Genomic DNA, 60,948 nt, shown 5'->3' with positions numbered 1-60,948 from the left:
CACACGCTTATAGAGTGCCTTATAAAAGTGTACCTGGTTTGTACAATAAACGGATCAGATCTTGAACTCCATGAGTATTTGAATCTGACTCCCGCTCGCCCAGAATGCCCGCAGCATCTGGTGACCCCGACGTGTGGATCGGTCGAAAAGTCAGGAGGATTCGTTAAGGATCGTGTTACAAGCTGCGGAGCCGGCAAGGATCCTGCTGCCAGCGGAGAGAGAGCTGGGCGCCCGAAGAAAGGCGGAACGTGCACGGCTGACCGGTGAGTCAGGAAATTTATGCAGGATGGGAATCACTGCATCAGTGGTGGAAAAAGCAATCGTAGACAGTTTGATGAAACTGGCAGAGAAAACTGAAACGCCAGTCTCACGGCAGGCAGTAATTGATCTGCTATGTTGGAGTCGCCGCCGTGGTTACCTTGCTTCTACGCAAGATGTATATAGTACTGAAACATGGAAGAAAGTGGGAGAGGACTTATGGGAATCTGTGCAAGTCGGGACTAAGGGGGTAAAGACTTTGGCTCGCACGTATCGGGCTGTACGGGGTATGGTCGCGCAGTTACACGGCGAGGCACAAGTCGCTGCAGCTGTTAAAGCTGCAGTGCGGTCTCCCGGCGATCCTACCGCTCAGCCGGAGGAAGAGCCAGAGGGGCAGCCTCCGTGCAAAACCCCCCCCGATCATACATCTAAAGCTTATCCAGTAATGACTACTGCTGAACGAATAGCGTGGGGATTAGATGATGAATTGCCACCCTGGTGTCCTGAAAAGGAACAAACGGCAAGCGGCAGACAGACATTAATACCGGCAGTTACGAGTACTGGATGTAAGACTGCTGGGATGGGAATAACACAGCCCACAGCTCCACCAGGGGAGGAAATGGAGACTGAGCCTGAACTGTTTGGCAATCTGCCTCCTTTACCTCCCGAAAGTGGCAGTCTTTGCAGTAGTGATGAAGAGGCAGCACCGACGCCTTATTCGGCACTACGGAGAGAGCTGCGACAGCAGGAAAAGAAGATGTCCAACCTACTACATCATATGGAGAGGCTCGACAAGGACTCTAAAAAGAAAGATGTTAAAAAGGCGTATAAAAGTGCCCATAAGGCTATAATTGAGGGGTTAGAGGCTCTGGGGGATAAAATTGAACAAGATGCGCGCGCGGTACCTATAGACCCTAATTTTGACCCTCGAAGGCGATACAGGGGCCTGGTAGAGAATTGTACCATAGAAGGGGATTTTTCGTTTACCCCATTAGCTGCTCCTGTAGTGTTGCGACAGGGTCAGCCGACATGGGAACCCCTGGATTGGAAATTGGTGCAGGGCATTCAAAAAGCCATAATGCAGTATGGCCATAATAATAAATTAGTGAGAAATCAAGTAACAGCCTTAATTAAGTATACTGAGTTGGTGCCGGCCGACCTAAGAGCAGTTATGGAGCTTATCCTGTCTCCAACAACATTCATGCTTTGGTTAGCAAAGTGGCAGGAGTATCTAGAGGTGAAACTTATAGAAAACATTCAATTGCCACAAGGAGATCCCTTACGAGTAGCGCCGTTAGATGCCTTAATGGGTACAGGTCCTTATCGTGATGGACCTGCACAAGCAGCGTTACATACCAGGGTGTTACAACAATCGAAACAAGCTGGGTTAGCAGCTTTCTTGGCGTTACCTCAATTGCATACACCAACCTTACCATATACCAAAATCTTGCAGAAACCTAATGAATCTTTTTTTAGTTTTGTTGACAGGTTAAGAGACGCCATTGATAATGCTCCTAATGTCACTCCAGATCTCAAGATTATGTTGACTAAAGAGATCGCTGTACAAAATGCAAATGTCCCTTGTAAGCAACTTATAGCATCCTTACCCCCTGGGGCATCCATCGCTCAAATGATAGAGGCATGCGCAAGGGCTCCTTTGGTTGAGGAAGAGGAAAAGGCAAAAATACATGCCAATGCTCTAGCAGTAGCTCTAAACAACAACAATGTACAAGGCCGAGGGGACCAGGGTCCTAAGCCAAAATGTTATCAATGTGGACAGGAAGGTCACTTTAAACGTGACTGCAAAAAGAATCTAGGAGGAAAGTCTCTGTTGAATGGAAATTGTTTGCGTTGTCAAAAATTTGGTCATAAAGCGGCCGATTGTCGCTCAAAATTTAGAAAAGATGGCACACCCCTCTTTGTTCCGGGAAACAGGGACAGCCGCGTTCTGAGGGACGCGGCCAAGAAATATCCCCAGAACCCAACAAAATTCATGGCTGCCTCGGCGAGCTGTATTCAGCCACCAGAGGAAGCGCAGGAGTCGATTTGGCCGTGGCAGAACCTGTAAATATCACTGATGAAAAGGTACATGTACTTCCTTCTACAGTTAGTGGTCCTTTGGGTTATGGTTTATCTGCACTCCTTATAGGACGCTCTTCTGCGTCAAAAAAGGGGATTTTTGTTCTTCCTGGTTGTATTGATGCCGATTATACCGGACCTATTGGAATTATGGTAAAAGTTTTTTCTCCACCTGTTCATATTCCAGCAGGAAGCACTATTGCACAGCTCATTCCATTCCAAGCTACTGTCCCTCAAAAAGGAGAAAAGGACAGGGGTCAAGGTGCATTTGGCTCAACGGGTATGCCTAACATTGCCTTTTGTCAACTTATTGGTGCCGAGCGGCCAAAATGTAATGTTAAGATATCTGGTCCACAAGGTCTAAATCTTCCTAATGTTTCAATGATGATTGATACTGGTGCTGATGTTACTGTTCTTCCTTTTTCAGTTTGGCCTACCATGTGGGAATTAGATAGTGCGGGTTCAACCATTTCAGGCATTGGGGGAAGTCGTCTGACACAGGTCAGTAAAAACTTCATTCTTTTCATGGATCAAGAAGGACATCAAGCATGGGTAAAACCTTATGTCCTACACACATCCTTGTCCTTGTTAGGTAGAGATGTACTTTCCCAATGGGGAATGAGAATCTCTACAGATTTTTGATTGGGGCCATTGATAGCAGCTCTCGCCCAACCTTAAAATTAAAATGGAAATCAGAAACTCCCGTATGGGTTGATCAATGGCCCTTACCTCAAGAGAAGCTGCAACACATTCAAGAATTAGTCCAAGAACAATTGGATTTAGGCCACATCAGACCTTCTGTTAGCCCATGGAATACACCCATTTTTACAATTCAAAAGAAATCAGGAAAATGGAGATTATTACATGATTTAAGAGCAATAAATGAAAAAATGGTTGACATGGGTGCCCTTCAGCCTGGACTGCCTTCTCCCACTATGTTACCACAAAATTGGGACCTATTAATTATTGATTTAAAAGATTGTTTTTTCACTATTCCTCTGCATGAGGATGATTGTGAAAAATTTGCATTTACAATACCAGCTATAAACCGTGCCGCTCCAGCAAAAAGGTATGAGTGGGTAGTACTACCTCAGGGTATGAAAAACTCCCCAACAATATGTCAGTGGTTTGTGGATTTAGCTCTACAATCTTGGAGAGAGAATAATCCTAACCTTATTACCTATCATTATATGGATGATCTCTTAATAGCCAGCCCTCACACACTAGCCCCTGAAAAAGAACAGGAACTTATACAGAGTCTGCAGACCTTTGGATTGGTTATAGCAAAAGAAAAGGTACAAAAACTAGCGCCCTGGAATTATCTTGGTCTGCGCATCTCAGAAACAAGAATCCAGCCACAAAAAATTATTAGTGTCCCAAATATAAAAAACGTCAACGATGTCCAGAAACTAGTCGGAGACATTCAATGGTTAAGAACTTTCTGTGGAATTACCAATATGGATTTGGCTCCTTTATTGGCATTATTGAAGGGTGGCTCGTCACCCGCTGATCCCAGATCTCTTTCACCTGAAGCTGAAAAAGCCCTAGAGAAAATTACACAGAAAATTCAAAATGTTGGAGTGGACAGGCGACTATTGAATTGTCCATTTACCCTACTCGTGTATAACCGAGACACAGAAATTGTGGCTATAATAGCACAATTGCCCGTTGATCGATCTATGATTCGGTTAGAATGGGTTTTCCACAGTAACACCTTAAAAGCCACAGTTACTACTAGAGTGGATGCAGTAGGACAGTTATTGCTGAAGGCACGAGAACGTTTGCGTACTCTCGCAGGCTGCGACCCTGAAAAAATTATTTTACCTGTGAAAAATTTGTCCTTGGCTGACTGGTGGATTCAGATTTCTGAGTGTTTTGCAGTGGCAACCCTAGGTATTCAATTAGATAATCATTATCCCAATCATCCCTTATTTAAAACTTCCTTAGTATTGGAGGAAAAATCTTTACAGCAACAAAATCCTATAAAAAATGCACTTACGGTTTTTACCGACGCTAGTAGCAAAACTCAAAAGTGTGGCTATGCCTATAGGGATGACAGGAACAATTGGATTTCTCATATAGAACAAATGGAAGGTTCAGTTCAAGTTTTGGAATTAAGAGCAGTGTTAATGGTGTTTCAGGAATTTCGCAATGTCCCTCTTAATGTTGTAAGTGATTCTAAATATGTTGTTGGAATAGTTTCGCGTCTTTCGCGTTCCCTTTTAGGGTCTTTTACGAATGACAGACTTATGGCCCTAGTTATTCAGATGTGGAATGAAATAAATTTTAGACAATTTCCTTGGTGGATCACGCATATCAGAAGTCATCTGGATTTACCTGGTGTCTTATCAGAAGGTAATGCTTATATAGACACTCAGGTGGCATCCCCGGTATTACAAAATTCTCCTCTAAAACAAGCAACAGAGTCACATGCCTTTTTTCACCAATCTGCCCGGTCTCTCCAAAAACAGTTTGGTCTGTGTCGTCAAGACGCTAGGACTGTCATAGCGGCCTGTCCTGATTGTGCCAGATTAACACCTCTTCAACAGGAAGGTACAAATCCTAGAGGGTTACAACCTCGACAAATCTGGCAAACTGATGTTACAGAATTCACCCCATTTGGAGTACTTAAATATGTCCATGTCACAATTGATACCTGCTCGAAAGCTATTTGGGCGACTGCTCATAAATCTACCAATGCTGTTGCCTGTATTCAGCATTGGATGTCAGCCATGGCTGTGCTGGGCCGCCCAGATATGGTAAAAACAGATAATGCCCCTGCATATCTTAGTGCCAGAATAAAGACCTTTTTGCTGCAATGGCAGGTGAAGCACGTTACCGGAATTCCGAATAATTCTGGTGGTCAGGCAATTATTGAACGTGCCCATCAATCATTGAAACATTACCTGTCTGTTTTTCGAAAAGAGGGGGAGAGGAGTCCTCATGTAATAGTGGCAAAAGCATGCTATGTACTGAACTGGTTGAATCCCAGAACGGAATGTACTGAACAGCCGATTTTCTATCACTTTTCTAACAATCCCAACGATTTTTCGAATCGTGACATAGCTGTCCAGGTATTTGACCCTGTCTCAAATTGTTGGTCAGGACCTCATAATTTATTAACGTGGGGTCGGGGTTATGCATGTATCTCCACAGGGGCAGTGACCAAGTGGATTCCGGCAAAATGGGTTCGCCCGTGGATTGAAAACCGACCCACTGAAAAGAAAAAGCAGGGTGACTACGACAGGATTGACTCCTAAATGAACAGGAGGGATCAGTGGGCTCAGTGGGCACAGCATCGAGAAAGGTTATTCCGACCGCCACGACCAAATGAAGAAAAGCGGCTTGTAGATAAGTTAACATACATTATTCTGCCCATCTTGCAGCAGTCACCTCGGGAGATACAATGTCAATTACCCTCCGGTGAATTGTCTTTGTTACACTGTGACCGTATCGTGCGTGCGTTGCAGGATCTTTTTGGGCAAGGACCGATAGAAACAGAAAATTCTTGTCCTATATGTGCTACTTCTTGTAATTCAACAGTTACTCTATATTGTGGATATTGTAAAAGGGTTGGAGCATATAGGCGGAAGGTTTTCCTACGTTTCAGTTCCGGCGGTTTTTCCCTTCTTACTGGGACACATGCCCCTACTTTTCAGGTATAAATGAGGCCTTACAATCTTATGAAGCCTTCGGACAGATATTTTTAGCAGAACATCGAAACGAACTCATCTTCTGGGTTCGCATTATCAGAAAAAGTTTTGAATCTCATATAATACAACATTATTGTAAATGTGAACGATGGCATTATTTTTAGGAATAGGCCTAATGAATATTGCTTTTGCTTCTGCTTTGCATAATATATTGTTGTTTGTTATTCTTTTGTTACTTTTAGTGCCTTGTCTTTTACAATGTTTCCAAAGCTGTATTAATGCTGTATTTAAAAAGAAAGGGGGAGGTGTTGGGGCTTTTGCTGTATTGAATGATTATACTGAACTTTGAAGCAAGTGGAAAAATACTGAAGAAATAAGACGAGGGCACAATCAGAACAGTGGAATGAAGAGGGAGGAACAAATTGCAGGTGCTTGCACAAAAACAGGGCCAGCAGGACGCGATAAGAGGAGCTGGGAAACAACAGAAAAGAGCCTACGTGCCTGAAAAAGTAGAAACAGAAATCTTGCCAATAAACAATTGTTAACCAATCATATTATTATACGCTTGTAAAATAGCCAATCATATTATCACACGCTTATAGAGTGCCTTATAAAAGTGTACCTGGTTTGTACAATAAACGGATCAGATCTTGAACTCCATGAGTATTTGAATCTGACTCCCGCTCGCCCAGAATGCCCGCAGCACCGGACACTATCGGAGCGCTACTCTGCTAGCAGTGGAGAGCCAGATGAAGATGCTTACGGTAAGTGGTTGTTGTGCCTTAAGTTGAATGGAAAGGTTCTTGTGTTGAGGGTTCCTGGGCCTGTACAAGTTCAGATAGTCGTTGATGAATGGGATTCTGTATTCTGCTTTAGATAGCTTTTCCTACTGAAGAGTACATCAGTTAGGAAACTTGATTGCAGGAAACGGAATGAAGCTGCGTCAGGGGAAGTTCAGGTTGGACATTAGGAAAATCTTATCCACTGAAAGGGCGTTCAGTCAGGGCACCAAACCTGTCAAGAGCTTAGGGAGCATCTGGATGATGTTTTTAGTCATATGGTTTAGTTTCAGGTAGTCCCGCAAGGAGCATGGAGTTGGACTTGATGAATCCTTATGGGTCACTTGCAACTCAAGATATTCTAGGAAATCTTCTTGAAAAATGATCTTAACGTAATAGAGAAGTCATTTAACGTGGCTTTGTGCAATGACTGTCTTTCATAATAGCATTATTTTCTTTTGCCATAGGTACGAGGAAAGCTCTTTGCAGAGTTACAGAGAAGAAATCAATTATACCTCTGCCTCATCCTGTGAGACCAGAAGACATTGAGTAACCGTAAACTGTGATTCTCAGACAACCTAGTAAGAGTGTCAGTTTCCTTCTCCCCAAAGCCCCCAAGAACTCTACAGATGAGAAATATTAGGCTCAATGTTTTTCCCTGTGAAATACCAAAAAGCAATATTGAGAAGCTTACCAACGCTGCTTCTGTCGGTATTGGCTGCATATTCGTGCTCTTACCCTATTGTTCTTCCTTTCGAACCGTGACACTTTGGAGACTATTAAAATGGAATTGCTTCCTGTATGGTGGTGTCATGGTTTTCCTTCTCGGCCACAAAACAGTCCCCTCACTTTGTCACTCCCACGGAGCCCTGCTCCGAAACCGAAAACGTCTGGCCGCTGCTCCTACACAGAAGGTGCCAGGAAGGAGTTCTGCTGCTGGCTCTCGCCTTCCCTTTGCAGCCATATAACTGCTGCGACAAAACCTGGGCTCTGTTCTTTCTGAGCCACAAAACCAGAAATTGGGTACATCAAAATATACTCTCCAGAACTCAGAGGTCTCTGTTTCTCTGTGCCTTTTACTTACCTCATTCCCTAATTTAATTCTTGGATCCATCTGTCCCTTCACAGTCTGTCTGGATGTCACAGCTGCTGTTACTTGGAGGCATTGACCAGGCACTTAGTTCCAACACAGGTTTCTGTCACTGTCTTTCCTGCAATTTCTTGGAGTGCAGAGGAGTGAAGGCAGAGGGTTGATGAGTATTGATAACATGCAGCTGTGACCTTGCCTCCAAGGCAGTGGGTTGAGGGACATGGATGATGAGCAGCTGTAGCTCGTTCCCGCTAAGTAGTTAAATAGCCCTGAGGAGTGTGGGAGAGGGGATCTGATCCCATCCCATCCCATCCCATCCCATCCCTGGAGGAAGGAGAAACAGCACAGACAGTAGAATCTGACTGATGGTAAAAGCCTTATTGCAGCCTGATAGCTTGCTTGTGCTGCAGCAGTGGGTGCCCTGTGTGAGGCTGCCTGAGTTGGGCTCCAGCTACAGCAACTGGTGCCCAACGTAGCTGAGACAAGCGGGAGAACCTGTGACCCATAACAGACACGGTGAGAGGCGAGCTGTTGCAACTAATCAATATGGGTGTGTTGTGATATTTGTTTTCTGTCTTAACTCAGATCGCAACTGAAGAGGATGTGTATTATTTGTGCTCATAACAATCTCCAGGCAGGGTTTTTTCTTTTATTACAGTCCTGGGCACGCAGGCTTTTGCTACTATTCTGGTTTTGCTGTTCTCCTTAAGTGCCCAGTGAGGTTTGCTCTAGTATCAGTCATGGCAGTTAATGTTCTCTCGTTCACCTGTTGTGTTTTTAGCACCAGCTTCTGTAGGCGCAAGGGGTCTATTTTAGATCTTTGAGTCACCGTGTCGTGCTGTTGTGGTTTTTCCATTGGCAAACTGCTGCTGTAATTCCCTAAGGGGCTTCCTAGGTCAGGAGGTAGCGGATGGGAGCAGGTTGCCACCCTGGGTCAGTGGTGAGTGCTGGCATGTATCATCTGACCTAGAGCTGATGTCTGTCACCGCTTTAGCTCTGGAATTACTCTGAGACCCAGGGAACTCTGGTTCCCTTAAGCTGCAACCTTGGAGCTTTTCCAAGCAGTGGATGAAATTCCTGTCACAAGCTCTAAGGCACCTTAAGGAGAAGGGGGCACAGTCTGAGTTTTCCGCCATGCAGGTGTCAGGGAGGTACAGTTCTGAGCTTAGTACTGGCCGCTACTGGGAGATGCTTTCAAGTGATCCGAGTGCAGCTCTGGCTACCCAAAGCTGGACAGGGGTGGCAAATGCTGATGTAGAGTTTTGGTGGTAAACTTGACCAGCCTGTCTTAACGAGCAGGCATGTTCTTTGTTTGCAAGCACCGTTTAGTCCTGCCTAGGCTTCCCGAAAGTTTGAAGGGCCGTGGTCACATCTTCCCTTGGTCACACACAATGAACGGTTGCCTGCGCAGAGTTGCTTTTTAAGGAGCATGCTGTGGTTATATTTGCTCTGTTTGGCTTTGCATTTGGGAAATAATGTAACAGTTACAGCTGAACTGAAGGAGCACGATACCTGACGTGGCAGAGGAGGAGGTGCGTTTTACTAATTTTTTGATGTGCACCAGTTTGACCGCAAAATGACATTGTGTCAAAGCTTGTGGCCAAGTTCCGCTGTAGATGTTGACTTGGGGTATGAATGGCTCCAGGTGTGCTTTAGGAGAGCTCTGTTGGTGTAGGTGTGCTGAGTAATTGCTCTGCTGTGTGTGCAGCTGTTCTGGTTTGGCTTCCAGGCGTGAGCATGCAAAAGAAAACTCGCCAGTGTGGTCAGCCTTGCTGTAAAATCAGAACGCTTTCTGCTGCTGCCTGGATATCCGAGAGCCTCCTGAACGTTTCAGGCAGGCAAGAGATGTGCTCCAGTACGTCTGAGAGTCCACAGCTCTGCAGTTCCCTAGAGGGGCACTCACTACAGGTAAGGCTGTAAGATCGCAGGGCTCTTTGCAAGTTACGCTGACGGAGTTTCTTTGGGTATATATTTGGATACATGTGCCAGCTGAAAAGGTATTGTTTGCTTTCCTGCTCAGTAAGCACAGGTCACTTGGGTGGTCATGGACACTTGTCATTTACTGAGGAAGTTTCCACTCGTTGGATGGAAAGGGAAACAGTTCAGAGGCACTGTTTAGGGTTTGGGGCTTTTTTGTTTGTTGTAACACCTGGAGTCTTGGCATTTTGTTCTGTGTTGTCTGTTAGAGAAAAAGTATTTTGAATTAGGAAATGTGAAGTGCTGAAGCAGCTAAGTGGCAGAACCACGCCTTGTCCCTAGTGTAGCCCTAATCCAAGGCTGGTTTAAAGCCCAGTCCAGTTAATCAGTGGGAGAGCAGAGAAACAACAGATGATCAAGTTGTGTACACAGGTGTTCTCAAATTCAGGTGTTTTTGGAAAAATTTGTCTACTGGAATAGTAATTGCTTGTTCAAAGACTTAAGTGTACTCGAAGGAGTGTGTGAGTTAAAGCAGGCAGAAAGAAGATCAAGATCTGAGGAGCAGCCTGGAACTGAGGAGATGAATCACCTGGGACAGTCAGGTGATGGATTTGCAGAACTGACAGGACCAAAGGAAACTCCTAAAAACTTCAGACGTTGACCAACGGTTTGAGAAGCATATCTAAGCCGTGCTGTATCCCAACGGTTTGAGAAGCATATCTAAGCCGTGCTGTATCCCAACGGTTTGAGAAGCATATCTAAGCCGTGCTGTATCCCAACGGTTTGAGAAGCATATCTAAGCCGTGCTGTATCCCAACGGTTTGAGAAGCATATCTAAGCCGTGCTGTATCCCAACGGTTTGAGAAGCATATCTAAGCCGTGCTGTATCCCAACGGTTTGAGAAGCATATCTAAGCCGTGCTGTATCCCAACGGTTTGAGAAGCATATCTAAGCCGTGCTGTATCCCAACGGTTTGAGAAGCATATCTAAGCCGTGCTGTATCCCAACGGTTTGAGAAGCATATCTAAGCCGTGCTGTATCCCAACGGTTTGAGAAGCATATCTAAGCCGTGCTGTATCCCAACGGTTTGAGAAGCATATCTAAGCCGTGCTGTATCCCAACGGTTTGAGAAGCATATCTAAGCCGTGCTGTATCCCAACGGTTTGAGAAGCATATCTAAGCCGTGCTGTATCCCTTTGCTCCTGCCACTCGCTGGGGTGGCAGCCCGGCTCTGAGTTGTGACTAAAGCAAGCCCAGTGGTACCCGCATCTGTTTAAATTTCTCCTGGAACAACAGCAATCGCCGGGGCTTATCCGTAGGACCCCACCATGCACCGCCCCCCCTGCACCTTGTGCCAGGGGTTCCCCATGCTGCTGCTGCTCCCTCCTGGTGGGCCGGGGGCACGGGCAGAAAGAGCCACCCAACTGTAAAGCTGTCAGATGCAAAGGATTTAGCCACTCGAACCACGCGGGTGCTTTTTAGTACGGAGGCAAGGGGTAATAGCGGCTGGGCTGCGAGTGGGCGAAGGGCAGAGCGCAGGGCACCCCGCAGCCGCAGCGGGCACTCCCGGGCTCCGGTGGCGTAAACTGGGCTGAGACCCCGCCCAGTGCTCGCGCGGCCCCTGCTCAGCACGGGGCTGGTGGGGCGCTGCTGCCACCTGGCGGCCACGAATTGGGTACTGCAGCCGCGCGCTTGGAGCGCTTGGTTAGGGTTAGGCGCCGGTTAGGGTTAGACGTCGGGGTCGGGTTTAGGGTCAGACGTTGGGCGTGGTCAGGGTTGGGGGTGGTCAATGGTGCTTTAAGGAACTCTCTCCTCATCAAACTATTTTCACAAAATGTCTTCTCCAAACCACCTTCCCTACAAGTGCCCTGTATAGCTCTGTGACCAGTCTCAGTAGATCAGTACTCTAACCCTAGAGGAATTAAATGTCGGGGAGAAGTGAAGGAAGTTTTATCTGGGAGACAAGGACTAACTCTAAACTAGCTGCTCCATTCTTCTAAATCATGAATAACTTCACATGCAGGGAACGCGTTTTCTGTTCTCTCTCTGACTTGGTATACTGGTTACACTGTAAACAGTCACCTGGCCCACAGCTCAGAGACCTTTGTACGCTGCTGCACATACTGCACAGCAAGAATCACCCTGCAACTGCCCTGGGAGGCTGGCTGTGCACCAAGTGACCATTTTGCTTTGTGATGTGCTGTCAAAGGACATGGCACTGGAAAACCTATGAGATGGTAGGAGGACTGATGCGCCGCTCTTCCTTACTGGTTGAAGTTCAGCTGTCTTGGGGTTATGTAGATCAGAATCAACCTTGAGATCTGTACAAGAAGTTTAAAGGGCACAATCCGATTTCTCTTAAAACCAACAGCAAGTTTTTACTGACGTGACACTCCAGTGTTCTAGTCCTCCACAACAGAGCAAGAGATTGCCCTTCTCTGCAAAGGTTTTGGGAAACAACAAGTTTAGCTACACTCAAGTGATGTCTCTATGATGTAAAAAACACATTTACAGAAATCACTAATGGAATAAGGCTTTAAGTATCAAAGCTGCTGTTATAGTAACTGTTCTCTCTGACCATTGTAAGGCAAGAGCTGCCACCTTTGGAGTCCCAGTTGCTGGACAGCTTCCCTGTACTTATTTACTATACTTCTTTGTGCATCCTGCAATTAAAAATGCATCCTTCTCTATTCCTCTGTCCTCAGAGGTTATTTATTGCTAATTCATAACTGTTGTGAAAGACTTGAGATACCAGAGATGTAATGCAGAAGAAAGCCTCCATCAGATTCTCTCTTTCCCTTAAAGCCTTTGTTTGTGCTACTCCACTCTGCACCACTGCTCAGAAAAACTCCGTGTATCAAAAGATGGTGAAACGACAGTCACGTATTAATCTAAAGCTTGGCTGTGTCCCAACACTTGTGTATATACTCTGTGCTACTCCACTTCCCTAACTTCCTGCCTGCCTTCCCTCCTACAATCACAGTAACAAAAAGATACACTGAAAAACTGGTTATCCAAGAATCTGGGTATGGTTGGAATCTGTTGCTGGGTTAAAACAATTAAAAAATTGTGACCGTTGGAAAGATGATAACATTAGGCATGCCATCCCAACATCAAACAGTGCCACAGACAAATAAGCCATGGGTCTCTCCCTTAATTCACATGCATATACAAATGTGGACAAACAGCACTTTTTTTAGGATAGGCAGGTGAACCTTGTTAGCTACTCCTTTGGAAGTAGTGTTTCAGAAGAGTCTAGTGCAATCAAGGTGTGACTGCTTTTAATACATGCTAGAAAGATCAAATTAAACACTAGGTGGAACATGCCTTGACCAATTTAGGGGGTGCTAAAGTACACACCACCTGAGCTGGCTTACAGCTGTCAAACACATTAATTAGAGCTGACACGTTCAAAAGTCTTTCAATCGTTCACTGGGCATCTCTGCAGACAGGTTTTGTATTGTTCTTATTCTCCTCTTCTAGAAACTGATGTAGTGTAGTCACTGCCCTACTAATGGTGGGATGAGCATGCATCACCTCTTCACTAGTAAAACTGCACCCCAGAAGAGAGCTGTGCAAATGCCGCTAGGAATGTTTCTGAACAATTACTGTTACAGCAATGTGAAACTGTGTACAGATAGGCCCTAGTCAGAGCTGTGTCTATACTGCAGTTTCAGATATGACTGCAAGTGCCCGTCTGCCATAGTTCAATGTTCCTAAATTAACACTGGTACTCTGAGAAGACATCACATAGGAGCTCCATCAACGCGGACCTACGTTTGTGTAGGGAATTCTCACTGAAGTTTGTGCTGCTGTGCTTTCTCTGTGATTGTTTCATGGACTACCTAGATCAACGCCGGTACAGGCAGGCAACTGTAACTTCAGCGTCACTGTGACCAGAACTCTTACATGGTCTCTTCTACCATGTACATCGTATTTGGACACAACATACTCAAAGGCATACCTACAAACAGTCACAGGCACAAGCAGAGCCTCCAGTGAACTCAAGGAGACAAATGCACATGAACAACTTTGCGCTCACTCCTCACTCACACCTCCTCCATGACTATGAATAAATGCTGGGTCAGGACCACATGAAGGCTTATCTTGTCTGAATTTGTTTTTCTTTTCTTTTAAATCTTACATTCCTAAAAAAGAGACTCAATGAAGTAAACTTGTTGCTGTGACTACACTGCAACAGAGTGCTTAAATCAAACAAAAACTTAGATGAGATTAAGAAAAGAATAACAAAAACTAAGTAAAGGGAATTTCAAAAAAAATATGTAAGCAGGCATTTACACGTTTGAATCTTCTCATGGGGATTTGAGTTCCTTGGAAGATGAGCAACTTTCCTGCTCCTTCCTTTGCATTGCTTCATAGCAAATGCAGCATGCTTGTGGACAAGAGAAGCTGCCTGCTGCAACTAGTTAGCACCAACTTTTATTTGTTTGTCAGACTTCCAAACCTGAACTTTTCTACATGTGGAGTCAGGCATTCCCATTTCTATTTCTGCCTATTTTGCATCACTGTGTGACGGCAGCAATTCACCTAGTGACTCCAAACTCAGGTTCTTCACTCATGAAACAGAGAGAAAACATCTCTGTAAAGCAGAGCGCGGAAGTACTGCTCTTCAGGTGCTCACACTCTTCATTCATCTCCATCTCATACTATAGATTTCTATAGCTCTGTTTCTCTCAAGTTCAATAGCTCAGTCACTGAGCAAAACCAAGTAATTATGAGCCACAATGCACCACAAGCAGCAAATGCAGAAATGTCAGAGCATGCAGTTTGCGCATAATTTTCATGCCTGATGCCTAAAATTGTTCATCTAAACTCTTTGGAAAATACTTAGAAATAACTATTTTGTTCACAGCAGGAGAAAAAGATTTTGTTTGTCATACATCTTCCTTTTCCTAGCCAAAACTAATCTGCATCCAGACATGGCACAAAGCATTTTCACTCACTCTTCACACTCAAAAGGCACACATGCAAATAAATACGTTGTCAGCACACACTTAGAAAACTACTCTGTACATAGTCAAAAACTTTAAAGTTTTGCACCAAAAGAAAAGGATAAAAAGGCATTTTGAACATTGTGCTGTTTGCAAAAACTATTCCTTTCGTCTGTTGTCTGTAGCACAGAGTTAGCCATAGCTGCGGATAAAATGAGGGGAACAGCTACAGTCCTGTAGCACTTGACACACGCAGTAGTAGTGACAGCCTGGCACCAAGGGCCATCCCGTGTTAGACACAGACACACAGAGATGCACGGGCATGTGCACTCAGACAATAGATTCTGGGTAAACAAGAAGGCTAATTTTTCTCTTTTTTTGTGCCCTGAAAAAGAGAGGAAGAGCTAAAATATCAAACCTGAGGTTCTGTGCATATCAATTGGTAAGAGACATGCTGCTGAAACATTAGTTTGGCTTTATGGAAGCAGTCATCAGAAATTCAGTCGCTAACATTTCAGCCATATGGTAACGTGCATCTCATCCTCAGCAGATGAACAGATGTGCCAACAGCTGAAGGGGCAAAAAGCTGGGTTCCAACACACATTTCATTTTTCACTACCTGGAAAAGACTTAGGAGGAAGTTGGGGCCAATTATGGAAAATGAGTAGGGCAGGAAAGAGATCTTCTTAAGTTCCTGTCTTCCCTTTTAAGTACATCAAGCATGCAGAAATTTCTCACACATGCTTTGCACCCAGAAGCAATGCTGGCATTAGCCATAAACCACTGCATATAGGTTAAGGCTGCACTGACCCTCAAATAAAAAAGCCTAATCCATTGTAAATATGCAGAAGACACTCAGTTCTGTTACCACCCACTGCTTGTTACTTTCATTCAGTTTTTAAGGAGTCTGCCTCTGAGGTATGGTCTCTAATTACAATTACAGCAAAACACTGATTAGGATGCACATGGCAACATCATAGGAAACAAATATAAAATTGTCTTGACAAAGTAACTGAATGCATTTATTGGGATGGTATTGCTTTTAAATAGCCTTAATTTCCAAAGAATTATTACTTGCTAAAAAAAAGAACATCTTTATGGATCTTTAAGTTTTTGAGTGCAAGATTCTCCCTCTCTCTCCTGCTAATACCTGAGAGAGTAGACCTAGCATAACTCATCAGGGAATTTGCTGTATTTGACTGCAGGAATGCTCATTGTTCCAATATATTTGGGGGTTTTGTTGTTTACTACAAAGATTGTATGGGTTCTCAGTGAATGAATATGGAAATCAAGTCCCAGTCTGGATTAACCTTCAGACTACCACAAATACATTGTGCTTCTTGGAAGTAATCTGTGTGTTTGTACACACGTGCACATAAACACACACACACACAGAGGCTATATACATCTGCAATTTTATACCTCATTCTGATCAGATTTGTAGTTTGCTTCATGAAATACAGTAATGCAAACCAGGCCACTCATTTCTCTCTGTAACATGAATGTGACCCTATTAGCGTCAACCTTGAGAAGTCCAGGACACAGTGCAAATCCAGGTAAATGGGCTTGGTTAGGGATGTTATATCCACTTTATTCTGGGCTGAGCCTCCATTCTTTCTCCTCCCTTCACTCCCTTAGTTTCCTGGTCCCCATGGCTAATGCTCATAGTCTGCATATGCCCCTACCGTTTGCTTCCATCCTCACAGAAGAAACACCCTGATGCCTGATGCCTAAAATTGTTCATCTAAACTCTTTGGAAAATACTTAGAAATAACTATTTTGTTCACAGCAGGAGAAAAAGAGAAAAACCCTATGCTGTTGCTGTCAGGATGTCTGGTGTGGTACACTAGGAGGAGGTTCTAGATACTAGAAGTCGTAAGGCCAACTCTGGGACAGCAACTCAGGAGTCCTTTCCAAAACGGCTGACATCTGCCCAGATCCTTAATTCTACTGAGAGAAAAAGGGGTTTAAACTAAATGAATCACCAAGGGGGTTTCTTTGGAGAAGTCTCATCAAGCACAGGCATAGGCCCCATCCTGCTTATTGTGGTGGCAGGAAAATAAGCAAGCAAGCACATCGTTCAAACTAAGATACAGTTTTGTGCATGCCCCACACCTTTTTGCACATTTTAGACCCGTTCAGCAGTGCAGTTTTATCTTCACTTTGAGCTGATGGCAGCCCCTGCTGCATGAAAGCCCCAAAATGGCTTCAGCAGCTGGAACACCTGTATCAAGACAAAGCAGGGAAAGAGATCTGCATGACCTACTAGAAACAGCTTGTGCTCCAGTGCCCAGACATGAAGATTCACATCATCTAAGAAAAAAAGATTCCCAAAAAAATGCATAAAACCAGCCCCAAATCTCAGCTGCAGGAGCAAGACAGCCTGCCCTTGATTATGGAGATCAGCACAGAAGTCTGTTTAACTTCCAGCCATCCATACTGAAAATTCCTCAGTATTTGCTTCCTGTCACATTCTTTGCAGAGCAGAGCTCGTATTCAAGAAGTCAAGGACTGTGGTACCCATAGTGCGTTCACAGACTCTGCAGTGTGAACCAGTTTTAGATTCCACCACTTGCCTCCTCAACTGTAACTCCAGAGTGGCTCAGGGCTGAGAGGTTCCCATCCCTGTTCCCTGGGTGTCTCAGCACCACCAGAGATGTTACCTTTGGTACCCCTTGCTGAGGATTCTTCTGTGCATTTTAACCTTTATCTCAGGAGGCAAACACAACATTTTACAGAGGACAGAGACACTCTCTCCCCTCTGTGCTCTTGTTCTGCCTCATGAGAACACAGGGATGATGGGTCCCAGTCTCCTGCTTATCAGCAGTCCTGGAAGTGGACACGGCTCCATGCAGTGCCTGTGGTCAACCGCCAAGTAAAACAGACAAGAATGGGCATGCCTGGGTGAATGCAGCTTTTTCTTCCATCTGGAGCTACAAGCCTTGACGATAAGTGTGTGACTGGGTGTTTTCATCCATAAAGAGATCTTCAAGACGTTGTTACAGGGAGTAGCTGACACATCCCATCTATCTATCTATCTATGTCACTATGGTATCTAGGCACTGTATAATTTCACATTATAGCTGATTATGGAAAACATTTCCCTAGAAGACTGTTGGCCCTTTAGTAACACTAATGCCCTCTTTTGTGACATGCCCCGGGACTGTTACAAGAGCGGGGCTTGTCTGCACTAAGAAATTTACCATTAAAATTATACAGCCATTTCATACTGCATAACTCCCACTCGGGATGCTTTTCCAAAAGAGGCACTTTTCTGATCTTATTTGTGTTACTCAACTGGGGAAAGGCATTATTCTTTGGAATAATAATAGAGATCATGCTGTTACACCTACAGTACTTTAACTACGCTGATAACTGTTGTAACTTTTTTTCAAGCCAACAGACCTTTCTCAGTCTCTGTCATTCTCCATTCATCCAGTACTGTGCCACAGGAGAAATTCTGGAAATCCAAAGAAACCTGCAATGACAGTCTGTAATCTGAGCTTCTGTGAGACCAGGCGTTTTGGGATTGGATTTGTCTCCTCCTGGAATAGACAGGAAAAATCTTCCCCAGCTGATTTCTGCTAAAACCTTGATCTGTGGCCCATCAATGAGCAACTTATTACAAAACCTACATCTTTGTATTTCAAGGTGTTTTGCTTTGGTTGGATGTACTGTTCATGAAAAGATCTAGGTGCCAGAATCAGGCTTTCAACATGCATATTTGCAATGACAAATTCAAAATTCCCTTTCCATTGATGTTCTTGGAGGCATCTTCAGACTTGCTGCTGCAGTCGCTACCACTAAATGCCACTAAATCAGTAAATCCATTTATTGAAATAGTCATACAGAGCTGCAGCAATGACACACAAACTCAATCCAATTCAAAGCTCTTCTAAGCAGAAGGAAATAAAGATTCAGCTCTGTTCTCTGTGAAACTTGAGTAAAAAAGGGTGGAAGCTTATGGATGTATATGGTAAAGAAAAGGCCATTCAGGGGACAATACAAATGAACCCTAGCAATAACTCAACAGGGACAAGAAGGTGAATGGTGTCCCACTCCTTTAGCAAAGCACTGAAAATACCTCTGGGATTGTCCAAGGCCCCTTGATTCAAGATATGTCTTTCCATCAGCTCTCTGAAATGCTCAGCAGTAACATCTGGAACCCCCATCCAATTATCAGCTGAAATGCAGGAGGATCAAAGAGAGAGTTTCCCAGCTCTCCTGAGAACAAGCTGGAGCGTGGGATAATCAGCAGCTTCTGACTGCTGCTAACCACCTCTCACTCATTAGCATTTTCCCCCGGCCTCCCCACCTGCATGTGCAGTCCCCTCTGCCTCCAGAGTACCAAGGGCCCCTCCATGCGTGTTTCTTTAAACCTGCCTGTAACAGTCGCTGCCCTGACACATCCTACAAGTTTATAGCGGTCTCTTTTCTCCTCTCGCCATTAACTGGAGGCAACGCCTTTTGAGACATACTTGCACTGCTTGGGAGTGGGGATGAGGGCAACAGATGGGAGGGTTGGGGGGGGTCAGGAGCTCCAGGGATCCTGGTGCATCTCCAGACGGGTGACACCAGGCGAAGAAGGTCCCCCGTGGAAAGTCAGCCAATTCACGACAATCACACCAATATGGCTACGTGCCGTGCTCACTTTATTAAACAAACAGGTCGTATTTATAACTTAAACCGGCCGTCCACCCGACTTTGCACACAGGTGATTGGATAAAAGACTCTGGCCATGCGGGCACCCGTGTCACATGCTGCAGGCACCTGATCAGAGTGTGCCAATGACTGTGTCGATTCTGCGGTTCCCAGGACTTGCTCTGCACCTGGCTTCTTGTTCGTGCATAGCTTGTTTTATTTCTCACACTGCTTGTTCCAAGGACAATTTAAAGTTGCTCTGCAGCTTCAACTAACAGGCCTTGGTTGTCCAACCTGGACAACGGTAACATATGTCCTCGGTCCTTTAAAAATCCCTCTACACCCCTCCAGCTTTCCTGTCAGTCCCTTCAGGTACTGGGAGCTGCTCTAAGGTCTCCCTGGAGCCATTTCTTCTCCAGGCTGAACAACCCCAACTCCCTCAGCCTGTCTGCACAGCAGAGGGGCTCCAGCCCTCTGAGCATCTCCACGGTCTCCTCTGGACTTGCTCCAACAGCTTCATGTCTTTCTTATGTTGAGGGCCTCAGAGAAGACACAGCACTGCACGGGGAGGGTCTCACGAGAGCAGAGCAGAGCAGAGCAGAGGGGGAGAATCCCCTCCCTCGCCCTGCTGGGGATGTAGCCCACGGCATGGTTGGCTTTCTGTGCTGCAAGCACACGTTGCTGGGCCAAGTTGAGCTTCTCATCCACCAACACCCCACAGTCCTTCTCCTCAGGGCTGCTCTCCATCCATTCTCTGCCCAGCCTGTGCCTGTGCTTGGTATTGCCCCAGCCCACACGCAGAACCTGGCACTTGGTGCCTCTTTCCTACTTTCCATTAGATCTAGAGATGTGGGTGACTTCCCTTCTACGGAACGTGCAGCAAGAGCACTATGTCAAATCAAGGTTCTCTCTCTTTGAGTTTCAAAATTTTTTCACAGATTGGTACTTGCATAACGGCTGCTTAGAAAAGAAATCTTTGCCCAGAGGAGCCTGCTGTGTGGCCCAGCTCCCAACGAGGTGTTCAGGCCTGGACATAACTTTTAATACCAAAGTGCAAACCACTTCTGTTTTGATGGAGTTCTGAGAGTTCCGACACCGTTTAGGTAACAGCATGAAATGTTGGCATGTGGCTGAACTCTGTTGATTCAATAGCTGGTAAATATTCCCTGGCCAGCCTTCCAAAAGTAATCTGCCCAGGGGGATGCAGGAGGCTTGGCAGCAAGTAAAGCAGGGCTCTGCAGGGTAGGGGGGTGGTTTCTCATTGAACGTGTCCTCAGGGAGACTGACATGTTTGAAGCAAATGGGAGGCTGGTGGAACAGGTGCACACAGCCAGTGTGCATGTTGTAAATAGATGTTATGATTGCTAGCCTTAGGCTCTGTGTTAGCAATTACTATATCCAAATATAAAAACATTGGAAAATATCAGAGCTGCACAACACAGGACAGCCCTGGGAAGCACAAAAGCCAGGAAACAAAACCAGTGCATTTACAGGTACCTTAACTCTGCATCTTCGTGTTACATGGTTTGCTGTTAGATGCTGGCAAAACAGAGTGTATTACCTCTGGAAGAACTAAATTCTGCAGCAGAGTAATAGTGAGTGCTGCTTATCGTATGGAGCCTTTCCCTCTTTGTAGACAAGTCAGCTAAGAAGTTAATTGTATTTGTGATTGTTTTGCTAAAAATGGTCTGGCGCTGGAGGCTGTCCCAGTGTGCCTCCCCAGCCGAGGGCAAAGAAGTGTCTTTTTGCTACTCTAACGTTGTTCCTTGATTGATAATACCGCTGTAATGGTACCCAGTCATTTACAAGCGGAGCTGCAACCCTTTGCAGCCTGGGGTCAGATGAGAAGATGCCGACAAGTGATGTTACAAGGTGGGACAAGTGCTTGCCCCTGTGTCTCTCTCACTTTCATGCACTCTTCAGCCTTTGCCCTCAACACTGAAGCCTTTTGGCCAGGAGGCTCCGTGAGGGCCATGGCTGCTTCTGGAGTGCCTTGTGCAGAATATGTAACAGATAATAAAAACGATTATTGGTAATGAATTATTTAAGATTTTGTTACTCCCCTGTTTTCCTTTTTCCCGACGCAAAGTTTCCCTTACTTTCTGCTATGAGGTCCCCCTTTTTTTAACTTATTACTGTGAGATTCTGCCTTATTCCGTCCTGACCCCCGCTTTCCATTGCGAGGCCTCCGGGCTTTTAATAGGATTTGGCAGTAACCTTGGTTTGCTCAATCTGCCCTCAAGATCACTAGCGACCACCCCTTGGTCAGCAAACCCCCTTCCCAAGGTACCTTTTCCTCCTGGGGACTACGCTGCTCACCTGACGTCTCCATGCATCTTACCAGCCTCGGTGGCCACAAGCCAGCGATGCGCCACTGCTCCAGCGGCGTGCTCAGAGGCTCTACCTGGGAGGTGTCCTTTAAACACCCCTAAAAAACCCAAATCCAGCCACACCCCGGTGACAACAACAAAGCCACAAGCTCTACCTCCTGCACCAAGGGCTTCAGAGTCGAGAGGGAGCACCCACGTCCTCGTGAGCACCCGCTGGCAGGGGCCACTGGGTTTCCTCTCTCACCTGAGGCTACCACCCAGCACGGTGCACCATCTAGGCTTCCCCCCCCACCCTCACAGCCGGCTGGGGAGCTTCACAGGTGAGCAAGAATGGCTCCCACCAGGGCAGCGTGCCCCCTGGGCTTTGCCGGGGATGTGCAATAGAGTTCATTGCATGTGACAAACTGACAGGGGGCAGGAGGCAATGAAGAGGTCCGCCAGGCAGCTCGCTATCCAAATGCGGACGCTCATCTCCCCCCGAGTTCTCCCCATGGCCAGCCCCACGGATCCCACACAATTCAGCCACCCGCCCCATCTCCCTGAGGGGAGCAGGTTTGCAGGCGCTTGCCTGACCTGCAGCTGCTCCATCTGCCTCTCCAAGGCTGCCACTTTCATCTTCCAGCTCTTCCTCAGCTGCTTCTCATGCTGCAGCACCTCTGACTTCTCAGAGAGCTCGTTCATCAGCTTGCCGCACCACTCCTGTAACCTGGCCACCTCAGCGTTTTGCCTGCACCAACAGAAGCAGCGTTATTGCAGCCCGCAGGCCAGTCAAGCATCCCTGGCGTTACCCAGGGGGAACACATCCTCCTGTGGGCCTGATAACAGGGCTTGAAACATCTCAACGGTTGTGTTGGCCTGCTTCTCGGACACGCCTGGTCCTTCAGGGATGGGGTGGAAGGAGCTGACACATCAATTTCAAAAGCTCCGTTTCCATCACAGGAGACATTCCTTTCTCATGAAATAGAAGACGCAAGGATCTGTGTTCCCAGACACAGGAGGAAGCACTCTAAGCAGCTGGAGTCTGCTCCGTAATTAATTGACCACTGTTAATCACCAGCCATTTCAGACTTTCTACAAAAACAGAGTGCCAAATTCTTCCCCCTAGCTCCTGGTTGCTCTGTATGCACCAGGCAGGTCTCGGTTCTCTGCAGCACCGCTCCCATCAAAGAGCCAGCGACATTTCTTCTGAAGTTGGTGAGCACAAGCTCTCCGAAGTGTGGAGAAATGCTGCAGCGCCTTCTGGTCCCCTCTGCCCCCTCCGCTAGCATCAGCACAGGTGACTCCAAAGCAGAGAGGGCTTCCCCTGCCCTTCCACTTGGGAAAAGCATCCTTGTTTCCCCTGCCAGGCCCACAAAAGCCATTTGGCAATCTCTTCCTCACTCCCTCCTCTACCTCCAGCTAGCTGGGGCGTCTGTAGAAGCACCCTCAAGAAAGGGGGTGGCCAATCATGATGGACAGCCACCCCCAGGGCTTGCCAGAGGGCGGCCCCAGGCTCAACCCCCACCCCCACCCCTAGTCTTACTTGCTCTCCATCTGACTTCTGATCTGGCAGAAGGCATCGCTCAGGATGGAGTTCTCCTGCTGCAGGCGAGCCAGCTGCGTGTTAGGGCCATTCTCCAGCTGCTCCTGCAGGGTGCGGATCTAGGGAGAGACCAACAGGGGTTAATGCCGCCGCTGCCAGCCCCTCAGCTCTCCCCTGAGGAGCCCACTCCATGGGCAAGAGGGACTGGCAAGGAAGCCACAGCGAGGTGTCTGCTGATGCTGACAGCCCCTGCGGCTGCTGCATCCCGTGAGGATGCTCCCACATCCCTCTTCTAGCGTGAGCACCACGGCTCAGGAGCACTGCGGGGCTCTCGCCCCTCCCCGAGGCTCTGGTCCCCTCGTCCACCTTGGTCTTCTCCAAAAGACCAGGCAGCTGCCACCGAGGGCCAGCCGGCAGCCAGCGGAGGAAGCTGCAGAGCACCGCGTGGGGCTCACCTTGCCCTGCAGCTGCTGCGTTTCGCTGACATGGTCCTGGTAGCTGGCCTGCATGCGTGCCTGCACCGCTGCCATCTCCTGCTCGCGGGCCAGCAGCTGCTCCTTCAGCTTGCCCTCCAGGGTTGTCGCCTTGGCCCGCTCGGCCGCCAGCTCCTTCGAGGAGAGAAGCCACCCGGTCAGTTTCAGCGTAGGAACTTCCCTGCTTTAAGGGGACTCGAACCAAGTGGCCTCCTAGCTCAGAAGACTTTAAGAAGTGTAACCCTTTCGGCGCTGCCCCCAGGCCCAGCTACACCGTCCGCACTTACATTTCCTCCTGCATTAAGCTTTGGGCTCAGTGGCCACTGGATGCCACTGTTGTTCCACATTGGGCCAGCTAAGAGACAGGAGTGAGGGCCTGGAATTTTATTCCCCTCCCCGGCCCCAGGATCAACATCATCACAACAAGTTTGCGGTAAAGCAGGAAACCTAAAAAAAGAAAACACCCCCACAAATGAAACACAGACTCCCCCTCCGCCCCCTGCCAAGGCAGGGGTGCTCTCTTGGCCGGCTGGGTGATGCCGTGCCGCTGCCCTGGGCTGCCTGCACAGGCCGGGGTTTAGCGCAGCACTCAGTGCACAGGGTGGCTTCGCCCTCTCCTCTCCTGCCTGCAGGCAGATGGACCTGCTGCAGCAGGGTCCTGGCGGCTGCGGGGCAGGAGGTGCTGAGCACGACGCGCCGGGGGTCCCTTCTAACTTCAACACCCAACGAGAGGTGGAGGCAAGGGGCTGAGTCAGGCAAGGGGGCTGTAAATAGGATCAGGCTCCTTAAAAAGCGACTGTTCAACACCTTCTCAGCTCAGGGGCTCTGGCAAGAGATGAGAAGGGCTTTACTGTCCTCCATAGAGCAGCAGAAAGCTGCAGTCTCTTACGGGCACGGCTTTAGCCCGCTCCTGCTGCGGCTGCCAACAGGGCACGTGCCTCCCCGGGCTGGATCAGGCCCAGGAGAGGAGCTCAGGTGGGCATCTCCTCCCCTTTTTGGGGAGAAAACAGCAAATGGATGAAGGGCCCAGAGAACCCCTGGGCTTCACCTCCAAGGGCGGGTAAGACGGTGGGAGAGGGAGGCACATGGCGAGCCGTGAGGCGCAGAGCCTGTGCCAGGGGTGCCGGGAGGGCTGCGCGGCACTTACCTGACTCAGCTCCTCCACCTTGTTTCTGGCAGCGGCTGCAGCCTCCTGCTTAGTGGCGAGCTGCTTCTCCTTCTCCTCCAGCTGGCGTTTCAGGACAGTGACAGGGTCACCCTTCTGCTTGGCCTGCCGGCACAGGGTGGCACATCAGCGGGGACCACCACCTTCGCATCCAACCCCTCCACCCCACACGCACAGGGTCCTGCCCTCTGCTCCAGGGGAAAATTCAGCTCCCGTCTCTAAGGCTGACCCTCGGGGGACAGCCTGCCCGAAAACGGGCTGCCTTCGCCCCTCCGCACCCCCGGAGGCTTGGCCCAGCCCTGGTGGACACGACGCTGCTGGCAGCCCTACCGCGTGCCAGGTGTCCTGGACGATGCCCGCTTTCTCCGTCAGGATCTCGATGAGCTGCTGGGCCTCCCCCTCACTGAACACCATGCTGCTGACTGTGGACACAAGCGTCTTGTAGGGCAGGTAGAGGGGCCCATCCGAGTCCGCAGGTGCTGGGGAGGAGAGAGGAGGGTTTGGGAGCGCTTGAGCCAACGGCAGGGCTGAGTAGCATCACCTCAGTTGACTTCAACCCCATAACTGTCATTTCACGCCAGCAACCGCCCAGATTTCCACAGCCAAGTTTGATACCTCTCTAACTGAAAGCAACGTGACGAGTGCTGGGGACGGCACCCACCACAGACAAGTGTTCCCTGAGCCAGCTGCCACCTCTGCCTGGCTCTGCTACTGCTCCTGCCGCCCTGCCACCACCCTCCATCACACTGAGCGATTCCAGACGGAGCTGGGCACGCTTTGCTAATGCCAGGGAGCAGAGACATGGTGGGCATCAGAAGCTGGACTCCATCGTGACACAGCCTCGCTGGGGGACTGTCGCTCCATGCAGCGGTGCCAGTGATGCAGAGCAGCAAGGTCATCTCCTGCCTTTCACCAGGTAGGTTCGTTCCAGCTCTTTGCTAAGGGAACGAGATGACTCCAGCCCTTCTCCGATCCCTCTGCCGGCTTACCCGACGGGGATATATGCAGAGGAACTTGGCCTTACCTGGCTCGCTCTTCTTCTTGGATGCAGCCACCTTCTTGACAGGTCCATTATGCTTCTGCTCCTCATGGGCTGGAAGAACATTGCTTTTCTTTATGGTGACAGAGCTGACCACTGGAGCACTTTGGTGCGCCTCTGGGACCTGTCCATTAGGTTTCTCTTGATTTTTCTTTCCTTTTCCTTTTTTCTCAACAGCTTCCTCTTTCTTCTTTTTCTCTTTTTCCTTCTGCTGAGTCTTCTTAAGCCCTTTGCCTTGCTTGGCCAAGGCTTCCTCAGAAGGACGGAGGACCTTCTCCACGAAGGTGAACACCAGGAAGATCCCAATGGCCGATACCAGCATCAAACCTCCAAAGAGCACAACCTTCAGCATCTGAGGGTCATAGACACCCATCCTGCCTTATTCTTCTGTGCCTGCAAGACACCAGAACAACAGTTGCAGGAGCGGTCTGCAAACTGGGACCATGCGCGGCAATCAGTTAGCTGAGGGGAATTTGCTCGAGCTTGTCTAGACAACAATTAACATGATGAGGCATGTTTGCAGAGCACAGGGGGGTGGGAGACGGATGGCGCCAAGGATGGCGCCAAGGAAAGGTAACACCTTGCTGTTGATTGCTGGTAGTTAACCACCAATCAGGGATTGCCTGGTATGCAGTGCTTAGCTTCAAGAACCAATTAGTTTGAAATGCGCAGCTTTTGAAAGTGTTTATAAACTCGTGTTTCTGTACAATAAACTGACATTTGCTTGCATCAAGCTGCGTCCCGTCTCTTCATTCGCCGCAAATTGGTGACCCCGACGTGATCCGTTTAAGGATCTATAGTGAAGGGCTCTCGAATCGCCTATCTGAGCGACATGCAGCGAATCCCACAGAACTTTGAATGATCTGCTGAAAGGAAGCAGGAGCCGGCCAGAAATCCCTCCGGAGTTGAGAGGTGAGCTGTGGGAAATCCGTAACGGGGAATCAGGCTTCGTCCCCAGAAGGAGACGTTTACGAGCTTATGAAAGGTCTTCTTAATAAACATAAGAAAAATATCTCTGGGCAAGACCTTAAAACAATGCTCAAGTGGGTGCAAGTAAATATGCCCGCAGTGACTGCATCTACAATTTTTACGCGGGAACTTTGGGACGACACAGGGGTGAAATTATGGGATTCTGCGACAAAAGGCAATATTGAGTCCCACCGTCTGCTTTCTTCATGGAGAGTTATTTTTGAGACTATGAAAGCAGAGGAAGGAGAGGAGGAGGAATCGCAAGCTCCTATAGCTCTTTCCTTATCAGCCTCTAAGTCACAGTGCTCTAGACCCCTGGGTGTCAATGCAGTGGGGTATCTGCCAGAAGAAGATCCTTTTGACGCAGGACCGATAGACTGTGAAAAAGAACCTGATTTATACCCTCCTGATCTACGTGATGTGTGGACAAAAATAAAGAAACAAGCCTTAAAGGAGGGGGATTTAGAAATGGCTAAAACTATAGTTGCTCTGGTCTTGTATTCTCAGGGTCGGGCAGGGGGAGCACGATGGGAGCCTCTTTCTTTTTCGGTTGTTAAAAAACTGCGCCGCACAGTCACAGAACATGGTATTTCTTCTCCCTATTTTATAAGTCTGTTATCTTCTGTGTTTGATACTTATATCATGACTCCTCATGATTTGAAATCTTAGCACGATTGCTATTAACCCCGACTCAGTATACGTTGTGGGAGTCGCATTGGAAAGGAGGATTGCAAGCACTCCTGCTCACGTATGTTAATCATAATGATCCTGTATTAGCTGCACTGACAATAGAACATCTTGCGGGCACCGGTGCACATGTTGATCCGGTAACATGGGCTCAACACTGCCCCCGTGCGACTCTCGAGGCAATTAGAGAAGAGGCGAAAAAGGCTTTTTTCCAGGTTCCTGACGTACAAAAGCCACAAAAAGCCTTTACTAACATCACTCAGGAGTCTCGAGAACCTTATATGCAGTTTATTGGTAGACTAAAACAGGCTTTGGAACGTCAAGTAGATAATGCGGAAGCTCGGGATATATTGCTAACAAAACTAGCTGTTGAAAATGCTAATGCTGATTGTAAAAGGCTACTGAAGTCTCTTCCCAACCCAAACCCCACTCTGGTGGAAATGGTGGAAGCATGTAACCGAATCGGTACGGTTGACCACAAGTTTGAAGCTATGGCTGCTGCTTTTGCAGCGATGTGTGGTGTGGGGAATTGCTATGGTTGTGGTAAGCCTGGTCATCTAAAGAGAAATTGTCTTGCTCGGGCTGCGGGGAATAAACAACAACCTCCTGGTCCTGGAGTTTGTCCGACATGTCAGAAAGGGCGTGATTATGCTAATCGATGTCGATCTAAGTATGATTTCCAGGGACAACCGATACAGGGAAACCGACCGCGGAGCGCGGGGCAGCGACGCGCGCAGACACAAGTGCCACAGCTGACATTTCAACAAGCTCGGAGAGAAGCACCGACACCTCAAGTCTCTGTCCAGCAACCTCAGGCAGCGCAGGATTGGACCTGGCAACCTCACACACAGTAACGTTGCTCGATTCCTCGGTTCATTTATTATCAACAAATGTCAAAGGATCATTACCCCCTGATACACAAGCTCTGTTAATTGGTAGATCTTCCACAACATTGTCTGGTCTATTTGTTTTACCAGGTGTTATTGACTCTGACAGTGTGGACGAAATCAAAATCATGGCATGGACTCCATTTCCACCCTGTACGATACCTCAAGGTAGTAGAATAGCGCAATTGATTCTGATCCCGGCAGGGGTAAGCTCTCTTACCACTGATCACCCTCTGCAGAGGAGAGGAGGTTTTGGTTCTACAGGGTTGCCTCACATTTTGTGGGTACAATCTATTTCTCCACAGCGACCTATGTATCAGTGTACCCTTATTTACAATGACCAACAAATAGCACTAAATGGGATCATTGACACTGGAGCTGATGTCACAGTAATTTCTCAAGCCAAATGGCCTCCGCAATGGCCACTGACTAATGTCTCTCAGACACTGGCTGGGATAGGGGGGACCGGTAACAGTCGTCAGAGTTTGGAACTAATTCGAATTCAAGGACCAGAGGGACATGTGGCTTCTGTTAAACCTTTTGTGCTACCTGTCCCTATGGTTTTGTGGGGACGTGATGTATTGTCACAATGGGGAATGTCCATCCGTACACATTTTTAGATGGGGCCATTGAAGTGTGCAACACCCTGAAAATAACCTGGAAAACTGATGTTCCTATTTGGGTGGATCAATGGCCCCTTCCTTTGGAAAAACTTCGCGCACTTCAAAACTTAGTCTCAGAACAACTGTCCAAAGGACATATTGTACCCTCTACCAGCCCATTGAATTCACCAGTTTTTGTTATTAAAAAACAAACTGGCAAGTGGCGCTTGCTCCATGATCTCAGAAAAATTAATGATGCTATGGAAGATATGGGAGCCCTCCAACCTGGTCTCCCGTCTCCAACTATGATCCCTCGAGATTGGCATCTAACTGTCATAGATCTTAAAGATTGTTTTTTCAGTATCCCATTGCATATAGATGATACCCCAAAATTTGCCTTTTCCATTCCAAGCATCAACATGCAAGCTCCATTGCAGAGATATCAGTGGGTTGGACTGCCACAAGGTATGAAAAATAGCCCTACAATGTGTCAATGGTACGTTGCAAAAATACTCCTGTCCGAAATGCTATGCCTACTGTGTTATTGTATCATTATATGGATGACCTTTTAGTGGCAGCACAACATCACGAAGTCATGGAGAAAGCTGTAGCCCTTGTCACAGATGCCGTGAATTCGGCAGGTCTCTGTATAGCACCAGAAAAGGTCCAGAAGTTTCCCCCTTGGAAATATCTGGGCTGGCGAATAAGAGCACACACTATTGTTCCTCAACCATTGCAGATCAATACCAATGTAAGAAACCTGCATGATGCACAGAAATTACTGGGAACAATAAATTGGGTTCGACCATTATTGGGAATTTCTAATACAGACTTGGGTCCTTTGTTTGACCTACTAAAAGGGGACACTAATCTTTGTTCTCCACGTAGTCTTAACTCTGAAGCAGATACATCTTTACAAAAGGTTGCCTCAGCTATCGCTTCTCGACAGGCCCACCGATGGGCTCCTGAACTACCTTTTTACTTGATTATTTTAAACCCTGCACGACAGCCTCATGCCCTGATATTTCAATGGGACCTTCAGAACTCAGACCCCCTGTTAATTATTGAATGGATCTTTTTACCTAACCAGTCTACAAAAACTATTTTGACACAACATGAAATGTTTGCCTCTCTGATTGTTAAAGCTAGATCACGCCTGTTAACCTTATCAGGGAAGGATTTTGTCTGTATTTGTCTACCAATAACAACAGTATACTTACAATGGCTTTATCAGCAATCAGACACCTTTGCTATGGCACTTGCTGACTATACAGGTCAAATAACTTCCCATCCACCTTCACACAAACTGTTTAACATTGACTTTCGTCTGATGTTAAAACCCAGAAGAAGCGAACAACCCTTACAGGCACTTACTGTCTTTACAGATGGATCAGGCAAATCACATAAATCTGTTCTTCTATGGTGGGATGATCAACGGAGACAATGGGATTCGGACATAGAGACAGTCTCCGGTTCACCTCAAATAGTAGAACTGAATGCAGTTGTTCGTGTTTTCCGAAAATGGAACGTACCACTCAATCTTGTTACTGATTCTGCTTATGTTGCAGGTATTGTTACACGAGCTGAAGCTTCTGTGCTGCTAAATGTTTCACATTCACAACTTTTTACCCTGTTACAGGAACTTATTTTCCTTTTGGACTCTCGATCTGCACCTTATTTTGTTATGCATATTAGGTCTCATACCTCACTACCTGGTTTTCTTGCAGAAGGTAACCGACGAGCTGATCTATTGACGTGACCAGTTCAAGTACTGCCAGACCGTATTGCACAAGCTAAACTGAGTCACTCCTTTTTCCATCAAAATGCTGGAGCTCTTAAACGACAGTTTGACCTTACTTCTCACCAAGCGTCAAATATTATTGCTGTCTGTCCTGATTGTCTAAAACATTCTTTCCCATCAATTGCTGCAGGAGTTAACCCTAGAGGATTACAAAGCCTACAATTATGGCAAACAGATGTCACACATTATTCTGAATTTGGTAACCTTAAATATATCCACTCTTCCATTGATACATTTTCAGGTGCCTTGTTTGCCTCTTGTCACACAGGGGAAAAGGCACGAGATGTTCGTAGACATTTAATGCGTGCTTTTGCTACATTGGGTATTCCCTTAAAGATAAAGACAGATAATGGTCCAGCTTATGTTTCAACAACTATAAAAACCTTTTTTGCCCTATGGGGCATAACTCATATTACTGGCATTCCTCATTCCCCCACCGGTCAATCTCTCATTGAACGGTCTCATCAGTCTCTAAAACGTTTATTACAACAACAAAAAGGGGGAATGGGAATGGCTATTCCGGAGGAACGGTTACAGAAAGCATTGTATGTTTTTAATTTTTTGAATTGTTCTTTAATAGATAACAACCCACCGATAGTTCGACATTTCACTGCAAATGCCTCCTTCGAGGCACGGGTTAAAGCCCCAGTATTGGTCCGAGATCCAGAAACAGGTAAAATTATGGGACCATATCCTCTTGTTACATGGGGAAAAGGTTATGCTTGTGTCTCCACAGAAAAAGGACCCAGATGGATCCCAGCAAAGAATGTAAGACCTTTCCGTGAACCTTTACCGCAGACAACTGATAGCGACACTGACCCTACAGAATGAAATAAAAACTGTGTGAGGATTACTGTTTTGCATTAATGTTAGATACCCAAAATCAGGACATAGAATATAGATTTCGCTTTTTACAGCGCCTAGAACGAACACTATCACCCTGGATCAAACCACTTAACAAAGGTAATACTCTTGGACTAAGCATGGGAACAGGACAACTCACAGGACAACTCGGACAATGATTCCATTGACACTGATGTGGGGAATGGAGGATTCATAATGAGAGAACAACTAGGTATTGTGAAGGAGAATAGGAAAGATAAACATGATTATTTAGTGTTTAATAGGTGTCTGCACAGTTGTAGAGATATATAGCTATGTAACTACATGAATGATTCCTGCCCTGAGCCTGGTGGCGCATACAGCTGCGGTTTGTGTCCTGGCTCAGAGATGTAAATAGGGGCTTCTCTGTTATGGTAAAGTGTCTCTCTTTGCATAAAAAAGAGGGAATGAAGGGAATGACCCCAGAGGTATGTTCAGAGAAGGCATGCTATGTTTCGGACTTTTTGACTGAACCAGTTCTTGTTTGGTGTGCCCTTCCACCTATGTATAATATTAATCCAAAAGAAGATGATATTGTTTACACTTTGTCGATAATTGTTTTTCTGTAGATGTTAAAGTAGTAGGAGGCTATGATGGGAACGTGTCGCAGCGGTTCTTATCTTACCCAGAGTAACAGCAGGGAAAGCATTAAAGAGTTAAATCACCTTGTTTGGTAGGCAGTTAAGAATGTGAGTCAAAATTGCCACTGTTTTTTGTTGTTGGTTCAGGGACATGGCTGTGAGGATTTTGATGGTATGTGCTGCGTGGATTTTAGGCGCCCCATTGCAGCAACATGTTATCAAAATCTGAGAAAATTTCAGCCTTTTTGGCATTCATTCAATCAATTGGCAGTATTGTTTGTTTGCTATTACCTTGGTTGCTGTCATGTTTGCAAGGGCCCTGCAGAACATGGCAAACCTGGTACTAGCTGTTCAAAAACAAAAAGGGGAAATTGTAAAATTGTACGGAACAAAGACAGTGGGTTATTTTGACACTGATAATATGTCTCAGTTTTTTATTTGTTCTATTACTTATACCTTGTTTTTACTTGTTCGGTTTCAAAGGTTCTTTTTGTGCAACAGGAAGGGGGAGATGCAGGAGCGGTCTGCAAACTGGGACCATGCGCGGCAATCAGTTAGCTGAGGGGAATTTGCTCGAGCTTGTCTAGACAACAATTAACATGATGAGGCATGTTTGCAGAGCACAGGGGAGTGGGAGACGGATGGCGCCAAGGATGGCGCCAAGGAAAGGTAACACCTTGCTGTTGATTGCTGGTAGTTAACCACCAATCAGGGATTGCCTGGTATGCAGTGCTTAGCTTCAAGAACCAATTAGTTTGAAATGCGCAGCTTTTGAAAGTGTTTATAAACTCGTGTTTCTGTACAATAAACTGACATTTGCTTGCATCAAGCTGCGTCCCGTCTCTTCATTCGCCGCAAACAGTGGGGAAAACAAAGAGGCGCAACGGCCTCTCTGTGAGCAGCGAGTTTCCCATGTCCATCTGTGTTGTGTGGGCAACCTGCTGACACCCCCCGCCCCCTCCCAGGTTTGCGCTCCTCCGCTGCGCTGCCTGCACACAGTGCTCCAGCCACACCGCAGGGGCTGCTTGCACTGGCTGCAGCAAGCTCCAGAAGAACCAAAGAGGGGGAAGAAAAAAGCAGGGATGCAATCAGAGACAGCCACGAGCAAAGTGCCCATGACATGTCCAATGGGACGCTTTTGCACAACCCTGGGCAATACCTGCAGCCCTGCGGCAGTAAGAGAGCCCGTTTCCAGACTGCCTGGTACAGTTTGGACAAGACCTGGGCTCTCCCTGGGCCACCTGGCCTTATCTCTGCACCCATAGTGCATCCAGGGTCTCAGTTTTGGAATAAAACACCCCCCTGGAAGGGGAAAGCATGCACGGGAGAGCTTTCCCCAGCTTTGCAACAGCCCTGGCCGCCTCCCTTTGCCACCCGCAGCTTGCAGCACTGCTGGCCTCTGCCCAGCCTGGCAGGGAGGACACACAGTGACCACATCCCACTGGGTCGCTGCTCCCAGCCTCCAGTGATGAGAACCACCCCAGCAATGATGCTACAGATGCCACACAGAGAACCAAGACGCTACCATCTCCTTGCAATGCAAACACCAGGAAAAGGCCTAAGTTCAAGCCAAAAAAAAGCAAAAGCATGGTCATTAACCATCTCATCTCCCCAGCAGATGCCCACAGGAAGAAACGAGACTTGCAAAGGGAGCACTGGATGTGGTGCTTCTCTTTCCACCTCTGCTGTTAACTGGCGGGCATCCGTTCCCACCCTCCTCTCCACGCTCAGGTTCTCCACCCATAACACACGGAGCCACAACGGAGACTGTACTGCCTGGTCTGAGACCTGGCAGGCAGGGTGCAACCCCACGCGGAGGAAGATACTGCTGCCTCCACTCTTCTTAATCGCTAACCGAACCCCGTCCCGAGTCTGGAAGCCAGTCTCTTCCCCACTGTCCCACTCGTGCGTTTCCCCCATGGGCATCACCTCCATGTGGCTCACAACTCCCCCCCCCCGATGCTGCAGTCAGGCAGTTCATCTGCGCAGGGGCACTCCCCAGGAGGTGCCAGGCTGCGCTTTCTTGTGATCAATGCATCAAGCCCTCGGCTATCAGAAGTTCCCATCCCCGCGCTTAACTGTAAACATCATTGAATTTCCTCTTTAAGAGGTTGTGGGCTGGGGACGGAGGGAGTGGCTGGAAAGGGAGGAGGCAAAAATAAGAATAAAACTAAGGAGATCAGCATCTTTTCAAAACCTCAGTGCTCACAGGGAGAGACCTCAGAGCCTTTCCCTTTCTCACAGCCGACAGCGGCGAACTCACTCACAGCCGAATCTGCACTGGTGCAGCCAGGGGGTGACAGTGCAATGGAAACGTCGTCTCCAACCCCCAGGGGGGTTGTTGAGGGCTGTTTCAATCAGCAGCCCAGCTCTCCCTGCCCGCCTTGCCAAGCATCCCAGACAAAGCAGCAGAGAGCCGGCAGGCGGGCAGGCTGCCAACGCCAGCTGGAACCAGCCTCCCTCCGGCAGGACCAACTTTCTACACCAGGGCACCGCGCGAGATCCCAGCTGATACTACAGGCATCGCTATCCTGGTCCATCCCAGTCCTTTGGGATTTCAGCGGCCTCAGCCGGCTCCATCCCAGCACAGCTGGTGCCAGCCCCCTCCCTCCTGACAACGCAGCATCACTTTGGGATGGTCCCCATCGGGACAGAGGGATTATTCCTAACCTGCAGGGTGAAAAGGGATGGATTTCCTCTTCCGGGCAGGAAACAGAAATGAGGGTCCAGAGAACATGTACCCATGTCCTTCTGCTGGCTTTAGGGCCAGACCAATGTGCCCCGGAGCTGACCGGGGCGGAGCTGAGCACCCTGCATTCCTCACCTAGCAACCCCAACAATGCGCTGGTACCAACAGAGCTGCTGACCTCACACTGCCACCACGTCAGACTTAGATCAAAATTCACCACACCAGCTTAGGGCAAGGGCGTCACTGACGGCTGGCAAATGCTCTCCAGCCCCGTCAGCTGCTCCCGCCACCTCCCAAAGCAGCTGGATGCTGGATTGGCCTTTGGTTTTTGGTTGTGGATGGCTGGTTTTTTTGAGATACTAGTGAGAGATGAGAACTTCATAAGTGAAATGCCCCGTGATGCAGCTCAAATGAGCTCTGGCTAAAACTTACACTGTCTGACTGAATTTTAGAGGCACTAGAACTGTGCGCAGGCCAAGAGCAGGTTTTGCAGTGTCTGTGACACCATAGCTGTACCATGCAGAGCAGCACATCTGCACCATACAGGCTAGAAACCATTAGATTCCTTCTAGAGCTGCTGCTGTGGCAGAGGACGTTCAAGCCTGTGTCTGTTGAAAGACATGATCTCAAACATCCTGTGCAACAGTAGTAATTAACAATGCGCTTGATTTAGAGATGTGGTTGTGATTACTCATTTCAAAGGGCATTGCATCTCCACGTGGAGAAGCAAAGTTCTGTTCAGCCTGTCAGACACCGTTAACCAAGGAGTAAACATGTTGCTGCAGCATTCAGAGATTTCATGCTCAGTCGGCGTGGCTTGTAGCCAGGGAGCGCTGACCCCCTTCAGTTCCTCCTGCTGCACTGGGCCAAAATCTCGCAGCCTGCAAGACAGACAGGATCGTTGTGCAGCAGTGCCAGCCTTCACACGACAGCTGGCCAGTGGACTCGAACTAGCCAGGGAGGCTGTGCTGCACAGGTGGAAGTTAAAAAAAAAAAAAGAAATCCTGAAGAAATTCAGCTTTTCTCCACATCAGACGGGCTTGGGTTGGGCTCCCTGATCTCCAAAAAAAGAATCCATTGTTGATCCCTTGGAGCAGCAAAGCCTTTCTGGTCTCTACAGCCCAGATTCTCACTCTGATTCTTCCACCCACCTCTCCAGAGCCAGCGGGAGCTGAGTCAGCCATTGGAGCCTGCCTGCGTGTAGCTTCCTCACCCGCCATACCCAGGGTAGCCCTAGAAAGGAGAGATGCGCTCCTGAGAGAGCCTGCAGTGAAAAGGGGAACAGTCTGAGCACGGATGTAGTGAAAACGTTCTCCCCGGTATTTCTGCATTGCTATTTGGCGTGTAGCCAGAGGTCTGCTCTGACACACGTCAGAGAAAACCATCCAAATGCCTAAGCCAAGGCAGGGCTTACCTGCTTGGTGACCCGATTGCCTCTTCTAATGTTACTACCAAGTACATTTGATTGATTACTAGCATGCTGGAATACCACATTGAGTGTTTTGCCTCTTTTTTTAGGCATAAAGCATGAATGCCAAGCAAATGGGCCAGAGGACCTGCCCCGAGCTTGCACTGCTGAGAAGCCAGGAGGCTCCCTGGTCGTAGCTTTTGAAGCAAGTCCCTTGTAGATGTCATGCAGTGCCACAACTCTACAGGCATTCCATGTTTTAATAGATCAGTTATGTAAAGCAACCACTCTAGGCAAGGGTTTCACTAACTGCAGGGAAGCTGTCTGGTAGAATAAAGCACATTTTGGAGATGTAGCTCGTATGTACAAATGACCCTCAACAAATCAAATCTAAGGATTTCTCTTGGTTTATTAGTATTTGCATTGGTTGTCCAGCAGCCCAATACTGTCCCCAATGGATTAACACTAAAGGTCTCCAAAAATGTTGGTCCAAAGCTGCAAAGTGTCAATGTATCATGGGATGAAAGGGGGGGGTGGGGGGTGGGGGGGTGAGAACAAACTGGTTCCTGTTCTTAATTTTCTTTGTTGTAAAAAGCAAAATTCAGTCAGTCTTTTTGAGGCTGCTGGTCAAATGGCCAAACTCAGAAACAGTTTCCCCTGTAACCACTTTATACAAAACTGAAAACCTGTAGTGAAAGTTAGGCTAAAACAACCTGTTGGCACAAAAACTGGGTTAAATTCTTAGTGCTAGCAGTTGCAGAGCAGTACTAATAAAGGCTAATCCTGAAGTGAAACAGACATAAAATAGACACATTTTTCTGGAGAAATAGTCCTAATCCACTCTTGTAAACTCACGGTGCAGTAATAATATTTAAAGGTTCACTTGTTCTAGAGGTTCAATGTTCTTGTTATGAAGTGCCTTGAGTTCTCCTTCAGCCTGAGGGATTCTATCAACTACTTTTCTGTTGACATAGTTTAATTTAGAACTACCTTCGTTTCTCTAATACACACTTACTAGTGGGTCAGATGCTTCTGAGGCTTCTACAAATGCAGATACTTCTATCAGAGTGCTCCAGTTCTATGGGTAGTACAGTGAAAAGAAACCACATCTCAAAAAGTGGTATTCTCAGCCTCAGGCTTTGGTCACTTGGTCCATTTGTTCATAATCACTATTGATCTAACTTGGTAGAACCAATCAGCCTGACTAATATGGCTTGATCTGGGCTTTTTGTCTGTTAGCTTCTTTACTTCTGTAGAAATGCATGGAAATATCACCTAGACAGTCTGACCTGAAATTGAAATGCCTTTTGTATGGGGGGTAGAGAACATTCCTGTGCCAGCTCCAGAGATCTTAAAAGGCTTCCACGTTTCACCGGTGGTTGCTTAAAGCTGTTTCCTTTGTGCGGTGTGTACATGGGAGTTGCATAGAGTTTTCCTCTATGTCTGTAGAGAAGAAGAAAAAAGAAAAAAACAAAACAAACCCCTTAGCCTCCCATGCGTTACTGGGATATGTTCTGTGCGTGCCAAATTCAAGTAGCCTAAATAAATGGGCTTTCCCTTCCCTGGGTCAGTGAGTGATTCCTCTGCAGCCTGCGGATTAGCCCTCCTGCAGCGGGGCCAGCGCTGCCGGCTGAGCGTGCCAGTGCCCCGCGTCAGCCGGGGGCTCGGGAGGCTGGTAAGTGCCTGCTGCAGCTGCCGCACGGGAGAAAGGATGGGGGTACGGGGCGGGGGGAGCAGGCTGGAAGTAAGAGCTGGTGGAGGTGGATGGAGCGGGGCGCGGGGAAGCAGGTTCACCTGCCTGCTGAGTGACAGCCAGCCTGCCGCGGGCTCTAGCTCCCTGGCAGCGCCTGCTCTCGGCCCGGGGTGCTTTAGACCCAAACGTCCACGCCTTGGGGAGCTTCCTGGGAAACTTGTTGCAGTCCGAGCAGGAGAAACCCTGCACATGTCAGTCACTTCCCCTGTGAGAACGGGGGGGGGGCTTTCTCTGGCCGGCCGCTGGAGCCCAGGCGCTTCCAGGCCGCCCCCTCCCCTGAGCTCTGGGCAGCTGTGTGGGGACAGAGCGGCACTGTCCCCACCGCTCCCGGCACAGCAGCGGGCTGCGCTGGCTTAGCCGCAGGGCCAGGGAAATGATGGTCCGTGACCTCTCGCAGCATGTGCCCTCTCTGGCCACACTGCACAGTTCAAACCTTGAATTCAAAGGCAGGCGGTGACGGACTGCTCTGACTTGGCACCCACACAGGTCACAGCGTTGGGAGCACAAGGGTTTCCGATGCAAAGAGACCCACCAGAGCGAAGCTTTGTGACTTTCAAGAAAAGCAAAGTGGCCTGGTTTGAGCTGGGGCTTTTCGCTTGTGTTTCAGTCAGCTCTGAGCTCACCCAAAAGCGGCTCGTCGTCGTCCTCATCAAGGGCTCCTCCTTGCCGAGGTGTCTGCAGGACCGGTCTCTGTCCAAAGTCCAGGTTGAGAAGGAAATGTGGTGACACAGCGGGACTGGTGCTGCCTGACAAACAACAGGAACTCTGAACAGTGAATGCTGTACCACTTATCTAAAGGATGACACACCTATGTTTAGTTAAAAGTCGGGAGATGTCCGAGGACCCTTATTGCCACATGACGGATGCACAGACTGCTAAGTCCTTGGGTTGGTTATCTTAAGAAGGGACATTCTGTCTTAGATTCCTGTTGTACATGCAACGTGGCGAAGACAAAGACTTTAAACATGGCCGTTGATGAATAGAGTCTGGGCAGAGACAACTCCTCAAGGACAATTGCGCAGGCACGAGATATGTAAATGAATTCTCAGAATTGTAATGAATATGTAAGCAATTTCTTGGAAAACTAATGAATAGGTCTGAGTAGCTTGTATAAAGGGGGGACTGAAAAGCCCCCTCAGGGTGCATGACTTTGGTGGAGCGATCCCCCATGCACCCAGCGCTGCCGAATAAAGATAACCTCCGCTCGCCTGCATACTGCTGACTGATTCTTCAAATCACCCTCTCCTGACAAAGGGCATATTAACTTAATGAAAAGGAAAACACCAACTGCACGGAGATCACTAAAATCACCTAGAAAAGGGAGTAGTAGCAAACCGCCAGTTCCTACTTTTCTTTTCTAGGTGGCCATTTCCTACAAAAGTAACTGCTTTTTCCAGTCTGCTTCTCTTTCTGGTTTTGAAGATGCATTTTGCCTCAGTATTGACAAGGAAATCACAGGAATTTGGATGTTTTTTTTTTTTTCTTTTTTTTTTTCCCTTTTCTTTTTTTTAGAGCAGGCAATAAATTTGAACCTCCATCATGAGCTTAGTGTTTTCTAAGAAGAAATTTTCTTCACTTTTTGAGAAGCAGTGGACTACTCACTATGGCTTTCACCACTGAGGAAACTACTTCAACTACTACAATATTAGAAAACCTAAGACACTTACATAGTACTACAAATAAGAATTAAAGATTATTTCCTTAGCTTACCCTTTCATTGGCATTTTAATAATTTTGAGCTCTCCCCAGATGAAAAATTCTTTTTGTCTTCGTGTTTTCATTCTCCATTTTCAGTCATACTTCCTTACAGTAATCTTTTGTTTCATTTGCCGATTAGTGATGTTATTTAATTTATCCACACATTCCTGTTTTGCCACCGCCTGCACTTTTGAACATCTTTGTTTGCTTTTTTCTTCTCAACCTATAAAAACAAAGTTAAGCTTCATGTATTTCTTAGTATTTCTAGAAGACAGAAACACCACATCCAAGATTGATTAATTCAGGGTTTACCTCTGAAATAATATAAAATGAAATCTTTTTTGTAATTCATAGAGAAGCATTTTCACAAAATTACACTACAAAATGTATTATGTCATTGGGGGTTCTTCAAATTCACTCATCATGAAAGACAACAAAAATACAGCCCTTAGAAAGAAAACAATAGTGTCTCTTAAAACATGAACAACAAAAAAGTGAAAGCATTACTGATGGACAGAGTTAGAAGGACTGCACAATGTTAGTTGTAACACCACCAGAAAAAAATCAAGTGGAACTGTGCTGGGCTACTGCTTCCTGAACAAGGGGAGGAAAGAAAAAAAGATCCCAAACCCACAAACACAAATGGTTTCACAGGAAAGAGGAATTTTAGTGAAAGGCAATGAAGACACACCACGCAGATATCACAGCACATGAATTATTAGTCAAGACCCTGTTCAGAAGCTATTTTCATTCTTTGATTCAGAATCAGAACCGACATATTTATATGGATTTCTTTTTACGGCAATGAAGTGATAACTACTTGCACTGGAACCGAGTGCCACCTGCTGTTAAACTGGAACAATAATGCATTCCGTTTTCCAAAAATGGGGGAAAAGACAACTCTCCACTGCTCTCTTTATTCACAAGTCACCTATTTCCATTAGAACAAAACCCAATTTGTAGGAAGCATCTTCCCCTTCATGACAAATAGCAAAAGTGAACAGGACCGTTGATCCGGAGGGAGACTAAAGAGTAGCAGGTGAACCACCTCTTTTAGCAGCTGTACCTTCTCTTTCTCCAAAGCCAGGAATACTATTTGCAGCATTCCTACCCTACCCTTAAATCTTCCCGTATCTTGGTTTAGTTCTTCATCAAGATTCCTTTTCAGCATGACGTATGATTGCTGAGCATTTGCAAAAAGACTTTCCATTTCTGTTTCTCCTATTTTGCTGTCGATAAAGCAGTCCCTGGGAAAATCATCACTAAATCCAGAGTCTTTTCCAAGTTCCCTCTCTGTTACAAAAAGTGCATTTTCATCACGTGTAGAAACTGGTCTTATTTTAGGAATCATATTAGAAATGTCATCCAAAAGACTTGTTTTAAAGCTGTATCTCGGGGAGTATTCACAACCTCCCACTGCATTACTACTACTTCCAGTTTCATTCTCTTCCATTTCCATAGGAGGCTTTTTTTTTCTCTCTGCATTTGCTAGAGGCACCTTTGTATCATTGATATTATTTGTGCAATCTCCTTCACCTGTACTCCAGGTATCTTCTGTGTTTGCATTTCACTTATCTTGATCAGAAAGGACACCAAGACTTGGATTACAGTTTCCATTTTGGGTACTTTTCCACCTAGCATAAGTTTAATGTCTCCAAATTCACCTTTACTTTCTAAGCTGTTACTTGATTCTGTTGCATGAGATGAAACAGCATGAGAACTCTTCAGCTCAGCACTGAAGCCATCTTCTGACATTTCTTCCACAAGGGAAGGAGTTTTCCCAGTTTCATTAATTTCACCAAGCAGCTGCTTTAGTTCTGCTGTAACGTTTTTAAAACTTGTTTTCAATTCCCTCTTCTCATTTTCAACCCACATTCTTGCATCTCTTTCTTTCCAAGGTTTTGGACTTAGAACTGCTTGTCAGCGCCGTGCAATTCCTCATTTTCTGCTGTGAAATTTCTGATGTGAAATTTCTGCCTTATCAGTGTGATTTTCATGTGCTGTTTTTTCTATCAAGTTGATAGTTTCTACAATACATTTATCCTTAAGTAAACAGGTACAGACAGAAAGATTATCAAGAAAAAAAAAATTACAGTTGATGTATGCAATTTCTGTTGCAAACTCATCCTATAATAGAAATAAGGCATTTTGAAAGCCATTTTTATAAGAAAAATCAAGGGACACCCTAGGCATTAGGGTTGCTTTTACCTTTTAGCCTGCTTGCTTTCTGTAACTGCCGGCGCTTGTCACAGAGCATGTTTATTTTTCATGTTTTATTGCTTTAATACCGTTTTTCATTAAAACTGCCAACATTTTTCTCACCCACCCTCCTCCCTCCATCGTGCTCTGCCGTCTGGCATTGTACAGTCCCCGGCCACCTAAGCTAACCCAACGGGAATGAACATGACAAGCTTCTTACCGTTCACCACACAGAGAACTGGCTAAGGGAGGATTATTTCTTCACCCAAGCTTCAGAAATAATGAATTCCACTCCAAGGTGCAAAGGAAAGGATTTATTAGGGAAACCTGCCTGCTCCTGCCCTCATCCCAGGAATCAGGAACCCAAGCTCACAGGAAAACCGCACCACGCCTTAACCCTACCCAGCCCCCTCAAGTCCCTGTCCCCACGCTCTGTTTCTCAACAGCTCCAACTGCTTCTGCCCCGTGTCACAGTCCTGCCCACACGCCCCTTCCCCTCGTGGTGCCTCCTGAAGAGGGCCTGCAGCCTTGGTGTCCCAGCGGGCTGAGACCGTCATGCTCCTCGCGCTCCTCTCGTCAGCCAGGCCCTGTTCTCCCGCGGCAAAGACCCCTCCGCTCACAAGAGGGAAGGAGCACCTCAGCCAGACACCACCTGTCTCACCCTCCCCCTTCCCAAGCTCACTGGCCAACTACTACCACCTTGCAACAGGCTTAAGTCCTGCGCTTTGCCTGCTAGAATTAGGCACGTCCCTCTCTCGTGATGCCCGGCTGTGGGGTGGAAATCATTTGCTACGCTGTCCCTTCGGGTGTTCCAGAGGACGCCAGACCCCGCTGTGCAGCCCTGCCCCGCACACCCAACACAAGCAGGACGCCTGCCTTATTCCCCTCTAGGATACCCTCCGAGAAAACCCTTTTCAAACACTTCACGTGGCCAAACAAGAGCACATTTTGCAGAGGCTTGGGAAGCATCAGAAAGGTCACCACATTTCAAGGCGTTCTCTTTGATCTTTGTCTTACAAAGAGGAAGACCGGCGTGTTTCATCAAACAGATCAGCGTATTATAGACAAATCTCCCTCTTCACTTGAACATGCGTTTTGCACAGGCAAAAAAACCCGCATTTGCCTGCACTGCTTCTCAGCAGTGCACAAGAGGAAAAACACCCCTCAAAAATTAAGCAAACCAACTGAAAACAAATCAGTGTAACAGCAAGCATCCGACATAGTGACAAGGATTTTACCCCACCATAAGACGACTGTATCCAACTCTCCTTCAGACTGTAACGCAGCCTTCACCTACAGGACTCTCTCTTCAGCAATATTCACAGACTGGTACGTTTTCTTTACCTTAGTGTATAATACAACTTACTGAATCAGACTGTAATCCAAAATATTTGGGCTTACATACCTGCACCCCATAATATTCAATGGCATCCTTCACATCGTCTTTTTCAGCTGATGATGACATATGAAAAGTAGACCCCGAGTTCTCACCTGCAGTGAAAACCCATACATTTTTATAACCAGCATGACTTAATACTACTTATTTACACCTAGAGTGCATCTTGAATCATCCTACTTGTGACAAAAATCTTAACATAAAATAAATCCCCTCAAATTTGTGCACTCCGAGACAAAATTATCATAATACAGATTTAAGATGCATCTGGGTGAATCCCTTTCTTCCAAGGCATTCTACTTTTTAATGTATAAGGGAAATTTGCTGAAAATCACTACATATGGGCACAAAGAGGCCATTCCTGTTTCTTAAACATGCATAACGTCTCTCTCTCATACGTAGATATACACCTCTGTATCTCTGACACACTGTGTGCCACACAGTATTCCTCCAGCAATTTCAGTTTCCCTATGTGTTGTGCACAGAAAATCATGAACAACAAAGTCACAGGCTTGAAATCTTGAAGACCCCAGCTTTATTCCTTGCACGACACAAATGTGTCTCTAGACATGGATCTAGACAGAGTATTTCAGTCAAACTGCTGCCCCATCTGTTCCAGAAGACATGGACAGGCCACTGAATGAAAGACAGGCTTGTGAAATGTGGAGAAATAACCCATGATCCGGATGTTTTTACTGTTGAAAACTGGATTCCATCCTTTCCTCTCTCAGAATTTCTACGTAATACTGGACAGGTCACAAACTCCTCGGAAGCAGGCACTCACTCAGTCTGGGCTCCCCATTATGGGGTGCCTACCTTGAATCTCTGTTATATCTGAGAACTGGACTCCAGATAGTTCCAGACACAACTGAGAAGCAGCAACTCATTGTATTGTTTGTGTGGAAGGCACACTGAACATTTTGAAGGAACAAGTATTCAGAAAGAAACAAGTCCCAGCAGGTCAAGTATGGCATCTAAAACCAGAGATGGATTCTTTTCACCTTAATCACTCTGCATCTCCTTTCCTGCTCCATAATCCTACGGCTTCTACCTAATAGCCTTTCAATACACAAAGCTTCGCTGCTGGAGAGGGACACAACATTCTTCCCACAAGAAAAGCGAGCAAGACAGGAAGAACATAGACAAAATCATAAAAGTACAAAAGGGTCCACTATTTATGAGTCACAAGGCCAACCTCACTCTTGGCATTTTCTCCTGTAGGTGACTCCTTTTACAAACTTTCATTTTCTATGTGCTACTCCTAGAAGCCTCTCCACCCACGTACAGCAGCGGGTGGTCAGTCGGTCAGACAGACGGGGCTGCTCCTACTCTCCTTCCATGAAGGTACGCTTACCAGACTTCTTCTGTCACTTCACCAATGTTCACTCAGGTCACAAACAGAAAAATGCAGGCAGCTTCCTACCATGCAATTTGATACGCGCCATCACTCCCATCATGTAACATGGGCACCACAATTTTGCTTAGAAGATAGACTTAGATATTTTGTGGATGCAGGAGAGCTGTGACACCTCTCCTGTCTGCACAACACAGACTGAATAAGCTTTTCTGGTCAACTGTATCTGCCTGAAAACGGGATAAAAGCAGACCTGCGAGCACCCAGAGTTTTGTACTGCCCTTCTAAGGATGCAAGTCACATTCTCTGTTCAGAGTACGTAGGTGTCTTCGTCTTTTGGATTCTGTTTCAGAGTGCAGTCACTTCAAAATTAGGTGCCATGCTGCTAGAATGAAAAGCAACCCTAACTCCTGTTCAGCCTTGCCATTCACGGTCAACAGGAAAGATTTCCGCAGCAGCTATTTGAGTCTGAAGTCTCCCTTTTTAGGTAAGATTTTAATAACATTGGAGCCCCTAAGAATCCTTTTCCATAGGGTTTAATCAATCTTGACATTTCTGTATGATGGGTACAGAACAAGGAAGAAGCAGGAAAGATGAAAGGCTACAGTGTTCTTCTACCTGCAAAATTCCAGTTCTCATCGCGTCGGTAACTCGAGTCAGTAATTATTTTTCCAACCACTGGAAAAATAACTCAAAAAACATCAACTAAAAAGCTAAGGACTTCTCCCATTAGCTGTTGCAAGTAAAATTTCTTCTTTTCTTGGAGCAGTAATTCATGAGTCTATTTTCTGTGTTACTGGCTTCTGTCAACACTGTGAAAGAGGATGACTCCTCATTGTCAAGAGTTCTTCACTTTTAGCACAGGGAGAAATTCTTAGTTAAAACACTGGAAGAACCCTACTCCAAGGCTTCTGAAGAGCCCGTCATTCAAAAAAATGTATATAAAAAATTCACAGGGTAAACCAGAATCCAGTATTTTTGCCTGTCATTCCCCCACCTTTTACTCTGTCTGCTCTCTAGCTAGCATTGAAAGATGACTTCTAGTCATCGTAGTTCTTTCCAATTAGTCTTTACCTCTCCACTCTATTCTGAGACTTCCCTCCTCATAAATTGTACATAATGTACATAACGACTTTTTGCAGATTACAGTGGACAGCAGCTACTTTGCTATACAGAAAACATGAGAACACCGCTATTTTATTTTGACTCAAAAATAATTTTAAGAATGTATTCCTATGAGTCAGTAACAAAGTAAATAGAATAGGAAATTCCATCTCTCATTGGATATTTAATTATGCAAGATACTGTACCTGTTCTCCAGATTTATGAAATCAAGTTGTCAAGGATGGCATTCAACCCCTTTAGAGTCAGAAGTATTTGTGCTGCAGGAATCACGATGCTTTGCTGAAGCAACCTAAATTCCTTAAACCCAAATCCAAACATAAAATGTTTGAAAGAAAGAAATTTTTACATCTACTTCTTAGCACCTGACCTTCAAGATAACATATGGGTAAAAACCAGCATGATGCAAATGAATAAAGCCACACAGGAAAAACAGCTGACATGAAACGAGCCATGAAAAGGCAACCTTTCCTTTCTGTGTTTGTAAAATTGTAACGTACTGGTCCATTATGGGGCTACACTCCACATTACTGTGGAATACAGACATAACCAAAACTCATGTTTTAACTGAACAACCTCTAACAAATATCTGTGTGTCTTACCAGAACACTGTCACTGCAAAATAAAGGGCAAAAGGGGACCTGTTGCTTACCCATTGCAAACACATGAAAGGGAGAAGAGCGAGAGGAGAAGGAGGGAGATACTTCTAGAGAGAAGTTGCATCTCTATTATTGTCAAAAGAACAACAACACTTTTTTTTTCTTCCCCTAAAGCGAAGATGCCAAAGAACTTGGAACTATTTGTATTCTATACTTAGAAGTTACAAGTCCACTTACTTGTCTACATATCTGTTCACCTCTCTCTGGTTTATATTGTCAATAGCCAATTGTAGAAACTCTAAAACCTGAGTGGCAAATTGTTTCTCATCTGATTAACAAGTGTGATTAATACAAAATACAACACAAATTATCAACTATACAAATCAATAAACCTCAGAACAAAGACATTAAAAACCCATTAAGGTTGCATATCCTCTCTCCAATACATAGCCGACCAGCTAGCCGCCTCAACTTTAGCCTTGTTTCCGAAGAAAAGAGAATTCCTGAAACACGCTGACACTAATTTCCTCCCATCTTGTCTCTCTTCCTCACTTCCTTCCCCTGCCTCTGAGCCTGCTGGTCATTTTCCATGATACAAGAGAGGGAAGCCTCAGAGGAATGTGTTTGTACATGTTTCAAAACAACTGCCAGGCAGGTAGAGAAAAGCCAGGCAAGTAATAATTCCTGAAAACTACAGCTACGGCACGAGCCCAAGAATTACCCTTTGTGGCTCACCTGCAGCTCCTGGACAGCCTAGCCTGCAGATCCCTAGCCTGGAATCAGCCACAGCACATGCTCAGAGAACCAGGAAAATCAGGAAGGGGGGGGGGGTGCGAAACTGAAAGAAAAGCAGACTTCAGGACTGCCTGAAAAGGGAAGATGACAGCAAGTACGGTGTAGGAAGCGTACATCACGGAAGGGTATGGACAGTGCTGAACAGCAGACTAGTGGAGGGAGCAAACACATACACAGAGGTATATTTCAGTAGACCTTCTGCTCCCGGGATGCCTTGCTAGAGCCATTCATTTCGTATTAGAAAGAAAATGGCAAGTACAAAGTGTCTGTCCATAAAAGAACGCTACAAAGAGATTGTTATGAATACCTTCAACACCTTCTGCATCTCCTAAGCCAAATTCCTCCAATAGATCTGCAAAACAAATCAGATGCTTTAATAAATACTCCTATCTAGAAAGGCTATGAAGCTAAACCCAGAACCACATGAAGTGAACATTACCTGATTTCTGTTGCTTTTTGTTAGGAGAGGTTTCATTCCTTTCCAAAACAGATTCAGGGGCCTTCAGCTATGAAAGACAATCCAATGACAAAAAAAAAAAATCACACTTAAAGTAACTCTATAATATTTAATGAGCAGAACAAGTAGTCAGTCTGACATGAACAAATACTTACCTGGGAATTGTTGGGTTTCTCCAAAAAGCCTGGAAGTGAAAAATGTTTTAGAAAGTGTTATTTTATTTGATTTTTATTTAATTCATAAAATTTTTACTCCATTCAACATCAGTAGTTTCTACAACTAAGTATTAGTTGCAAGCATTATTTCATCGAGACTGCGATACTTAACATTCAATTTACCTCATCATCCAGCATTTGTATCAGTATACAAGAAATGGACAATGCACGCTTCCCATCATGCACCTTGGATTTAAGAAATAATACTCACAGAACTAGGACAATCCATAGGCAGCAATAAGGATTTGCTTGTTAACAAAACAAGATCAGAATACTTATTTTGAGGAGCTGAATCCTGCTTTCTACAAAGATTATTTCAAAAGCCAAAGCTGGTCTGCTGTAATGAATTACCATAAAATAACACTACAAATTATATAAAATAACAGCTCTATGACCGTGATGTTGAGGGATATTTTCCTTTCCATCGATAGGACAGAGAAAACATGGGTGCAGACATAGAAATCTCATACACATCATTCAATGAGGAAGAATCAAACTAGTTCTTATCAGGTTGTTCTGGTTCAGCTTGCAAGGAAAGAAAAAACCCAAATTACAATTGGTTGTAATCTGCATTTATAGCACAGTTCCAAATAGTTTCATTTTTTTTAAGATTTTTTTCCAACATTAAATCACTTACAAACCCACACAATCTACTGGCCCACCTATATTTCTCAAGTCCTCTGCTTTAGTCATCTTAACAGTTTGAGTCCTTTCATGAAAGAAGCGTATGGAATGTTATTAAGAATGGCTCCATAGCAAAACTTTTGTATTTAAAAAAATAATTAAAAAACAAACAGCATTTGATTTCAGGAAACTTGGTGGTCTAGCAGTATGGAAATACCTTAGCAAGATTATCATAGTCACCTTTTATCCCCCTTTATTTTTGCACTGATTTTAAACTCATCTTAGTAGATTCATACAAAGCAGACTTTCATGACAACTACTCGACAAGTAGATTTACAAACTCCCAAGAGCTTTTAAAGTTTTGCTTCCAGCTTACTAAACTAAAACTGGATTAGCTTCTTCAGCTATTCTATTGTACTTACACTACAAGCAGGACTGACCATTTAATAAAAAGAAATCCTTCAGATGAGAGTTCTACCCCAACAGCAAAACTTCCCTGCCATTCTACACTGCAGATGCTCAAGAGACAGCGTCACAAAGTACAGGCAGAAACCCTGAACTTTTAGTCACATTTTAGCTCCTAGGCAAAGCATAACAGAAAGGTATAAAAAAATTAAGGCGGGGGGGAAAAATGCTTAGCCAGATCATACCTTTCTCCTGCTACATTATCATCCAAGAATGTTTAGGTGTTCAGACAGGTCAGCCCTAAACCACATACACTTTCAGCACTATGCCACAAGAACCCGAACCCAAAGAGATACAAACACATCCAAAGGGCACACGTAACGCAAACAAGGTAACTTCCTTTACAACTTGCCAGCAAGCGCCGTGATAGCTGGTGTTAATTAACAAATACTAAGCACTTCATTGCTATAGCGCGCACCCACACCGTAAGTGCATTCCTAAGGCAGACATCGGTAAAAGCTCACTTCAGCCTGTACGTGTTTACAGACAAACATTTAGTCCACCACGAAGTTACCAGTGTGGCGCTCCCCTGAAACAATCCGTGAGCGTGCTCCGTGTCTGTCTGCAGCTGGAAGCAACACACCAGGTGATCCTTCTTCCGGACTTTCAGAATCTGTCTGTAGAGCATAAAACACGGGCGTGAGCATCGGTACAAATTCTCAACTCATTTCTATGCAAAATGTTCCAGCTAAGCCAACTTGCACAGCACGGAATCACAAAAGCCTTTGATCAGCCCCTTGGAAAGGGCACGTCAAGACACAGTATATTGGAAAATCACAGCAGACTTGTGTGTTTTCAGATCTTAGGCAAAAACCTCACAACTCATCTAAACTAGTCTGTCACGCTGGCAAACTGCACAGCTGCAAGAGAGAATTAACACGGTAACTCGAGCTGTGGGTTGTAACTGCAGGTCTGGGGGGGACCCAACTTTCAGACTGAACTGGTACCCGGTACTCAAATTTGTGCTGATGTTCCCCAGGCACACGTCCTGCAGTGGGGAGCGAACACATTGCTACTCCCAGTTGCAAGGGTTGAACAAAGACTATTTGGGCTGAACAAAGACGAGCAAGACAAAGCTTACAGAAACCAAGGCTACCTAAACCCCCCCAATAATATTTTAGCCTTGTATTTTTAAGAAGGAGATGGGGAAGAGTTCCTTCTTCCTCACAAGAAAAGTCAGAGGGGGTAAGCTACAGACTCTGCCCGCTTTCTTCTAACCCATTCCCACAGACAGGAAGAACTAAAAGGGCAAACACAGCCAGCACGTGTGGTATTTCTGTTGAACGCTACTCTCAAAAAGGGCCAAAAAGGTAGAAAGGCTCTTTTCCGAAGCAGCTCATCATCTAGGCTGCAGACCCTAAGGGCAACCACTGAACACGTCAGCGGAATAGAGTTGTGTGGTGAAAAAGCAACAATCCCGCCAGCCCCCGTGAGGAGCTCAGACTATTTTAAGCAGCAAGAAACTTCACTGCCGCAATACTGTACCAGAAACCCAACTCCAAGGGCCAGTTGCCATGAGACCCAAACCATTAGCTCGACCTACCTTCATCCCAAGCCTCGCTGAACAGCTAGCACACAGCACAAGTATTTCAAGGGCCCCCAGTTACAAACATACAGCAGAACCAGGAGAAGGGGAAATAAGCCTCAGCCGCGGCAGGGCCCAAGCTCCGAGTGCTTCTGGATCTCGCTCCCCACCCCCGCCCCACTGGGAACCCCGGTGTCCTTCACGGGAAATACCTCAGAATCCCAGGGAGATTCAGCATCTTCCTCTTCCTCTGCTCCCACTGCAGTCAGGGCACCTACAAAGGCAGTAAGAGGTGAGACACTGAGCCCTTCTATTTCACTCTGCTTTTCCCCATCACCCCTGCGCCCAAAAGATGCACAGCGGTTCTGTTGCTGAGGACAAACTAAGGAGTGAGTGTTGAATTCAAGGGTTTCTTCACACCCAGCGCACAACATCATGGTACCTCCTTTGGATCGCCACCTCTCCAGCAGAAGATGGCTATGCACAACAGCTGACACAGCTACAAGCAGCACTGAAGACGTGTTTGGGTCACACTCTGGAAAAGGCTCCAGCACGCTGCAGCCCTGTGGCATACAGAGTTTAGGTCACCTGCTCTCCAGTCCACAGCTCCAGAAATTGCCATTGACTACCACCATCCACTGTACAAGAAGTACCATAGAAACACCACCCGACACATCTTCACGCTAAAATCACCAAGAAACAATGCTCCTTTTGTAGCACTACCAGAAAAGACCTTCCTTGACTAGCAGTTTTTACCCTGCACCTTCCCAGAAGGTAGACAGCTAAGCATTGCCATTTAAAAAGAGGAGAGGCTCACAGCCCAAAAACTCACCCCAAACACACAACTTGTCTCTATCTCAGGGGGCTAACATCCGAATCTCTTCTCTACCAGACACACGCAAGGCTCAGTCTCAGTAGGTTCCTGGCCAGATTAAACTATCTTCATTTCTCTGTTTTAAGCTAGTCCATTAGGTAAAACTGATTCAGGATTCACTCTTGTGGAGACATGCACACAAAAAACGGGAAAGGAGCTAGAGACCAGTGAGGGCACCCGTCCTAGCAGAGGGGAACTGCTGGTTCCAGCCTCAGCTAGGACTACTCACACTGTGCCAAATGCAGGCTTATGGCAAAATGCACAGACAGAAGAGCATGTATAGGCACAACACCTGGAATACAGCAGGTTCTGCCAGGCCCGCTCTGTAGCATTTGATCAGCAGCTACACACGCTCTGGTAACATCTACCACACCACTCTACTCTCTGGAGACACACAGTGGAAAGTGTGCCTTCTCCTCCTGCTCCAAGACCTGAGGTGAGTACCAGAGTGCTCAGCCCTGACTGACATGGCAATGCTTTCGAGCACACTCAAGCGTGGCACTGGAGAGACTTTCTACGTTTTAAAACTGGACAAGGTGAGGCACTGGAACAGAACAGCTTTCTCTCAGATTGACTCAAATCTTTCCCAGGCTTCAGCCAAGAGCAACCACAACTTTTCAGTCTGACAGTATGGTCTGCCAGAAAGGGGAATACTACTGTCACACCCAAGACTCTCTAATCCTCCTCTTTTTCAACTGTGCGTTTTGGTCTGATCGCTTCAGGGAGAACACAGCAACAAAACCAAGAATGACACCTGCTCCATGTAGCATCGTTTGGAATCCAAGGCCACAATTTGTTCTTCAGGAACGAATGAAAAGGAACAAAAGCTACTTTCCTCCTTGCCAATGCCCACTAGGGTTCACAGGCAAGGGAAAAGCTTACTGTTTCAGAAGTCAATCACCATTTCAGTTCATTTACTGTGCATTAATATTTATAGAGGAAGAACTGGGATCAGTATTCACTAACTCACTTCTCTCACCAGTGTTGTCTTTGGAAGCACTGTGGACTTGATGGCTATCATTACAAATAGAGTTTTTCACACCCTCAACAACTGCACTTTGTAGCTCTTCACCTGTGTCTTCCTTTTCCTGCTCCTTCTCCTCTTCTTCCTGTTCAGGTGATTTTTCCTAAAAGAGATTGACCAAACAGCTGGAAATAGCAGAAGCAAGCACCTTCTTAGCCACCCATTGACAACTTTAAAAATGCTTTTCCTGTGTAAGACAACAGGGAAACTTTGTTGAGCTTTGTTTTACAAGGCCTTCAGTTTTTCCATGGGAATCTCTGAGGAGACAGCAATGACATTAGCCCTAAGTCATTAGCCCTGGCTCTGCAAAGCTCCGGAGAAGCAATTCTTCATGTCAGCCTAACTCTAGCTTTCATTTCAGTTACATTGTTTTGGAACACACTCCTTTTCCTCTACTTTGCTCCAGGAAAATCACTAACTTCCTGCTCTCAATCTTACTCAAACTTTTTGGTTCCTCACTTTCAGCCATCACACCAGGTATTTTACTAAATGGCAATAAATCTTGACAGATAAAAACTGTACATACAACTGAGAAAAAATGAATTTATTTCAGAAAAATTATACTGCCTATTTGTTTTCCTGCAAAACCACTGCAACCAATAAAATAATATCGAAAATACTGCCCAATATTATTCTTATACCTAAGAAACTGCTTTGGTTAGGAGTAAAGGCATTTTCTAATATAAAAAAAAGGATGATCAAAAGATGGATATACGTGAAATATCAACAGAAATCCAGTTTACCTTTTGGTTCTTACCTTTATTACCCTTAGAAAATACCTTTGTGATTGAATCATCCTTATATAACTTACTTTGGTGCCTGAGTGAAATGCTGCTCTTACATTTTCTTCATGCCTATTCAAGCACAAGTGTTCACCTTCTTGTTTCAGTGCTTCACAGACTTTATTATCTACTTCACATTGCTCTTCTTCTGTATCTTCATCATCTACATGTTCAAGAAAGACAGAGTTTGTCTTTGACTTTCAAGCCTTGGGTTTTTTTCCTGCTGACAAAGAACTATTATCACTTTCAAAGCCATTACTGAAGCTTGACTTTTTCTCCTTAAGACCACAACTATCTGAGAGAAGCTGAGGTGTCTCTTTTTTCCAGTTTGTCATCTTAGATTCTGCAAAAAGGGAGTCATCATTTCTGTGAAACTTCGCCTGAATCGTGCTTTTCTTGTTCCAACTTTCTTGTTTATCTTGCAAATTATTTAGAGTTTGAAAGACAGTTTGCTTTGGTACCGACTTGCAAGATACTTCATTATTCACCGTCTTTGGAGACATGGCAGTTATGTCAAAACAACAAAAGGAGTTATGTAAATGGCAACAGGCATGTTACCAGATGAATGGAGTAATCTGGGAATGTCTGGAAAAGGAACCAAGTCAAGGATGGGCAGGATGGAGGAAGGACTTGGCCAGGGACAAAGGCTTAGGAGGGGATTAATACCTTCATTTTAACAACATGACTTATTTTTTCTGAAGTGACCAAGTGCTGTGTTTTCAAAATGCTACTTTTCTCATTTACTAAAGGAAAAGAATTGTTTAAGAAACTACTTAGCAAATCTACTTTTATATATTAGTATACTATGCAATCTTTTCCAAATAGCTTACTGTTTTTCCTGAACTGCTGGGAAACATTCATTAACAGTGTCAAATTTGGCTTCTGCAGCTTCTGTAAATAAATTATTTTTTTTTTTTTTAGAACACTAACGACAACAACAAATCCTTTGGTCACATCAAATCTTGAACACTAAATGTAATCAGGCTGTCCTTTTGATAGTGGTCAGGTGTTGGCTCCATCCTATACTTCTAACTACAAAAACACTCCTCACATATGCAATTCAGTGAGTATTTCACCCCCAAAATACCATGCAGGCACCCTTCTGAAAATTGTTTCCAAAACTATGGTTACATGCATAGCAGTTCTAAAAATCTGGGTTTAGTATTTGTAGTACTTCAGTAAAATTCAGTTATATTTAAGATCGCAGCTTCTGGATGCTTACTTGCAAGTGTGCACAAGGGAAGTAACTGTTAAGAACCCTAGGTTTAATGCATTAATTAGTCCCTGCAAGTACACTTACCAGAATATCCTGAAATTTCAAAAACATGCCCAAAAAATGCATAATTTATATTTAAATCAGTGCAAGAAAATGAAATCATGTTAAAACTAAACATGCTTGCACCTCTGGTATTACAGAGTAGGTTGAACTAGAACACCGGTTCCTCGTCGCTGCAGAATCCCAGAGCAACAGAACAGATGCTCCACACATCACTGCAGAAGTTAATAATTCTTCAGAACACTAGCAAAAAAAGCAGGCCTGAGAGCTTGTAGCTGACAAAAAGAATACTGCCTAAGCATTCAAAAAAAGAGGGAAAACATGCAGTGTGAGATTACATGCAAGCACAGAATGCCATCTCAATAGAAGAAAAAAAGATGACCCATTTGAGTAACTCATCCACTGAGCACTCTTGAGTAACCTGATGAGGAGGAAAGGAGAACTAGGTGATGAAGGATTTCAGTACCTCTTCATTAAAAAGTGCCCTTTATCAGTTAGGATTCTATCACAAAATTTACAGGAAACATTAACAGTGTTTGGGGAAGAACAGAAAAGGTTATATTAGTAACTTATAAACTTAAAATCCGACTCAAATGACCAAGAACAAACAAAACTGTGGTGGTTTATCTCATCGCCTATGGCTCTTTTGCCTCAAACCACAAATCTACTGCATGATCTGCCACAGCTACAGGTCTTTTAGGAAAAACTCACAGCAGAAGAAAGGCTGGCAGGTCAGAGAGTGCTTCTAAGGAGAAAACAATATTGGCTAGAACTGTAGTTTCTTTCAATCCCCCAGAAAACTTGCCTTCAGATCACTTATTTTTATAGGACATTTACTGTAAGTACACCATACCTTGGGAGAAAAATCGAGTTCTTCCTCAGAAGTATGCCAACTGACATCACTCCCCTCTTTCTCCAAGCTTCTTAAAAAGTAAAGCAAAATGAGTACTGTGTCTCTCCAATCATTCCTCAGGTATGTGCTGGGTATGTTTAAAGTCTTACCTGATTGAGTCTCCTTGCGACAAGTCATCTATTGCTGTGCAAACACGAATTGACATGTTGAAATTAGATTTGGCATGCTAAAAATCAACCAGCACATACAAACATTTAACCTGGACAACTCTACATGTCATAGCAGAATGAAACTTTGGGGAGTCAACTTAACGTAAGACAGCATGAATGAATGCATGCATTTCCAAACAACTGCTTTTTCAAGTCACACTGAATTGACAAAACAAAAAAGACTAGAGTTATATCTCCTTTGAACTTTTATACCTAAAAGTTTAAGAACTACCTCTAAACTAAAAAAAACCCCAGCATAGCATGAATATGCTGTGTTAATAAACAGTTAACAAAATACTGGTGCTTTAGCAAGACAGTAAATAAATGAACTGCTGAAGTACTCATACTGCACACACAAGCACACACTGTTGACAGAGATTTTACTGGTTTATATACTATACTAGCTGGTGCTCTACCCACTTACAGGTTATCCTGAAAAGGTAAAAAACATCAAAAAGCATAACCAAGATCTAATGCCTATCCTCAGGCAGAAAAATCCCCAGCAGTTCTCTATGCTGTACCAAAAAGGGTATTCAACAGGCAAGACAGGCGTAACCAGGGCAATCTATACTACGCTCCAAGCTTTCATCCATGTTAAGACAGCAACTTGCACACAGGATCACAGGATAAATCAGGTCACAAGGGACCTCGGCAAGTCTCTCAGCCAACCGCCTCCTCAAAGCGGACTCAGCTCTGAGGTCAGATGAGGCTGCATAGGGCTTTTTCCACTCTGATCTTGAACCATTCAAGGAGGGAGACTGCACAACCTCTCTGTTTTACTGTTCTCACCATGGTGAAGCTGCCCACATTCCATTAGAAATTCTTGTTTCCATTTATGCCTCTTGTACCTTTGCTTCATGTGACGCACCACTGGGAGGCACCTGTCTCTGTCTTCTCCATACACGTACTGGAAGCTGCTACTGGGTCCCCTTCAAAGTCATCTCCTCTCTACACTGAACAAGCCCAGTTCCCCCAGTCTCTCCCCAAAAGGCAAGTAGTCCTGCTCCTGGCAAAGTTTGATGGCCCTCCACTGAACTCGCTCACGGATGAAAGACCACTCTCTCTTGCACTGGGGCCTCAAAATTATACCCAGGGAGCTGGACACAACCCAGGGACTGCCAGGTAGCAGCGTACAATCCCCTTCCTCAGTCCCCTGGCTATGCTGCTCTTCATACAGCCCAGGACACCGTTAACCTTCTCAGCCGGCAGGGCACCCTGCTGGCTCATTCTCAGCTCACTTTCTGCCAAGACCCTCTGGCTATTCCCAGCAAAGCAGCTCTCCAGCCAGGCAGCTCCAGCACGTGCTGTAGCAAACGGTTGTTCCTTTCCATGTGCAGGACTTGGCATCTGCCCTTGTTGAATTCTGTTAAGACAGGCCTGACAGTCCATTTACCCAGCTTGTCAAGATCCCTCTGAATGGCAGCGTGGCCCAGATGCACATGTTGCAAACTCAACGACAGCGCACTCTAGCACACCACTGACGTACTAAAGAAACCTGAACTCTAGGAATCCAGCCTGAAGAGTGCGAAAACCTCTCAATTACCAACAACTAAGATGAAATAAAAGGCCTCTTCAATTCCCAGGACAGAAAGGAAAAAAAACAACAAATAGAACCTCCACATCGTATCCATTTCAGCATTCCTCAATTCCTCGATAATTAGTTCTCGTTAACTATCATCACAAAATGAAGTTGCTTATAAATAGGAGATTGGCGGCCTTCCATAAAGTTGTATGATGACAGCCAAACCGAGGTCTTAGACAAAATCATTAAAAGGAAAAGAAAACAAAGGGCATATCATGTTGAGTAAGTTATCTGAACTTTTGCTTTCCATGGATAGTAACTTTAAGCAATGATCAAAACCAGTTCCCATTCTCCTTTAAAAAGCAAGAGAGAAAGTTTATGAGATAGTTTTCAGACAGATCTTGATGCCCTACTGTAGAAATGGGATCTAGAAAAGTAGTATCTAGGGATCACTTGTTTCTACTTTAATTGAAGTCCATTTTCATTTTGGAGTAACAGTAAATAATATTAAAAAAAAATGCTCTTCTATCACTAATGACACAAAGCTATCACTCAATTCAGTAATAAAGGACCCATGCAAAACACGCAAACAAAAGCGCCCAAAGCCTGCTCTCAAACCTAATTTATAAAACCAAAACCATCAGAATAGAGACCTCCAAGATAATAAACATCACAGGTGTGTTAGTATTTGTACATCACACAACATGTTCCATAGTTGAAATGCTACTGTATAGAATACCTTTCTTTGGTTTTCCTGTTCTTGATGTCTGGCTAGGAGATTGTGGCATTCCTATATCCGTTTAGGGAAAGGCGTGTCAAGGACAGACCAAACAAGGACACCAGAATAAATGTGAATTCCCAGAAATCTGGAAAACCTAACCAGTACATTAACAAAGCTGTAGCAATGGGAGAATGTACTGTGACCGTCAGCCTACTCTACAGTTACAAGAAGTAGAAGCCAAACCTATCACAACCTACAGAACTCTACTCTTAAGGGACAGTGTCAAACAATGTAACTTAATTTACTTGCTCCATTGTAGAATACCTATATTCCAATATTTTGAAACACCGAAACAGATTCTTGGCAGTTTACTGTACTGCCAACTTTGTATTTCTCTCAGCTTGAATAGTCCTTGCCCAGCACTGACTGCCAATGCAATTCCTTCATATTTGTAGAGTGTTTTATACGTACGGCACACTTAAAATCCCTCCGTCTAAGCATCCCAAAAATCTGTAGGTGCCAACAAACTTTGGAGATACACTAGCCAGCTGTGTCAGATGGTGCCTGATGCAAACACAGCCCCCTCCTACCTCAGTCTGAAGGTAAAAGCCCTGCATATATTGATTTGACCATGCTGAACTGTTCACATAGAGAAGCTATGCCACCAGCCAGAACGCAGGCTTGACAAGCAGTCAGAGTGAATACCCTGTTCCCCCAGGGCTACAGGGCAGGCCACAACTGGACCAGAACGGGTGCACTGACTGGTGTGAGTGTCATGCATGTGTGCTTGTGTGTGTACGCGTGTCTATGTGTTGTGGAACAGAAGCTTTAGAATATAAATCACCATCCGCCTGCTCTACCCATCCTACTTAGTAAAATTTGATTTTTTATATCAATGAATGGTGTGGTTGTTATTGCAGCTACCCAACACCAAATGTCTTTGTGACAAGGCCATAACATTTGCCTCAGAGCAACAGGGAGTCCTGCTTATATTGATGTTACCACAAATACATGGAATGGATGTGGCAAGAGGACTCCTATCAAAAACACACATGTAAGAGTTAAAAAAAGGACCTCAAGATTGTTTCTCATTCCTTCTCCATTTCTCAATTTTCTTAAAAGGTGATACAGCAGATATAAAGCACACTGAAGCACTCGTTTCTTTTCCAAGAGCTCTAAGACGAAAAACCAATGGTTTCTGTAGGAACAATACACCAATATGCAGTGCAGCAGCTAAAAAAAGCTGCCACTGAAGACATACTAGAAATCTGAACCCTCGCTTTTAGAAAAAATGCGTAATTACTTTTTGCCAAAGAAATTCCAACTTCAAATCTGAAAAGTCTGTCTTTTGATATGCTAGAGGTGGAAGCCATTCATTTAGAGGTTTTTGCAAGTCTGTCTGCAATCAACAAAAAGGTTCATGTTCTGACAAAAAGTAAACACTCAAATAAGCATGAGCCAACCTCTTAAATATACCGACTTGCTCACTAGAAGCGAGTATTTTGAAGAATGTTCAACAAGTGCAAAAGGAATAAGGACTACATTGAAGATCCCAGAAAAACAGGAATGAAGAGCAAGATTAAAACAAAGAATTCAAAGTGGGTATTCCTGCGTTGTCTCAAGATCAGTCTAGCTTCTCCTCTAACAGGGGCTTCAAAGCTTTTACTGCAGCCTATCAAAGGGACTCAGGATGCAGGACCTGTGCTTTGTGTGTGCAAGCAAGAGACTGCAGAATCAATGCCACCAAGTGTTCCCTGCATGCTACTAATCCCTCTCACTCAACAGGCTGGGGTCGTTTTCTAGGAGACTGAGCACAAGAAGAAAAAGATTCATACTACTCAAGAAAAACAAGCCCTACTATAAACAGCTTGAGACCACAGCACACTCTTTCTCCTCCCAAGTCCTTAACCCACATAAATATGCTCTTCACACTTACTAGGCCTCTTCAAGTGAGGATTTCCCATAACATTGTGGACTTATGCTAGTAGTATTACTGTCTTCAAGGAACTGAGAAAATTACTTGGTTCAAGAACCCATATTTCCCTGAGGGCATATTAATTTTGGAATCACACAACAGTATTATTCTTCAAGCCACATATTTTAAAATAACCCAGGCCTGTCAGTCATCACAATGTGGTACCACAGCAATTATCTACGTGCACAGGAGGCAGCCACAGAGTGCTGTTTGGGTAAAAGCAACATTTTCTTGATTAAACTACCTGTACCAAGCCCTTTCCAAAAATAAAATAAAATATAAAAACCTCTGCATCTTCCTTCAGTCTATCAAGAAACTTTACACATCGCTGACTAGATCAAAATAACTAGTCCTAAGTCAAAGGAACAAAGTTTGGCTCTAAATTAAATTCCCCTATCTGGGAAAAGTGAATTCGGAAAAATATGTCATGAAATATGAGCAAAACACGGGATATTTAAATAAAAGGAGTAATAAACTGTGTTTGAACACTGTCTGCTGCCCATTTGCCGCAAAGTTCTGATGTAACACCCTTAAAAAAAACAGAAAGGATAGAACTTCCCACTGTAGGGCCTGAGATGTAAAGTACAAGACAGTTCGTTCTATATTAAAAGATTAGTTTTCTAAGATTCCTCTAGGGCTATATGAGCTCATAAGCATAGACTGGATCTTAAAAATTAAGGAGCGGTTGTTTTCTTTTAAATTTAAAATAAACTCACTGAAGGAGCTGATTTTTTGATAACAAGGCAATTCAATTGTTTTTCTGGATCACAGGTTAATGTGGACTTTTTAACATTTATTTCATAAAATTACTGGAAGTAAAAGTGTTATTTATTTTTACTGGAAATCAAACTACGTCCATGAAGATACAGTACACACAGAAGTTGCATTGTTGTTTCTAACAAAGTGACTTTTCCAAGACGATTTTTCCTAAGTATGTCTCTACAGCACCTACACAGAAACAATCGTAACTGATGCTAAGAAATAAGATAACTCACTAAAAGCAGCTTAGTGCAGGTGAAACTATTAATATTAAAACACCACTGCACAAACTCAGTGGATATCAACAAGACATGTACAGTCCTGCTAACTCATCTGTTGCTTCCCAA

At 45.4% G+C, this 60,948-nt stretch overlaps 4 protein-coding genes and 1 long non-coding RNA gene across 7 annotated transcripts in view; 2 read left to right on the top strand and 3 right to left on the bottom strand.

The window, feature by feature from the left end:
* The first annotated feature begins 269 nt into the window (after window positions 1-269).
* On the top strand, window positions 270-6,650 carry LOC308057780 (uncharacterized protein). Of its 3 annotated transcripts, none has more exons than XM_080411833.1 (3): window positions 270-2,617; window positions 2,765-2,838; window positions 5,494-6,650. In XM_080411833.1, the coding sequence occupies exon 1, from the start codon at window positions 287-289 to the stop codon at window positions 2,324-2,326; it is 2,040 nt and encodes a 679-aa protein (XP_080267959.1). In that variant the 5' UTR covers window positions 270-286; the 3' UTR covers window positions 2,327-2,617; window positions 2,765-2,838; window positions 5,494-6,650. The 3 variants fall into 3 exon arrangements, with proteins under 3 accessions (XP_080267959.1, XP_080267958.1, XP_080267957.1); XM_080411832.1 differs by having other exon boundaries at window positions 270-2,668; XM_080411831.1 differs by having other exon boundaries at window positions 270-2,838.
* A 44-nt stretch (window positions 6,651-6,694) lies between these two features.
* On the top strand, window positions 6,695-7,571 carry LOC308057787. The gene is made up of 2 exons (XR_013925454.1): window positions 6,695-6,754; window positions 7,237-7,571. It is a non-coding gene; the product is annotated as an uncharacterized lncRNA (long non-coding RNA).
* Window positions 7,572-22,086: 14,515 nt separating this feature from the next.
* On the bottom strand, window positions 22,087-26,250 carry LOC308057776 (ribosome-binding protein 1-like; the record flags this gene model as incomplete). Its single annotated transcript, XM_080411827.1, has 6 exons — window positions 22,087-22,426; window positions 23,222-23,340; window positions 23,677-23,829; window positions 24,842-24,964; window positions 25,190-25,338; window positions 25,884-26,250. The coding sequence occupies 6 exons, from the start codon at window positions 26,248-26,250 to the stop codon at window positions 22,087-22,089; spliced, it is 1,251 nt and encodes a 416-aa protein (XP_080267953.1).
* A 15,956-nt stretch (window positions 26,251-42,206) lies between these two features.
* On the bottom strand, window positions 42,207-51,061 carry LOC308057785 (uncharacterized protein). Its single transcript, XM_080411840.1, has 5 exons — window positions 49,596-51,061; window positions 47,933-47,961; window positions 47,760-47,826; window positions 47,628-47,672; window positions 42,207-43,545 (listed from the first exon to the last, which is right to left on the bottom strand). Exons 1-5 carry the CDS (start codon window positions 49,726-49,728, stop codon window positions 43,400-43,402), a joined length of 420 nt encoding a protein of 139 aa, XP_080267966.1. The 5' UTR covers window positions 49,729-51,061; the 3' UTR covers window positions 42,207-43,399.
* Window positions 51,062-52,638: 1,577 nt separating this feature from the next.
* Window positions 52,639-60,948, bottom strand: part of LOC308057775 (uncharacterized protein) — a gene marked incomplete at its 5' end in the record, with an annotated part of 15,481 nt that continues 7,171 nt past the window's right edge. The window contains one exon of the mRNA XM_080411826.1: window positions 52,639-53,449. Coding sequence (XP_080267952.1) covers window positions 53,446-53,449 — 4 coding nt within the window. The 3' untranslated portion in view covers window positions 52,639-53,445. The remainder of the gene's footprint in view (window positions 53,450-60,948) is intronic.

Source organism: Falco punctatus (genome assembly GCF_963210335.1).
Source record: "Falco punctatus genome assembly, contig: scaffold_34, whole genome shotgun sequence".
Taxonomy (NCBI): domain Eukaryota; kingdom Metazoa; phylum Chordata; class Aves; order Falconiformes; family Falconidae; genus Falco; species Falco punctatus.
The sequence above is the reverse complement of the archived record's forward strand: the minus strand, read 5'-3'. Positions and strand labels throughout refer to the sequence as shown.

Excerpts from the sequence above, each read along its gene's own strand:
- LOC308057780 (XM_080411833.1), top strand. The coding sequence starts at position 287 with ATGGGAATCACTGCATCAGTGGTGGAAAAAGCAATCGTAGACAGTTTG.
- LOC308057785 (XM_080411840.1), bottom strand. The coding sequence starts at position 49,728 with ATGCTCACGCCCGTGTTTTATGCTCTACAGACAGATTCTGAAAGTCCG. Across the intron at positions 47,962-49,595 it reads TTCAGGGGAGCGCCACACTG|GCTTTTTGGAGAAACCCAAC; the intron begins GTAACTTCGTGG and ends TTTCACTTCCAG. Across the intron at positions 47,827-47,932 it reads AGAAACCCAACAATTCCCAG|CTGAAGGCCCCTGAATCTGT; the intron begins GTAAGTATTTGT and ends TGTCTTTCATAG.